This window comes from Musca autumnalis, unplaced genomic scaffold, assembly GCF_047663935.1.
Source record: "Musca autumnalis isolate F117 unplaced genomic scaffold, ASM4766393v1 scaffold_3, whole genome shotgun sequence".
Taxonomy (NCBI): domain Eukaryota; kingdom Metazoa; phylum Arthropoda; class Insecta; order Diptera; family Muscidae; genus Musca; species Musca autumnalis.
In genome coordinates, this window is record NW_027411866.1 from 250,171,127 (window position 1) to 250,243,215 (window position 72,089).

Here is a 72,089-nt window from a genome sequence, read left to right on the forward strand (position 1 = left end):
GGTTAATGGATAGAATTTCAGCATTTGTCAGAAACAAGTGAACATTGAATGTGAAAAGTAAGTGAAGGTTAAATTCTAGCGGAAGAAAATATATTCTCAAACTGAGGTTATTTACGGGACAGAAGAACAAGCTACAAAGAAAGGATTACTTACAATCATGTTGCTGAACCATAACTGCATGGTGTCTCTAAGCATTTTGTGTTGTGTGGTGTTACTATTACCCTCCAAGGTAGAATTTTGCAATAAATATTCGGATTTAAGAAGGCGTCTAATCACTTGTGTCTCTTGTTTTCCAGTTAGACGCAGGATGTGTTTGTAGTGAAAAGGGTACTGATTATTGTTCTGGTTGTGAGGGACCTCGTGCCGTCCGACCCAAACAGAGGCATTACGATGACCCACAAATAAATGTGGAGCCAATCGGAGATTCATGCTGGTGTACCAAGAAATTAATTGAACCTGCTGTACTGCCGAAAATTAAAGCGGTAAGTAAATGTTCAATATTAAGAAGTGAAATGGCTACAACAGATGAAGAATGTACAAACGGATTATGTGCAGCCCTTTTTAATCGGTTCGGAATACGACAATAGGAAAAACAGTATAGTTATGAATTCTCAGGCGTTCATTAAGATCTCCATGATTTCTCTTTACCGAATTCAATGGCGATGACGAGTGCATTCTTTGCTTAATTTACGGAGTTTATTCAGAGGGAATTCCGTACCACTTCTTCTCTACTTTTCTTGAAGTTTTGCGTGGGGCTGTGAAGCAGCGCTCAGACCTTAATGTTCCCTTCAGTTATTAAAATTCATACAGAAAATAAAATTATTTCTTGTCACATTAGGCGTATGAGTCACACCCGTCAAATTCTTTAAAAATCGTGCCGAGCAAGTCGAAATGGCGCAGATCGTGGTAACTGTTTATTGCATTCTGTCGTCATTCCTTATTTGTTACTTTTTCTGATGTAACACTGTTGAAATGCAACACAACCGAGTCGAAAATCTACTCGAGATTTGGGTCCAGAACACATACGATGTGATGCGATGCTCTTTCAAATGGGGTTAACACGAACTGCCAGGCTAGAACACAGATCTAGGAAAGAGCAATTGACACACGCAGTACTACAATGTAGCATGCAGTCAGGCTTCGTATACAGAAATACCTATTGCACTCAAAACAGTCCGGGACTCGTCACCTACAGCTGTAACACACATCTCAACCCAAAAGACAAAAGGAAACTATCAAGACAGGTCGGCAAGAGATGGACAGTGGAAAATAACGCCGCACCGACATCGAGCTAATGACTCAACAATAACCGCAAGGTGAAGATTAATATGTAAAGGGTTTAGGTTAGTTAAGGATGCGCGGCCATAATTCATCATAGCCGCTTCACTCGGAGACCATAGGTCTATTGTGTTCATCCTGAATGTAGAAAGAAATAGAGGCATAAATACGAAGTGTTCATAGTAGAAGATAGTGAGGTAGAAAGCGTAAATTGTACAGATTGTAGAGAGTGGAAAATTGAAAATTTGTAATATTTTTTATCATAATCACACATTAAAAACTATACACTCAATTTTGTGTGGGTCTTGCACTATTTTCCCAAAGTCATTTGCACGACTTTGAAAAACGGACAAGGGTTGCAGGATCTGTTGATGAGACTCCAGAGAAGGTAGAGATTCCGTAGTCACCCAATGGTCTCTGCCACAGAAGTCACTGCCGATACCATCCCAATTGCAAGTTCTTGACCTGATGCGACAGTGTCCCGTGAGTATACCTATCGCGATTTTAATCTCGAACTTACTAAGCGAGAGTAGGGATAGAGTTTAGGGATACGTAAAATCTATTTCGGTTAATCGATTAATCGGTTATTAGCCGTAAAATTTCTAAAAGTCGTAGTCGACTATTGAATGTTCGAAAACCGGATAATCGATTATTCTAAGTCGACTTTCGGAAGACGGAGTCAACTATTATTCGTAGTCAACCATCAGTCGTATTCCATTATTATTCGTAGTCTGCTACTAAACGAAGTCGACTATTAGTCGTAGTTGCCTATTGGGTGCGCTAAAACCGCGTAACCAACGGAACTTTTTTTATACATATAACCACCACGGATCGCATCAACGAAAGTGGTCGATTATAATCGGTTAATTAATTAACCGATTAATCGAAAGTCGACTTTTTCAACACTCTCGAATAATCGACTAACCGAAAATCGAGTTTTAGTTCTTTCACAAAAACCGAATGATCGAAAAACCGATTATAGCATTTCCCTGTGTATCCCTAATAGAGTTCTGCGTGCCAATATAACTATCCAGATAAGTTTCGCCAGCCGACACTTCGGTTCCTCATACCAAGCTCGTCCGGATATATCCGAGTAGATCTTTACGAGCTCTCCAATGAAGTGACACATCGGCGGCCTCACACGATATTCTGTTTGAATGTTTTCAGATTGTGAGCCTGTGCGAGCCATGTTCGTCGGCGATTTCATTTCCCCCAATGTTGCAATGTCCGGGTACCCAAACTCAAACTGAGTTTTGAATGTTGCCAAGTAAACGTCTACACTTGTGAAAAAATTCTGATTTTATTGTGCAGGATTTAAGAGCTTTTAGCACAGCCTGGACGACTTGCCTATCCGCACAAACTAAACCGCTGCCGATTAATACAGGTGCCTTCACTATTGCAAAGATTTCCGCTTGAAATACACTCGAATACCAAGCTCGTCACAGTATATTCCTGATTCGGTGCCCTTCTCCATTTTTGAGCCATCAGTGTAGATGGCCAATCTATTCGCGAAAGGGTTCACCATGCTTCCATTCAACTTTCTCTCTGGTAGGTAGATTTCCGCCGTATTAAAGTCTAACACTGGCGCAATATAGTCGCTAACTTTAGAACCGTCCTGTTGACCGGTCGCTTTTAAGATGCTTGCGTGTCCTACTTGTGAAGATTGCCATGCCTGAATCTCATTTAGTCTTATAGCACTCCGGGAGGCCTACAATTTAACCATCACATACATAGGTGGAAGGTTTAGGATCGCGTTAATGGCCGCTTGTGGTGTACTTCTTACAGCTCCGGTGATTAACAGAGAAGCCATCCGCTGCACACTTCCCACATTAGTTAGGTATGTCGTATTTTCGAGCGCTTTCCACCAGACCAGGCATCCATATGTTAAGATGGGACAAACCACATAGCCAGTATATAATATGTGGTTTAAGTCCCCAGCTTTCGTCGATCGAGTTCTTGCAGCAACTACCATCACGTCTCCGGCCAGTTCTTCTCCTAGCAGATTTGAATGCTCAAAACTATATAAACAACTAAAAATCCGCCATAACATGCATAAGAACAATTGTTGCTATTCCGTATATGCTATCAGACCTAAGTTATCCCACACCCACAAAACTCAGCTGGCTATCTTGTGCGAACATTGGGTCACGAATAAATTAGTATGTCACCTTCCTATGGTCATCCTATCAGCAGAAACGCCGTGCACCGCGCAGGCATAAATACATAAGGAACAGGGTGTTAAGTCCTTAGTGGCGTCCAGAATGACTGCGATAGGTATGTTGCTGCTTGTTGTGCCAGAACATGTCCCAGTATGTCTCCAACTTAGTCGTCGGAATACGAGATGCCCCCCCCCCAGTCTACCCCAAAAACAACCAACGGAGCATCTAACACCACAAATTGTTGTTCATCGGCTCGGAAAGGCATCATTACTACAATTCAATTGCTACGGTCTCCGCAATAAGGTCAGCGAAATTGTGGACTTTATGCGTCGGAAAAACATCATGGTCGCCGTAATCCTGGAAAGAAAGCTCGCCGCCACCTGCAGCTTGCAACGTTGCGATGATTACAACGTTTTCCGAAAGCATCGCGGAAGAGGCGGAGAAGGAAGACTTTCCTTTATTATACATCAGCCTGCCCAGTACAGACCTATTTCGCTTGAGCTTGACTCTAGTGACTCATACATGAAATATATGGGGATAGGAGTAAAGTGTGGTACTGACGAGGTAGAGCTGCTTATTATACGTCTGATGCTGCGTTATATGTGTGATATTTTAAAAGCAATAACCGTCTGGTACTAGAGGACTTGAATGAGCTTTGGTATTCCCTCCTAGGCATCGACCAGAAGGGTACAGCGCTGGCCAAGCAAATGCTAGCTCCACATTTTTCACGCTGAACGAAGACATTCCTATTAGGGTAAAAGGAGATTGTCACAGCGAGCCAAATATCTCTATTGTGGCATCCGGTCTGATCTTGGTCTTGGTTTACACCACCTCCCTCCCTATCATCGTGTCTGTTAACATACCTCCCGAATTCGTAGGTTCAGGCCGTCGTACTTTTTTTAACCATGCAAAAACTGTTTGACAAGAATGTAGGGAATATACCAATCACCGCTTCTGACAGCTGAACTTTCTCTCAGATCCTCGGGTAACTGAGAGCATCTTCCGGGATATTATCACAGCTGCAGCCGTTCGCTACATGAAATTAGACCAAATTGCCCAGCAGAGTGGAAGGCACTAGTAAATGAGAGTGATGCGCTTTGTCGTTCGAACCCTGAATACCTAAGAGTTAGGGAACTTATTTAGTGGATAGACCACCTAAAGCAATGCAATATTAGTACAGTAAATTGTGGACAACGGTTAAATCACTCTCGAATCCGGGAAAGAAGGATGAGAGAACGGCTGTTACTTTTCACGGCGTGACAATGATACATCCGCGAACCTGTGTCGGTTATTTTAAACGGCAATTTATAGAGCACCCCGAGAGTGATAGGGCAAAAAGATTTTGGGAGGTACCACCAAGCGATTTTGCAGAAGTCATCCCAGAAGAGAAATCATTCAAAGCGTTGTGCCTACGCGGAACCTCGATGATAAGGCTTAAGCAACTGGATGGATAATTGACACGTATCTTCAATCTATCGTTAGCCACCCATATTGTATCAGTAGCTTGGAAAGTTCCCAGGGTGGCCCACCTACTCAAGCCAGGTAATGATGCCAACAGAGGTGAACCGTGCAGTCCTTTTTTCCTCCTGTTGCCAGAAACGAAGATTGCAGAGGCACTACACCTCCCCATGATGAGAAGTTGTTTCTCAGTTGCCCAACATCAGCATCGATTCGAGAAAATGCACAGTATGCATTACACGCCATATCTGCACATATCAGTAGAGGACTGAACCAGAACAGGCCGTGCGATCAAACAGTCACGGTGGCTTTTGACCTATGGGAGGCCTTCGAAACCGTCAAACTTCTCAAGACATACAGAAGACTGCGGATGATTACAGGATTTTGGCGTATCGGTTAAATGTCTACATAGCTGACTAAGTGCAGTTCTTCCATCTGAAGAATACGAAAATATTCGTCGCTAAATCCACTGCCACACTGTTCATCACTTGGACGGCTGGAATGAGGCTCCACCTGAACAAGATATTGGGTGTAACGTTCAGCAGCATGTTTAAGTTGTCCGGGCAAGTCACAGGAAGACCAGAGCTAGATCACAAATGGGAAAAAGGTTCTCAAATTACGGTTTACGTACTGACAAAGAAAGCTGATTGACCTCTTATAAATTAATAGGCCGGTATGTGGTAAGCAATGCCAGAATGTCTCCCCGAAGACTGCTACAGGGATCCTCCTCATGACACCAATGGACCACAACAAGATGTTGCCGATGCGATACCTGTTTTTTTGTCACTGTAAGCATCCCTGCCACAATATAGTGGGTGGCTACTCCAACCCAGGTAGTTAAGGAAAGATCTTCATGATCTGTAGGTAGAGAGATCCAAAGGTTCAAACGAGTAGCTCTAGATCAACTAGACAACTCCACCTCTCTTCCCATCATCGTTGCCACAGAGGAACGCCAATTGCCCAAGTAACAAGAATGGTTTTAGCCCAATTATGATCCGGAACAACCCCTTCAATCATGATAAGCAGGCCATCGGCACACGCAATGATCTAAAAAACGGTCGCTAACTCCCGCAGAATAGTATACATCATGCATCATGGGAGCTTGTGAGGGAATGCACTTTTTGAGAGTAGTATCGACCAAATCTGTGCAGACCATCTCACTAGTTGCCATAACACAATATCTCCTTTCTCCATGAAAGAGAAAACGCTTGCCTGACTCCCGATTTCAGGAAGTCAAAAATTTATCCTAAAAGTCCACCAACAAATCAAGGACGTTTCTCAGTATATTCTACACATGCATCCGTGTTCATGGTACCTCTGCAGCCCTTATTGAGCCTCGCAAGCATAATCCTCTCTTCCAGGCATAGGGATACGAACGAGGGTTACTCCTTAAGGCCTCGACATACAAGAAGCATGTCATTCTTGCTTAAGCCATATCTGGTAAATGACTAAAGACCAAGTTCGACCTAATTTAAATGTGATTCTGAAATCTTTTTATCAGGTCGAACTTGGTCTTTAGTCTTTTATCAGATATGACTTCAGCAAGAATTCGAGGCTTCTTATGTGTCGAGGCCTTTACACAGACGAATTACTTATTACTTTCCAACCAGCTAATACCTGGTAATTTACTAACCGATGCTGTGGCATAGAGAAATTAAGTTTACCACCTTGGAAAGAAAGATGCCTACATTCCACACGTCTCCGATGCGGTTGTCGTTTTTCCAATATGCAACACCTATAAATCAGTCTAATGCTTCGATTCTCCAGGAATCATCACTATTGTTCTGTATAAATCTTAAATCTCCAGCATTACGCAAAGTCAAACATTGATTCGCTCAATCATACGACCAAATATCCGCGTACTCGGTCAAGGACTACATAATTTACGCTTCTCATCCACTTGTTCAAAATGCTGGCGTAGTCATCTAAAGTGCCTTGAAGGACACTAATGGTATAACTAACTAAAAGAGTTTGCATAATGGTCCCGGTTACCAGGTTAGCTATCATTTGCAGTGTCACGTCAACCCATACGTTTAACAATTCTCCTCTCGTGAGGTTCACATGGGCAGGCGTTTAGGTCGTTGTCTTTGAGAATGACAAAGAAAAAGTTGTATTTGAGTGTAAACCAATGCTTAACGGACAATTACTCGCAAGAAGCAGTACTGTACCCATATACCTAAGATAAGGCTACAACGCCAAGTTTACTTTAAACAAGTAAGAAAGTAACAGTCAGCTGTGCCGACAGGGATATACCCTCAGTCTCGGACCTATCTATAGATTTTTTTTGAGTTTTGGGCCAATTCAGGAATTTTGGATTCGACCACCCAAAAAAATTTTACAGTCTTAACTAGGGCCGCATAGAAATTTAGAAACGTTTCCATGCGAGTTCTTAAGCGACACTTGTTCCAAACTTAGTGTGGGAGGCAACCGAAAGGGTGGGTCGATATAGTCACTATTCTGACATAATTCGAGGCTGTAAGAAATAACAAGATGTACAATGTCTCCAACTTTGTCGTCGGAATACGAGATGCCACCCAGTCTACTCCAAAAACAACCAACGCAGCCTCTAACACCACAAGTTGTTGTTCAGCGGTTCGGAAAGGCATCATTACTGCAATTCAATTGCAACGGTCTACGCAATAAGGTTAGCGAAGTTGTGGAGTTTATGAAAAACATCATGGTCGCCGTGATCCTGGAAACAAAGCTCGTTGCGATGATTACAACATTTTGCGAAAACATCGCGCAAGAAGCGGAGAAGAAGACTTTCCCCAGTACAGATCTATTTCGCTTGAGCTTGACTCTAGAGATATACCCTCAGTCTCGGACCTAAAGAAAAAAAGGAAATACAATACTTCTAACGTCTATAGAATTATTTTGAGTTTTGGGCCCATTATGGAAGTATGGATATGACCACCCAAATATATTGTACACTCTTAACTAGGGCCACATACACAACATGTTCCCATAAATTTAAAAACGTTCCCAGGCGAGTCCTTAAGCGGCACATGTTCCAAACATGGGAGGTAACCGAAAGTGTGGTTCGATGTAGTCACTATTCGTACATAATTCGAGGCTGTAAGAAATAATACGATGTACAATGTTTGGACCAAATCGGTTTCTCCCTTCTATGGTTATCATATGTACTACCCTGTTTAGTTGGTGTCGACAAGCTTTTTAGAGATTTCGTGCCATTGTCTTAGGATGTATGGACTTGCTCTTCGTCGTAATAGGGCCCGCAAGAAGAACTTTGTGGAAAAAATAATCAAAACTAGCTGAGACGAGCTGCACTTATCCCCAAATTTTGTGTAGGATGTACCCGAGGGACTGGACCGATAAAGTCCGTATTCAATCCTGAGACATGACTAGATGAAATAATACGATGTACAAAGTTTGAACCCATAAAAAATGCCGTTAAGGATTTTTGGAGCTTTTGGGACATAATCTCATAATCCCGTCGTAAAGGGGGCTGCGAAGACAACCTTTTGAAAAAATTTCGAAACGATACGAGAGGAGCTCTTAAATTTCACATTTTCGGAATTTTGTGTGGGAGGTACCCGAAGGACCGATATAATTTCGAACACGATCTATGCCTGGATGTAATATTACCATATGCAAAGTTATGACCAATTCGGTAACTTCCTTCGAGAGTTATCGTGCGCACCATTTAGCGAACATTTTTGAACTTTTGGGGAGATACCGGAGGTAAGATTTTCGAACATAAACTAAGTTTGGACAAAATGTTGGACAAGATCGATTGCTTCGTTGGAGAGTTATTGTGCTCACCAGCCACCCAAACAGACATACAGACCGATGGACGACTCCAAATTGTCTGAAACATATTTCGTCTAAACTCATTATTTCGATGAGGCACATGTTTGGTTGTATCAAAGTGTATACCCTCTTAAGCCTAAAGACTGAGGGTATAAATAGATTCTAGCCAACAACTTCTTCCCAAACTCCTTGGCTGCCCTTAGCTACTTAACAGAATGGTTTATTCAATGTCGCTACCCACAATTACTATAGCACGGTCACAAACCACATCCCGGCAACCCCCTAACATAGCCATCGCTAAAATAAGGTCCTTTTATCAAAGCGAAAGACGTAAAACATTCACGCTATTGTTTCACATTCCCCTCGCCATCCACGTTCCATAAAGAACGATACCATTAAAGCCCTCTAATGCCGAAATACCTGCAGTTTATGGGGCTATGGCATCAGAAGCGAAATGGCTAGCCCCATCACAGTGTCGACAAACTCAAGTACATACCGCGCATCCGATGATATATATAGAGAGGTGTCTAGATCAAGAGACGTTTGAATTCTGTCTAATAATTGTTCCACAAACTTCTCTGATATCAATGAGTGCACCCCGATTCATATAAGCTCAATGATGTGGGACCTACAGTTTATCGCCGATTCCGAACGGCGTGTCCTAAGACACCACTTGAAGAGAAGTTTTACATGGCTGAAATACTCAGGAAACGTCGCCAACATTACTGAGGGGTATTTTGCAACTGTTAAAAATTTTATGTAGCCTAGCCGGGGAATCGGACCACGACCTTTCGTGCATGGCGGGTGTGCATACTATTACACCCATTGCGTTATGTCTAAGTGCAACAAATCTGAACTATTTAATATACTTGTAGTCTATGTACGGAGACTTACATCACTCTCCCCAGGATAAGATTAAATCTGGCCTCAACAACTAGTACTGCCTTCCATGGAGCAATAAAAAGTCGCATACTACCTCTACGGACATTACAACCTTCAAGTTCATTTTATGAAAACATTTTTTTAGAATGCCATTACCTTTGATCCCAGCTTGTCAGTCACAGAAACCTCAATGCCAACAACATCTTTCGTTCGGCATATGGAATACCAGCCACCGTTACACCAAAGAACACAATATTAGGCAGAGCGTAGACACAACCTACCCAGTGTCAGAATCAGTTGCAGGGAGAATCAATCCAACAGAAAAAAATTAAAACAGTTAACATAACTTTAAAAACGTTCCACGCAGAAGTCTCAACAGATTCCCAATATCTACTTTACTACAGTCCAATATTCACGTATACGCGGATTAAGCAACAACTTTTCCACGTAACTAACAGATTCAGTTCATTATTCGAGCTGCACAGAAAAAGTCGTTGTTGTTTTATTCGAATCGTTTTAGTATTTTTTCGCTATGCTACAAAAACACGTCCAATCATTCGGGCTGCACAACTGCAAGAGAATTTCAGAGTCTTCTCTTATGATTGCAGTTCGATGCCACGTTTTACACCCTGAACTTTGAGGCTAACAAGGGTGTATACACGTTGATACGATAATAATTGAGGTACCTCCCGTGCAAAAGTTCAAAATTTTCTCTTAATTTCAGTTTCAGAGCTATTCGACGATTGTTTCGAATTGATTCTGATTTCAATTACATAATTTGCTTGCTTTCTGACTAGTGACCCGAAACCTCTCAGCTAATATTAATCATCTTCTTTATTTAATTTCAGGAAAAGAAGAAATCGTGCCAGTGTACGGAAACCTCCAGTTCTTATTCAGGACCAACAATATTTTCATCCAGTTATTCCAGTTCATATGCCGGACCACAGTAGGTTATGTCCAAAACAAGAAATAAAAAAGTAAACTAAAATATCCCGTTAACTTTTCCCCCTTTTTTCTCTTTCCACTTTAGGACCAGTTATGTATCATCCTCCTACAAAGATAATTCACCACCTGCCGATCCGATTAGCGTTAGCCTAGCCGTACAGGCTGGCAAGGCTATTGAAGTTCCCGAAGCCAAATTATCCTATGGATTTGTACAAAAACCCATTGATGGCTTACCCAAAATCTTTATGTCTTCGGTGAATGAAGAAAATCTCTACGCACTGAATAGTGAAGTTATAACACTCAAGAAAAAGGTGCCCCTTTCTAATGCTAAAGCTGTGGAAGATGAATATCCCGAGGTGGAAGATGAAGAGCCCAGTAATGCCGAAGAAGAAGATGATGAACCACCCCGTTTGACATACAAACAGTTGGGTTATGTTCCAGAAGAATATAAAAATCCCACCTTTGAAGAAGTTCGTTCTTCGTATTCCTCCTCTTCGACAAATGTGGAAAGTGAACGCACAGTTGTTCGTGGTAAAGTTTCGGTAGACTGCGGTTATAAACCGGGACGTATTGCAACATATCGAAAATCGAAACATGGTTTTTTGCGATGTCATGATGACCTTCATTAAATGTGGTTGAAAGTTCTATTGTTTGTTGTTGTAGTAATAAGCATTTAGTTTATAAGAAACGAATTTAGTTGTTGTAATTTATTTGTAAATAAAATTAAGCGAATTTTTGTACTCTGTTGAAAAAAGTTTAATGTTTTTTTCGTAACAAATTGAACTTACTTAGCTGGCCGATTACGGAACATTTGTTCCATAAGCCGATCTTAGAAAAAATCTCCAATTCCCTCTGTTTGTTGCTTCTCTTATTTCAGAACTGATGTTGTTTGTTGTGTTTATGGCGGTGCCGAGGTAGTCGAAGTCTTTTACTACCTCAAAATTATAGGAACAGTTGGTCCGAGCTCTATGGACGCATTGCGCGTCGACACCATCCACTTGGTCTTTTAGCCGTTTACCCCCACACCCACTTTAGCAGATCCCCTTTCGACTTTTTCAAAGGTATCTGTTAATTCCTTTACCGATCTCCCATGATGGCAATGTCATTGACATAAGCAAGTATCATATGGCTGTTTGTATATATTGTTCCAGTTCTTTTGACCTTCGCATCTCGTATAGCCTTTTCCAGCAGAATGTTGAATAAGTCACACGGGAGGCCGTCTCCTTGTCTGAAACCTCTTTCGTACTAAACTCTTCGGAGAGGTTCTATCCTATTTTAACTGAGGACGGGTATCAGTTAATGTAATTCTGTAACGTAAGGACTCACTAAGGACTATTGATAGGCTTGTAGTAAGGTAACTAGCTGCTAGAAATGATCGGGAACGATGATGTTGATTGATGTTTCAGTTTCGACGATGTTCGTTAATAACGAACTGCGTTGATGATCGGGAACGACGAGCCTTATTGACAATCGGGTTCTGCCCTGGTTGTGGCGACGAAGCTGTGTGGCGTACGATTTAACGATGATCGGGAACGTGTTGATTGCTGATCATTTGGCTGACGACGATATGATAGGATTCGAAAACTCGACTAACGTCGACTGACGATGATCGTGAACTCGGCTGATGAAGGACAATGATCGATGACAGCTGTCGATAAACGGGAACGAAGAAGTTGGTTAAGTCTACGATTTAGTGATGATCGGGAACGTATTGATTGAGCTCGGCTGATGAAGATTGGGCACGACGATGTGATAACTAACCAACGCTACAATAGTTACTGCTACGATCTTCCTGTGGGGGCAGACTACTGAAGTACCTGTGTGGGACGGAAAGTGAAGCTTCCAGGTGAGACAGACGAAAACGACGAAAACTAAAATACTTGAGGTTAAGCTGGTATGAAGTGTATGGCAATTATTGTGCATTGATTACAGCAAGCGAATGACTTCAATCCATGACAGTTGCAGATGAATGTGCGTTAAGTGAATGCTGATCCACTGCTACTGTGATGTTAGGGTAGACCGCTGGTGTTGTTATATGTATGTGAAAATTTTCACGTTACAATTCTACAAAGCCGAATGAGCTTTGAAGGGTATTTGAACGTAGCGGGCTGTCGAAGGCTGTTTTATAATCGACAAAATGGTGGTAGGTGTGGATCTCCATCTCTTAAGTCTTCCCAAAGATTTGCCGCAGGGCAAATATTTGGTCAATGGTGGATTTGCTAGGTCTAAAGCCGCTCTGATAGGGTCCAATTATTTCATTGACCATAGGCTTTAGTCGCTCGTACAATAATGAGCCAGGGGCTTTGAACGTAGGGACTCTTGAAGGTGGTAGGTGTCGATCTGCATCTCTTGAGTCTTCTCAAGGTCAATGGTGGATTTGCTAGGTCTAAAGCCGCTCTGATACGGTCCAATTATTTCATTGACTTTAGTCGCTCGCACAATAGGTAGCAGACGTATGCCCCTGTAATGGAGCACACAGTCTTGTATCCCTTCTTGTGGACGGGACATAGGATGATGAATACAAATTATCAGCGTGTCGCCTCTGGTTTTGAACAGCTTGACTGGTAAGCCATCGGCTCGTGCTACCTTATTATTCTTTGCCTCATCTTGGCTGGGCGGTATACATTCAATACCATTTTCTGGGATTGGGTCTGTGGTATCTTCGCCGTCTTCGGTACTATCGGATACCAACAGTTTGGAAAAATGTTCTTTATATATTCTGAGCACGCTATCTGTATCAGTTACCAAATTACCTTGCTGGTCTCTACAGGAGGTTGTGCCTGTACCAAAGCCATCAGTTGGATGCTACACTCTTTGGTAGAACTTTCGGACTTAATTCTGGCTTCTATACATGTCGGTTTTTTCAGTGAGTGATTTCATTAAGCAATTGGGCCAGTTGAGTGTAATATGCTGTGGCTATCTGTTGTGTTTGCAGCTTACCGATGTCCAACTTCCGAGTTGTGTCTGTTCGTGCTTTATTTGCAACGTTTAGACGGGTACGTAACTTTGCTGCAACAAGGCGGTGCAGTGAGCCTAAGTTTGCTCCTCGGAACGGTCGTACATACAACACGATCCATGAATGCCTTCCATCTATCACAAAGTGATCAATTTGAATTCTTGTTCTTCGATTTGGAGACAGCCAGGTGCTCTTATGAATATATAGATATTCTCCTTTCCTTTTTTGCCATTACAATGGTCATATGTTTCTTTGATCTGTTCGTCCTTGTGTTGTAGAATTTAGCTTTCATCCGCTGATGAGACGTAAGAAAGCTACGGGAAAAAACAACGGTACGATGAATGCAATGAATGTAAACAAACAGAAGGATTCCCGTACCAATCACACAACGCGACAAACTTTTCAGCTTCTCTGAATCGTTTCATTCTCACAACCAAAACAAAACCACAAACTTTTCAATGTAAAAATATGAAAACCGTACGATTGCTCAAATGTTCTTCAGCTATGCTTTGCCGAGTTGTTTCATTCACCACCGAAACAAACAGATTTTTTGGCAAACGTTTGCCGTGCGTTATGGTCAATGACACACACACATGTGATTGCATAACAACCCTATAAAATAACATCAACATACCACAGCGAATATTTAATCAACCACCAAACGTTTTTCATTTATTCACATGTGTTTAGTACTATTTAGTTTTCTATCTGCTCTTGTGGAGTTGAGTACTTTTTGCTAATCGTTTTGTTCGCACTCACGAATGTAAACAAAACGAAACTAAACAGCGAACTCCGCCAGCGTGGGTTATGTTTCGTTTATATTGTTCCTATGGAAAATACGAAACGATTGGAAATGTTATTTAAAGTATTTTTACGTACGCTGGTTAGATGTTATTCATCAACGTCAACTGAGGAACTCAACTTTATTTCGAAATTATTCTTAACTCTAACCCTTACAATCTAAAACATAAATAGACGTACAATTACAAATGCATAAATACATAATTTCTGATCGATCCTTTTCTATTTTTAACACAACTATTTTGAACACGGAATTTACTATATTATTTATGGCCGACAGTTTTGTTATCTTTAAACATAAACTCTTGGCACACATGCATAGAAATCTACCTGACTCCATTTACAACACCACAGCACTAACCTACTAAGAGCAGACTATCAGGATGTGGCAGTCTTTTCCTCTCTGAGAAGTACTATTTGCAATGAAGGTGAATTCCATGAAGATATAACGGACCGTATTAATAAAGCCCACAATGCCATTCACTCTGTGTACAGAATTTGGCGGTCAAAAAAATCATTTCAACCAACACGAAACTTAAAATCTTCTACAGCAGCGTAAAATCATTGTTATTGTATGGCTTCTGCGAATATTCTGGCCAAATTGGTTAATAAATACCTAGCTACTAACACTAGTAAACCGCAAGTCCATGATATCTGTTCCAGAACTTGGAAGAATCTACGATTTTTTACTACGGTAACATTTTTTCCTTTATGTTACCAGAAAAAATAGTAGATTCGTGCAGTTCTGGGACAGACCCATTTTGTACTGTTTTTTACTATTTGTATTACTAGGCGTTTACACCAGGGTTTCGGAGTCGGAGTCGGAGTCTACGAGTCGGAGTCGAGCAATTTTGCTGGAGTCGGAGTCTGAGTCGAAAAAAATAACTCGACTCCGACTCCGGGCGAAATTTTTTCCACGTTATAGAAATACAACATTAAATTTGGAACAAGAACATTTTTTTAAAAATCATTATGTATTTTAAAAGAAAGGTATAAGAAAACATATATGCAAACAGTATATTGTACTAAGTTAAAGGACAATTCACAGGATATTTACTATCCTCTGAAGTGTAGTCTATTCATCCCTATTTTGTTGATCCAATCGATTCTTTACAGTTTTGCAAACAAAAGTAAAGTTATATGACAATCGAATTAAGATTGGACCTTTAACCTCTTTCGTCACAAGTATTACTGGTCTTCTCACAAAGGTCTATTGGTGTTCTTATCTTGTTTTTTTATGAGAAGTCATTCTTGTTTTCTATTAAAGACATTGTGGTCTCTATGGGAAATCTTATCTGGGGGAGGAAAAATTCCTTTTCGGAATGAAAGCCCCAATTGAGAACCCCAAAGGATCCCATAGCTGAAATTTCTGAAAATAGCTTTATATCTCTGTTTGGAGATATTGCTTCATAATTTTTAGATGACATGTTTTCAGTTAAATAGAATGAGGAAACTTTCTGCGAAAATGTGCTGTCCTACCTCAGTTCCTTCCATATCCTTTTTGTTCTTGAACTCAAATAGTAAAACCAAATGAAATTTTCTACAAAAATTATCCGCCAAAAATTATATGTAGGTTTCCCATTTCGATGAAATCGATATTGTCAAGTTTTCATTGTCCTTTATCAGTTTTACACATTACTTTCCCAAAAAAAAACGTATGTTTATGTATTTCGGTAAATTTCGCAAAAATTCGGATGGTTACCCTTCTGAATTAGGGCATCATAAATTCGGTGTTGGTCAACGACAGATTCATACCGCCATAACTCAGAAATCTGACAAACGGCGAAACTTTCTTCTAGGATTCATTATATACTCAATGAGGGATTTAGATGTAGACATTAAAATAACCGGATCTGTCCACCAGAAACAGATGTAGTTCATGTGTATCCGAGTTTTCTACACAATCAGTAGCATATAAGAAATTCAATGAAATACATAATCATAGAGTTTTTATGAGGAAGAATCGGGTAAAATTGGTAAAGGACAATGAAAACTTGACAATTTCGATTTCTTGTCCTAGTGGACCGACCCTACATAAAATTTTCCTAGCAACATTTTTGTAGAATATTTTCATGCACGAAATCTCACAATTATCCACTCAATACACAATTATCCACTCAATACCAAAGTTCAAAATGCGAGCGCTGACTTTTAGTTTAAGGGGTGATCCCTACTTATAAATTTCAGAAAAAAGTAGAATGTATAAAAAGCATACAATATGTGATCAAATTTTTAAGTCGATCGGAACAATTGGTTTATTGGTCATGAATTGCTTATAATTTTTATTGCATGTAGTCCTTATGATTTGTATTGCCCTTTCATTTTCACATATTTTGAAAGCTTAAAGATTTTCTCACGTGGGAGTATAAAAAAGGAAAACTTTCTAACTTTGCTTTTTTTCAATGTAAGATTCGGCAGAAACAATATTGATATGTTCGAATGTATTCGAACGAATGCCCTTTCTAATGAATATGTAAGGAAAGACTATCACATTAGTCTATATAGGCCAAAATATAGGAAAAAGTTAAAAATTTGTACCTATTTTATTCATTATAAGTGGTATAGGAATTCACTCTCGGAGTCGACCCGGAGTCGGAGTCGGAGTCGTGAAAAAACTCGTCTGGAGTCGGAGTCGGAGTCGAGCCAAAAATACCTCGACTCCGAAACCCTGGTTTACACCATACACTTTGTCTTCAAATACAACTCTGATTTACTAACACATACATACAATTGTCGGCTGTCTTCCAGTTGTCCATCATTTTTTCATAGACAATAAAATTAATAAATTTTTGACATTATTATTAAAATAAGTGAGATAATAATTGAAATGTATTGAGAACAAAAGAACATGAACACAAAAATATATATGAAGGGAAGCAAAAATAAATCGATGATTTTCATTAAAGGGGAGTACACACTAACAGTCAAAACTGACAGTCAACGTACTTTAAGTACAATTTTCCGGCAAATAACAACTTTTATTTAGCTAAAAACGTTTGAAATACAATATTTACGGTATTATTTAGAGATTATAAAAGAAATTTTTTTAATTAGGTTTTGATATTCACGAAATAGACCTCGATGACTGTCAGTTTTGCTTGTCAATGTGTACTATACTTAATAGTTTTACAACTGTTTTTGCAATTGTCGGGACGCATACGTCACACAGGCTAGTTTTGAGATTTTGACAATCAATACATGAAGTCAACTGTCCTGTCATGTGTAAACGGAGGGTTATAAAACGTTAAAAGAAATAATTTTAAATAATGGAATTTAAATAATGGAATTAAAACAGTGATGGCCACCAACAACAACTTTCCTATGCCCGCGGGCATACGACACACACGTACACTGTAAACACATTCGTTCGGTTAATGCATAGTCTACGTTTCCATCATGGCACAATCATACAGGTACCCGCATCAGCCCAGCTGAAGTACTGTAAGCTGTCAAAAACGTTGTTGTAATTGAAAACACAAAATTAAAAAACAAAAATTTAAAAGAACAAGGCTTTGCCGACAGAGATATACCCTCAGCCTGTGTATATTGAAACCATTTTTCCCAAAATACGTATGTATTTAGGGGGTTTAAAAATTTTGGGCGTTTGAACAGAAAAAAAATGTTGATTAGGATTAGAGGAGATACTAAAAGGAATGGATCGACTTTGGCCGTTATGGAAGTGGATCTCCAGCCACAACATATAGTGCCATAGGGGGTTTTTACACTCTTCGGGCTGTTTGCTCAAGAAGTATGGACTTGCCCCTAAAAATACTTTTACCATCGTAAATGAGGCAGCGAATGCAAGTTGATCAACAAAGTGATTCGATATCAGGTCTTAAAGTGAACTTATCCGAAATTTTGTGTGGGAGGTACCGGATGGAGTGGACAAATATAGTCCATATTTGAACCTGATCTCTATCTAGTAGATATATTAGGATGTGTAAAGTATAGACTAACTCGGCCACTCCCTTCAAGAGTTACCGTACGAAAAAATTTTCTGAACATTTTTGAACTTCTGTGGGGGAGATACCTGAAGCAGTGGACCGATATGGCTTATCTTCAAACTTAAACTATGTTTGGACAAAACATTACTAAGGCCATATTGTGGACCGAATCGGCAGATCCGTTCGAGAGTTATCTTGCGCTCCAGCCACCTCACACGGTGTCATAGGAGTTTTTTGCAACTTTCATTATATTTTCTCAGGAAGTATGGACTTGTCCCTGATGAAACTTGTACCGTCGTATGGAGGGCAGTGAATTCAAGTTGCTAAAACAAAAATCAAAGCGATTCGAGAGATGGCCCTAAACTGGATTTTTCTGAAATTTTGTGTGGGAGGTACCTGAAGGAGTGGACCTATTGAGACCATATTGGAACCTCATATTACTCTGGTAGAAAGTTTACGCTATACAAAGTATGGACCAAATTGGTCACTCCCTTCAAGAGTTATCGTGCGCACAAACTTTCCGAACTTTTTCGAACTTTTGTGGGGGAGGTACCGGAAGGAGTGGACCGATGTAGCTCATCTTCGAACTTAAACTAAGTTTGGGCAAAATATTACGAAAGCCAAAATTTGAACCGAATCGGTTCATCCGTTCGAGAGTTATCGTGCGCTCCAGCCAGCAGGACAGACAGACAGACGGACGGACATGACTAGATCGACTCCAAATTGCCTGAAACACATTACGTCCAAACATACTTGGGGTCTAAAACCATTATTTCGATGAGGCACATTTTCATCGTATCAATTGCTGTTGTAATTCAACCAGAAAGACTATTTATTGTGTAAATCTTTAGAAAAATTTTGAAATAATGTCGGACTTTGATTCATTGAGCTCCTCATCGGGTGACAAGGAATTGCAAGAATTCCTTATGATTGAAAAACAAAAGGCGCAAGTAAATGCACAGATCCACGAATTCAATGAAATCTGTTGGGATAAATGTATAGGTAAACCCAGTTCTAAATTGGACAGTGCAACCGAAACATGTCTGGCCAATTGTGTGGATCGTTTTATTGACACTTCATTGCTGATAACACAACGTTTTGCCCAATTGTTACAAAAGAATCAATAAGCGCGTAATCATGCACACCATCTAAAAAAACAGCCCAACTAACGACAGTACAATAATTCCTTGATGGAATTTTATAGTAAACAAAAACTTCAACCGCAACTTCATATTAGATATGTTTTAGGATATTCCATAAAGAAGTAACTGAAAACAAATTGCTTTCATTTTTATTATGTTGAGAATTAGTGAATTGTAAATTTTATTTTGATTTTTTCATGTTTTTGTTTTATTTGAAAACAAATAAAATTTACTAATTAAAATAAAAAAAAAAAAAAAAAAAAAGTGTATATACCCTCCTTAGCCTAAAGGCTGAGGGAATAAAAATCGTGAATTTTTGACGGATTTTTGTAATAATGTAATGTGAAAAAATTGTGTGAATCGCATTATTTTTGGGAAACATTTTTGTCATTTCACAGTACTGAATTCGTTTTTGTTGTAGTTGTTGGCTGATGCATCTACCTGGTAATTGTGCCATGGTTTCCACTCACACTAGCGCAAGTTATAATCTGCAAATGTGTGTTTTTGGCCATCACTGATTTAAAATAAAAGGCAAAACTTAAAAATACGTAGGCAATTTTTTCACTATCTCGGGGTCACTATGTCAGCACAAAACAAAAATTAATTAATTTAATTCGCATTGTTTTACGAAACTTGGTCCACAACAAACACCATAACACAAAAACAAGTGAGCAAAGGCTATAGTCGGGATGGGACCGACCATGTGATAACTACACCACTACCCCTACCCCTGTGCATAAGCTTTTCACTGGTAAACATTTCGTTTAGGGAATATAATCCGACTACCACCAAAAATAATATGCCTCTTTCTCTCTGGGACACCCATAAGCAACCAAAATTTCGTGATCATCCGATCAAAATTACGACCTGTAGCTGACAGAGGTATTGGCTTTGAAATAAAACGTAGACCTTTTCTCCAAATAAGTTTTTGCCCATTCCGACCCCTGAATATTATCCGACCCTCATTAAAATCAGTAGGCTTCTTCCTCTGTGGGACCCCCATTAACCTCCAAAATTTCGTGACGATCCGAACAAATTGCGACCTGTAGCGTGATTACAAAAAAATCGGAAAATGAGATGCATTATCGACTATTGCCATATATCTGCTATTTGACCACCTACGACAACCTACTTTACATCGTTGTAAAGGTGATATTTTCTACTTTTTTGCCAGGTTTTGCTTTAGATATACCTCTTAAAGAAACAGAGATATTGGCTTTGAAATAAAACGTTGACCTTTCTCCAAATAAGTGTTTTGCCCATTCCGACCCCTGAATATTATCCGACCATCAAAATCAATAGGCTTCTTTCTCTTTGGGACCCCCATTAACCCCCAAAATTTCGTGACGATATGATCAAAATTGCGACCTGTAGCGTGATTTCCAAAAAAAAAAAAATAGAAAAATGGGATGTATTACCGACTATTGCGATATCTCCGTCATTTGGTTACCTACGCCGACCTAGTTTGCATCATTGTAAAGACGGGATCTTCTTCTTCTTTTGATCACCTACGAGCACCTACTTTACATTGTTGTTTGATCACCTAAGAGCACCTACTTTACATTGTTAGAAAGGTGATATTTTTTACTTTAATTGTCAGGTTTTGCTTTTGGTATACCCCATATACAAGCTGAGATATTCGCTTTTGAAAAAACGTTGTCTTTTTATCCACCTAAGTTGTTTGCCCTTTCCGACCCCTAAATATTATCCGACCATCACCAAGATCAATTGGCTTCTTCCCCTCCGGGACCCCCATCAACATGCAAAATTTCGTGACGATCCGATCAAAATTGCGACCTGTAGCGTGATTACAAAGTTTAGATGGACAGACGGACGGACACACATAGCCAGATCGGCTCAGCTCGTCGAGACATTCATTTTGGTATATATAAGTATGGATCTACGACCATTATTTCGATGCGTTACAAACTTTTTGGACAAAACCAACTTATAATACCCTCCCCACATAGTGGTGTAGGCAGGGACGTACGCAGGGGGGGGGGGGCACAGGGGGCCCGGGCCCCCCCGAAATGGTTTAGTGGACCAAAAATTCCTTTAGCTACTGTAACAGATCATTAGCTTTTTCTTTCTCATAAAATAATCTTATGTTTGGATATTTCAAATGAAAACATACATTTTCTGAAGTTTCTGTACGGAAAATGTACTTCGTTAACAAATTTTGTAAGAAATAATTTCGATTTTTAACTTTTTGCTTGAAATTTTCAAATTTTTCTGTATTACGGCTTTATGCCAGTATCAAAAAAAAAAAATAAATAAATGAACTCGGAGTTCTGTAATGATTACACTCCATCTTTGCTAGTTCATTTTTGAGGTTTATGGTATCCTGTATCAAAAAATATGACGAGTTCAATATTGTGGGAAGGGAAGTGCATGAAATGGGGTTTTCGTGGACTATATATCGAAAACCAATTATATATTTATTTCGACAAATTTGTTGTTCACATTCTTTATGGTATTGAGGTAATACTAGGTACCACGGAAATAATATAAACAACTTTATGTCCAGCTTCCGTCAAATATTAAAATTTGCGTATGGTAGATGATTGCAGAAATAATTGTTCACAGTTTTTCCTTCAGCTTGTAGGGTTTTCATTTGATCGGTTTGTTGAAATCTGATACCTCTATTCCTTTTTTAATTTGATTATATCACAAATGTTGTCAAATATTTCATATTCCATTTCAAAAAAAAGTGTTAAATTTTTTTTCGCGCTACATCAAGGATTTTTGGTACATAGGTTAAGAAACAAATTCCCAGTACGAATCCGCTCGCGAGCCAGTTTTTTGTTGATGCGGACAAAAGTTATGGCGGTTTTATTTTCGTTTTAAAGAAAAAAATTATTTTAAAAGCGCTAATTATTTTACCGCGAGCAATTGCTACTAAAAAGGTTATCTGGAAGTGCCTTGAGTAAGTATATTGCATAATATTTGTTAAATGTTACTCAGTACTCGCGAAATGTGTAATAACTTGATAAATTATGTAATGTAAGTCAACTTTTTTCAAAATAAAGGTCCATTTACCCGCTATAAAATTACGATAAAATTCGTATGGAAGAAAAACTTCACGGCGAATCAAATGAGACTGAAGTCATACAGATTGGTATTAAAGTTTCGATGTCACAGCCAAAATAAACACATATTTTGGTTAAAAAAATATTTTTTTGTTTGAAAAAATATTTTTTCACATTCATTATGTAGTATAAAATTTTTTAAAAATCTTTAGGAATACTTCCTTCATTTTGCTTAAATCTCCCATTAAAATATACGGATTTTGCTTTATAGACATTCATATCAAAGCTTTCCTATTGAGGAAGATAATTGGGTTGCTGAGGATATATCTCAAGGCTTCTGAAATGGAAATAGAGGTCACATAACCCATTTTAATTTATATGCATCTTAAAATACGTATAAATCGCGTAATTATCAAAATCATTTTGTCCGCATGTGATTTTCATGTACAGCAAGACCATATCTTTTAATTTGTATATATTTTTCGAAATATAATTTGGACGCTAAGATGTAGCATCGGCTGCATCTTAGCACTAAAAACCTATAAAATATCGCTAATTTGCGCAAAGTGAATACAATTTTTGTCCGCATCCGATTTCAATGTCCACCATGAAAGTCTACATTGATATATATCTGTTTGAAGGCGATCAATCAAGAACCGTGCATGTAGCATCACACACTATTTTTGGTATAAAATGAATTAGGCTCCCTTATCAGTGAAGTTTTCAAATCTCTGTTTCCGCTAAAACGAAGATGCTGTACTAGTTGTTTCATTGCAGCAGAAACGAACTGCAGAAAACCCGATAAAATACGCGATATTTTCAAAAACATTTTTAGGTGATTTTTCTACTTTCGAATTTCTCGTAACTCGCGTTTTAGTAGATGGATTTTCACGGACAATGATTTATTGGATCCGGAACGTAAAAAACTAAAATGTACAATCAATATGATTTTTAGAAAAATGTTCGCACAAAATTTCCGTATTTGGATGCAGATTTCTATGAAGCTGTGTAGACTACATTCACGACACATATATTAAATAACTCAGAATCGCGAGTTCTACAATCCTATATACGATTTTTTGAAAAACCTGTTTGCGGAATGAAATTAGAAGAAAATGTCAAAAAAAACACTGTAAATCTGGCTTCAAAATGTCAGCATCATTTAATGGTAGAAGCAGATCAAATTTTGAAAAGTAATACATTAGTGAGGTGATCCTTATTTAGTTTGCTTCTACTTTTATTTTGACAGGAAAATCGGGAAAAGTTTGGTTTATTCACAAATCAATAGAAAAGAAAAAAAGACACGTTGGCTTCAACCCATTTTTACCTATTTGTTAACATAAATATAGCCACAGCTTCCACGCAAATTAACTTTTGATGCTAATATTTTTTGCCACGTCCAAAAACATCTCATTTTAGACAAAAACATTTAATTTGTGTAATATACAATCACAAGTCGCGTGTTCTAAAAGGGTAAACCTTGGCTTCAACTATGTTAAACTTTCAAAAACCAGATTAATATATTATTACAACGAACTTCCTTAAAAATACTCAGACAAGCATTTAGCCCAGTCCGCCTCTATGGCTGGAGACTTGGTCCAAATTTTAAAAACATTAAACATTTTTTCTCGGGTAAATATTATGTAAGGTTATCCGCACAATAGCAGTAGACAATTTTCAATTGGAATTATTCGATGTCGGATGTATTCAATTTATAGAAATAACTTAAAAGATATTAAAATACCTTGACATATTAAAGTATACCAAATTCCAATTAAAAGGTTTATAAGATGTTAATATGTAATGTATGGGCGACAAAGATTTGTCCGCTAATTACTTTTTGAAAAATGGGTCTAAAAAAGGGCGATATCTCGATATGCATTAAAACATAGATCTATTTTAACCACTTTCAGCATAGAGGTTCCCCAACCAAAAAAAAATCCAAAAATCCTTATTATAGCCAATATTATTAGAAATTAAATTAAGATCTTCGAATACTGAAAATCTAGTGAAAACAATTGCGGATATTACAAATTCTGAGATATACCAAAATGTGAGCATATGTGGTGTACAACTTACAAATACCGATAACCATACCGAACGTGGTCTGATATGGTAATTTTCAATAAAAAATATCCAAGAACTAATATATAATATATATTTTTCTGTACCAAATTCCAAATTTGTATTTTAATTTTTTTTAACTCTCTCTTCACTGATTTTATACACCTTGTCTCAATAATTGTTAAAAAATCGACTAAAAGCCTTTAAAATAGCGCTATGTCACCTTACGCAACATTTTAAAATTTCATGATTTTTGGTCATGGTGGGCCCCCCCCGAAATGAAATCCTGCGTACGTCCCTGGGTGTAGGGTATAACTAAAAGCATTCGTGAACAAATCCCTACGGATAATAAAATCTAAAGCCGATAAAATCTAAAACACTGCACTACACCAGATGGCAAACGAAAAACCGATTACCCGGCAGATTGCATGGAGAAAGTGGAAATTGGATTGGACATTCGTCAATTTGCGAAAAGTGAAGTTTAACAGCTGCTCTCGAATCACTTAGATTTTTGTTGTAACAACTTGTATTCACTGCTCCCATTACGACAGTTTTTTTCAGAGCAAGTCCAAACTAGCCCGAAAGGTGCAAAAAACCCTGTGGCACCATTTGTAGTTACTGGAGTCCACGATAACTCTTGAACGGATCTGCCGATTCGGTCCAAATGTAACCTTCGTAATATTTTCTACAAACTTTGTTTAACCCACTTAGCGCCGAGATTTTTTTGCGAGAAAACTTAAAATTTTGTTTGAAAATTATATTTTTGAGACTTTCTAAGCATTTTTTATATAATAACTTTTCTCAAGAACGCTTCTTTTAAAAGTGCCCAAATATTTAAAGGGTAATTTATGTGTACTCTTACATGACAATCCCCTATTTTTCGATTGAGAAAATACTCTTAATACATTCCTAACAAATCCCTGAAGTTATATGAATGTAAATTTTTTTTATTAAATTGTTGTACCATCAGCATTTATGCTAACGAGGGTATATGAGGAAAAGTCAGAATTTTTTAATATTCCATTTGAAAAAAATTAAAATTTGTTTTTGACGCTACATGAACGATTTTTGGTGCATGCATTGAGAAAAAATTCCCATTCTCAAATCTATTCGAGGTACTAATTTTGGATATTGCGCGCAAAAGTTATGGCGGTTTCAATTCTGATTATTAGAAAAAATCTTATAAAAACGCTATTCATTATATCGAGAAACATTGTTAATTTATGGCTTCCTACATACTGAGGTCCCATAACTTTAGTGGAAATGTTGTACATTTTCGCGGAAATTAAGAAAGAATTCAAAAAATGCTTGCTTGCAACTTGTTTTAATAAAATTTAAGCTGTTTATGCATCGGAAAAATATTTTAAAAATATGTATGTACATCGCGAAGATTCAAATGAAACCAAAACTATACAAATCCGTTTAGCGGTTTGCATATTATAGCAAAAACAAAAAAATATATTGAGGTAATTTATAAAATGTTTATAAGAGAAAATATTTTTTCAAATTTATTTTGTGAGTTAGTTGAAGAAGATGTAAGAATATTAGGTCGGAGTTATTCTTCTATTTCAGTTAAATTTCACGCAAAAAATCACATTTTTTAATCTAATCACTTCTCGAGTGCATGCTAACATCTAGCGGAAGATATGGGTAACATTCAAATAAATTTTGGGTTCCTTTGAATGGGGTATAATCTTGAAATAAAACTGTATCGGGTAAAGCTCATTTTGAAATGCGTGTAAATCGCTAAATCCTCAAAATCACTTGATGCGCATGCGGTTTACTAATACAGCGATTTCTTCTCTTTTAATTTGTAAACATTTGCCATAGCACCGTCTGCAGTATAGTGTGCAGCAAACTGTATAACGCTTATAATTTGCACAAAGTGCATACACTTTTTATGCGCATCCGATTTCACTATCATCCATGAAAAAATACAGCGATCTAAACATATTTCGAAAAACCCCATCAAGAACCGTGGATGTAGCATAACACACTATTTTTGGGATAAATCGGATACAGCTCCTGTGCCACTAAATTTTTAAACCGCTGTTTTCGCAAAAACGCGAGTGTCAGTTTCTTCATTGAAAAGGAAACGATCCACAGAAAACGCGATTAGATTACTGTGATACTGTCTGGGCTACATAGTCAATATACATATCAAATTATGCGTAATTGCGAGTACTTTGATTCTATTATATATTTTCTGAAATACCCGAATGCGCGTCGCAGTTAGATCAAAAATAAAAAGCACCTAAAATCTGGCTTCAAAATGTCAGCATCCATAAAAGGTGAATGTAGTGGAGATTTTGAAATGTGATACATTAGAAGTGTAAACTTCATTTTGCATTCTTCTACTTTTACTTTGGACAGATATCCGTAATTTAAACGGTTTAACCGCCAATCGAGTAACAACGTAAAAAAACTCGTTTGCTTTAACGTGTTTTTACCTATTTTTATTCATTTGCGCGGTCATAGCTTCCACGCAAATAAACTTTTTTAGCCACATTTTTGAGCTTTGATTAAAAACAATTCTTTTGATCCAACTATGGTCATATTTCGTGGTACACTGCAATATTTCGCGAATTATAATAGTGCAAACCTTGGCTTCATCAATGTTAATTTTTGTTTGACTTTTCGTCATATACCCTCGTTAGCATAAATGCTGAGGGTATAAAAAGGGGTTTTTGGTCAGGAAAATCGATTTCTGAACCATTGTGCGGTATGCTATGAATATATGACATCATCACAGCCATGTGTTTCTCATCCATATCAAATAAATCTGCGTTTATTGTAGCACTAACACACAACTCACCTTTCAGAGTTATCAAACATTTCTGACCTTCGAAATTGCATTGTCAACTTTGGGACTAATAACAAGCTTTCCTGTAATTCCTTAATTCCCTTATTTAAACCAAAGACTTTTGTATCGCCTATTCTATCACTACCGCAATTTGTATCATGGTCAAGTAAAAAAAACGTTCGTTTGAACAAGTAGCAGAAGAATCAATGAACCAGTTGTTTTTGTTTCGAAATGAAGCTGCATTTGAGTCAGCTGTTGACATAAATTTCATTGTGCTTATTTTGACTTTGGTTGCAATTTCATTTAATGTGACCATTCTTACCACACTGATAGCATTTCAGATGCTTCTGGTTTTTAACAACACAGCTTCCTGTCCAGCAAATATTCCAGTTTTTCGCTTTTCCTATTAAATTTTTTTCTTTTTACCCATTTCCAGAGTTAGATCACTTTTCTGGCGAACTTCCAAGGCTGACACCAATATGTTACGATCTTTCGGCAGGCTTCCAAGAAGGAAAGATACGACCTTATTGTCCGTAAACTCTTCTTCGAGATCCTCCAATTTACTCAATATTTCCAAGAATTCAGAGAAGAAGCTCTCCATCAACTGGTTTCCTTCATACGCTTCGACGAAAGCTGCTACAAAAAAAGAGGTTATGCAGAGAGCATTCTTCCAAACTGTAGGTATCTAATACTAACAAAAAGGATTGAATACAGTTCCAATCCCAGAAGATGGTATAGAGCGTATACCAGCCCGGTCAGAATGAGGTAAATGCACCTATAAACCGGCTGAAGAATAATAAGGCCGCAGGAGATTTGTTCAAGACTGGAGGACACGCTGATAAGGTGTTTGCAACAGATAGATATCACCACCTGGCAGGAGGAAAGCGTGTCCAATGTTTGGAAAGAAAGGGGATAACAGCCCGTTTATATTATATATTTTTGTCGGGTTAACCTTCTTTATGATGATTTATTAGACGTACACATATATGCAATGGAATTGAAATTTTAAACCCAGTATGTTTATTAAATCAGGTTCTATAAGACTTTATGCTCAAAGTCTGTTCCATGTTTCCTATGAGATTGAACTATCCTATATGATCATTGAAATAATTCGACCAACGCGGCTTTAGAACTGACAAAGCTACATTGGAACAGATTTAATATGGAAAACTGTTCTGTAGAGTTTATCTCCTATCGAACATATACATAGAGATCATTCAATGATATGGGCATTTGTTTTCTTTGGCAATTCGTGGGAAGTGTTGTCACTCTAAGTATAGTTCTAAGTATAGTTCACTCCATACGCTACATTAAGAAGATACTGAGTGATTTTGGCTTATCTTTTCACCATTCTATTCATTCTGATTCAATTTTTTTCTAATTCCCCAAACTGATAGCATATAAAGTCATTCATAATCTGCATAGAAAATGAAGCGAAAATAAGTTTAAATTTTCTCTCACCAGCAGCAGCGAATCAGTTGTTTTGAAAACATCTCAAGTTCAAGAGACTTTCATGCCATGCCATGAACATGAAAAAATTCAAGTTCAAAGACACGTATTTTGTAACTTCGAAAGACAACAACAGCAACAATAACAACAACGAGAAAATAACTCTACCATAAAAAAACTCTTATTTTTTCACACCGAGTTTATATAAATGCAGATTTTAGAGTGATATCGGATTAGTTTTATCACAAAATTCTTGACAAATCAAAGTGAATATCGTAACAAATTCCGATTGAAACGACAATGAACGCGACAAGCTACTCTATTACGGGGGCGTTGATATTGGCCATGGTAAGTTGTTGTAAGCCAGCCATCAAGCCAACCATCCGCAATACAAAAATACCAAAAAAACGAAATGCCAAAAATGTGAATATTTTACCTCGTCTTTAGATATCAACCTTGCAATGCATTCCCATCGAAGTGGTCTATACGGGTGGAGACAATTGTGATTGTCCAAAATCTTTGAATTATCTGGTCAATGTACCACCACCACCGGAACCGCAAGAAAATCCACGTTATGAACATGGCTACAAATTGGAGGTGCCACCACCCGCTAAAGCCAAGGTGACCTACAGTTTTGATTTCACGGTACAAGAACCCCAAAAACCGGTGCCCGCGGAAGAAGAAAGATGGAATTTATACGCCAAAGTGGATCGTATAACAGCCCATAAGCAGGGTAAGTGTAGAAATGTGTGAATGTGCGTGAATTGTAAATTGAAATATTTTGAAAAGAAATGTTCAATATTCGATGATGAAAAAATATTTAATAATCCGCTAAGAATTAGTGCATGAATTTGCAGTCGTTAAATACCATTCGTATGAAAGAAAAAATTATAAAAGTGTCAAGTGTAAACATAACTGATGTTAGAGGCAGCATTGAAAACAGTGGTTATAGTCGTAATGCTAAATGCAATTATCTACTTTCCTCTTGTGATATTGTGAGGGGTTTTTCAAGTTTTTGTAGTTAGTACTCCATTTCGCCTGGGATAGTGAAATAACTCGTTGATGTTTGAGTTCATTCCTTCCTCAACTTACAATCGAAAAACTACTGTATGAGGTGAGTTCCGGATGTCATGTTGTATAATTTCTAAACTTTTATAGTAAACAGATGTTGGTGGCAAAACGTTCACAATGAATTAGCAGAGTGACAGTAATTTGATTACGAAGATGTATGAAATTGATCGTCGCCATTATTTACAGCCGAACTGGTATTATAAATCCCCGATCTAAATCATAAGGAAGCAAAAGAACCGCAAATAAGATTTAATTTATTTTTTTTTTCAATTCCTTAAGTTCGCTTACGTATTTAATAAATCCGCTGGGTTTTAAATGCCAATAAAAAAATATTAAAATTTTTTATAATTTGCAAAATTCGAAACGAGAGGGCTAATATGGCCTTTCGAATTTAAACTAAGTTTGTACAAAATAATACGAAGGTCAAAATTTGAACCGAATCGGCTGATCCGTTCGAGAGTTACCATGCGCTCCAGCGACTACACATGCTACAATGGTGGTTTTTTATGGACTTACCCTGAAAAACCTTTTATCGTCGTAATGGAGGCATCGAATACAAGATGTTGCAAAAAGAATCGTATCGATTAGAGAGAAGCTCTTAAAATGCAATTTTTTTTTTCAAAAAAGTGTGTGGGTTTTATCCGAAGGAGTGGACTGATAGAGTCCATATTCGATGTCTCGCAAAAAAGTTTTGAACATTTATTGGCGAGGTATTCGAAGGGTTGGACCGATATTACCCATCTTTGAACTTAAACTAACTTTGTACAAAATATTACGAATGCCAAATTTTGATCCGAATCGGCTGTTCCGTTCGAGAATTATCGTGAGCTCTAGACATTACACCTGTTACCATAGGGGCTTTTACACCTCTCGGGTCATTTTCTCAGAAAGTATGGATTTGCTCCTGAAAAAACTTATACCGTAGTAATGGAAGCAGCGTATACAAGTTGTTACAACAAAAATCAAAGAAAGGACGGATCAAAGGACGAGAGAAGGCCTTAAACTGCACTTTTCCGAAATTGTGTGTGGTAGGTACCCGAAGGAGTGTAGAAATATAGTCCATATTCACACCTGATACAAGTCTGTATAAAATAATACGATGTCAGATCAGAAATTCCCTGTGAGAGTTATCTTTCGGATTTGCCATTTTTGGTTCATGCCTGCAGGGTTTCTTGGAGGTTTTAGGTCATTATCTCAAGAAGTATGGACCTGCCCCCGAAAAATGGTAACGTCGTAAAGGGAGCCGCAAGTACAACCCACTGAAAAAACATTCGAACTATATTCGAACTCGATCTATATCTGTAATACGATGTGCAAAGTTTGGACCAAATCGATTGCCTCCTTTGAGAGTTAACGCTCAAAACATTTGTACAGACAAATTTTGCCAGTGTTTCTCAAATAGGGCATTGGCGTCCCTTTTTATTGGGATAGCTGTTGCAATTTTGTCTGGCTTAATCCCATTTTTTTTATATATTTTAAAACAACTAATTTATTAGTGGAGAAAGTTTGGCATTGTTCGCCAAGGGGTAAGGCAGGGAAGACTAGTTTCGATCCTCGCCACAGGATCTCATCAGTTTTTTTTTTTCATTTTTTCATGACCAAAGAAAAAAACTTCAATGAGAAGTTTGGCAACCTCACACAACCTTAACGAAAGACAAACCTTCTCCATGTGTTATGTGTCGTTGAATTACAACGAAAACCCTGTTTTTTGCCTAAAAAAGTACCAAAAGTTACAACACTTTTCACGTATCACAATAAACAAGGTAGATGCCGAATTTATGCAAAAAAAATTGTAATATCGACATTTGTAAACAAAGAAAAAAATAAATACATTACTTTGTTACAATGTTATTTTTTCATTGTGTCCCTGTACTTTTTCGTGGTAAAATTAGCAAATGAGCGAAATGTCAAGAAATACCTTCCTATACATATTCGTTCAAACAGTGCGTGAACGGAAAAATGACAGAAATTGCAAAAACTCAGGAAATCAGATGACAGCGAACAAGCTGCTAGTTTCTACTCGGTCAAATTTGTATAGCAGAAAATTTTATTTTTGCTCCATTTTTGTATAAAGAGAAGTGCGAGTTTAGTACAGGAACGCGTTTCTGGCAAAATAGTGCGAGAAGTACTAGTTTGCAGGTTCTGGAAAACAACTTTGTGTCTGTTACAGAACCTGCAAGAATTTGAAAAATATTAGTACGATAAAAATTTGTCCTTTATGTTATCGAAAAATAGTAAAAATTTGACAGTTCTGGAACAGACCATTTATCAATCAAAATTTCTAATTTGGTGCTATTAGGATAAAATAATTTGTTTGTACATTTGTTACATATACACATTTTTACGATGAATTTTGAAACAAGTGAGCCAAGGCTATAGTCTGGTCGGGGCCGACTATGTGATACCCTACACCACTACCCGTGTGCATAAGCTTTTGACTGGTAAAATTCAAAATATTAAAATTTGGGATAGCTTAGCGTCTTTGTTCTGAATGTCTTCATTAATACAGGACGATTTTGTTGAAACGCATTTAAGTGCATCGTCAGTACAACTCAAATAAAACATGGAAAAGTGGGGTGTACGCTAACCATCAATAGACTTACTTCTCTATGAGACCCCCCATCAACCCCCATAATGTCGTGCCTATCCGATCAAAATTCCGACCTGTAGTGTGATTGCACAAAAAAATGGAAAAAGGCATGCATTACCGACTATTGCGATATATCTGTTGTGTGACCACCTATGACAACCTACTTCACATCGTTGTAAAGGTGAAATTTTCTAGTTTCCTTGCCAGGTTTCGCTTTCGAGATACCTCTTACAGAAGAAAGATATTTGCTTTGAAATAAAAGATTGGTCTTTTCTCCAAATACGTTTTTTTCAAATTCCGACCCCTGAATAATATTCGACCATTACCAAAATCAATAGCTTTTTCCCTGTGCGACCCCCATTAACACCCAAAATTTCGTGACGATCCAATCAAAATTGCGCGTGATTGCAAAACAAAAAAAATTCAAAAATGGGATGTATTACCGACTATTGCGATATCTCCGTTATTTCGTTACCTACTCCAACCTGCTTTACATCATTGTAAAGATGGGATTTTCTACTTCATAGTCAAACTTTGCTTTTGGAAGGTCCCCAACCAAAGCTGTGATATTCGTCATTATAACCAAAATCGCAAAAATGAAAAGTTGTGTTCTATTAGCGGCTATTGCGATATCTACGACAACCTACGTTACATCGTTGCAAAGGTGACATTTTCTACTTTCATTATCAGGTTTTGCTTTTGATATACCCCTTATGGAAGCGGAGATAATAGCTTTGAAATAAAACATTGACTTTTCTCCAAGTATGTTTTTTGCCTATTCTGACGCCTGAATATTATCTGACCATCACCAAAATCAATAGGCTTCTTCCTCTGTAGGACCCCTATTAACCCCCAAAATTTCGTGACGATCCGATCCGATTACAAAAATAGTGGAAAATGGGATGTATTACCGACTATTGCGATATCTCCGTTATTTAGTCACCTACGCCGACCTAGTTTGCATCATTGTAAAGATGGGATCTTCTACTTTCATAGTCAGGCTTTGCTTTTGGAAAGTCCCCAACCAAAGGTGTGATATCGTCATCATAATTAAAATCGCAAAAATGAAAAGTTGGGTTTTATTTGCGACTATTGTGATATCTTCGTTGTTTGATCAGCTAAGAGAACCTGCTTAACATCATTAGAAAGGTGATATTTTCTACTTTCATTGTCAGGTTTTACTTTTGGTATACCCCATACAGAAGCTGAAGCTTATCCACATAAGTTTTTTGCCCATTCCGACCCCTAAATATTATCCGACCATCACCAAAATAGGCTTCTTCCCCTCCGGGACCCCCATCAACATCCAAAATTGCGACCTGTAGCGTGATTACAAGGTTTAGATGGACAGACGGACGGACACACATAGCCAGATCGACTCAGCTCGTCGAGACATTCATTTTGATATATAAGTATGGGTCTACGACCATTATTTCGATGCGTTACAAAATTTTTGGCCACATAGTGGTGCAGGGTATAATTATTTAAAATAGTTATTGATACATACGGTTATCGAACGGGAAAACATATGTGCTCTGTTCCAGCAGAACCTGCAAAATGCTACTATTGCTTACTACGATAGCATTTTTTCCATTATGTTATAGGAAAAAAATAGTAAAAATTAGTAGATTATTGCAGTTCTGAAACAGACCAATGGTAAACACAAAAAATACAAACAAGTTATTGTGCGTTAAGTTTTTCGTAAAAAGAAATTAAAACATGAAAATTGTATAAAATAATAGAAAATTGTGAAAAGTTAAAAGTAATAGTGGCCAGAAATAAATTCCACGATGTAAAAATATAAAAATCGCATTCTGGTATTGGAAAATATATTTCTAATTTTTAAGAAACAGTCCATTTTGGCCTATTTTTTTACTCATTTTATTGGAAAAAGTCATTAGTATGTGGTTTTGATTAGTTTTATTGCAAAATATTCCGTTAAAGTTCGTTTTATGCCACAAAAATAATCATTTCGACAGCAAATGTGTGGCGAGCCAAAACTCGCAAGATTCCACTCGAAAGTCCGATCGACTCGAAAATGAAGCAGTTGCTATTAAAGGGTGTTTTTTTTAAGCGCGATAGAACTTGAAATTGTAAAAAATAACACAAAAAATTAAATTGTAGTCAAAAATTTTTTTTATTCGAAAGATCAATACGTGACATTAACATTTGAAAATGATTTCGGGCATATGGACACCTCGGCTGTTCTTGACGAAGTGCATTCTGGACGTCCAATTTTTGGCCACTTTTTCGAGCACTGCTGGCCGTATGTCACGAATAACACGAACAATGCTGGCCTCTAAGGCATCAATTGTTGCTGGTTTATCAGCATAAACCAGTGACTTCACGTAGCCCCACAGGAAAAAAATCGGGAGGTGTCAAATCGCACGACCTTGGAGGCCAATTGACAGGTCCACTTCTCGAAATCAACTTATCGCCAAATTTTGATTTCAATAAGTCGATGGTTGCGTTCACCGTATGGCACGTAGCGCCATCCTGTTTTAAACCACATCTCCTCCGGATCAATGTCATTCATATTTTCAAACAAAAAATCATTGATCATGAGGCGGTAACGATCTCCTTTGACCGTAACGCGAGCTCCGGCCTCATTTTTGAAGAAATAAGGTCTGATGATGCCACCAGCGTGAAAACCGCACCATACGGTGCATTTTTCTGGATGTAATGGAGTCTGTAGGGTCTCTTGTGGATTGGTCTCACTCCATATGCGGCAATTTTGCTTATTAACAAACCCGTTAAGCCAAAAATGCGCCTCATCGCTGAACGCCATACAAATGACGAAGTCGTATATAAGTTGCGCGAGTCGACGACTGATTTTCAAAGTAAATTTGGATAATTTCGTAGCGTTGTTCAAGCGTGAGTCTATTCATGATGATTTGTCAGAGTATACTGAAACAAATAAAAAAAGTTTCATCAAAATTTAATTTTTTGTGTTACTTTTAACAATTTAAAGTTCTATCAAGCTTAAAAAAACACCCTTTATATCCGTACTTTAAAATTAATCAAAAAATCGATTTTGTAAAATTTGTAAGTGGCCTTGTAGCCCATTAATGGAAGTCTTAAGTGGCCGACTTTAGGAACACTATTAAAAATTATGTACCAATAGTCGGCCAAACATAACGGACTAACCTCAAACCATGTATTCTATTAGATAAATTCATTCTTAAAGATATTTTTATGCAAAAATCATTTTTAATCTGACTCTTAATCTTATAATTAAATGACAGACTATTGGTACTGGCCGGCTAAAAGGGGCTTTTACCCTACTACTTATCAAAATAAAAGTTTCGGACCGGTCAATTTAGGAGTAAAAAATTAATTTCAAAATATTTTTGGAGCAAAATTTTAATTTTGACTGAAGAAGAATCACCGCTTTTCAGCATGCACAGGTGATGTTTGGACACTCCAAGTCTATTAAAAGAAGTTGAAAAGACAAAAGAAATGCGTGCTAAATCGGTATAAGAAATTACAACGTTCCTAAGTTTTGCGGAAGTGTAAATTATGTTTGTACCTAAAACTTTGGGTTATTTTCGTAAATATTCAATTAAATTTGTTAATATAATCTATTAAAAGGACCAATATTTGTATTCATATTTATTTTACTTTAGCAATAATAAATTACATTAATATTTTAAATATATCACATTTATACATTGCATTAATGCAATTCTATGTTAGGTACAACGTTTTTTTTTTTTTTGACGCTTGCTGTATATAGAATATTCAATTTTTTTTTCTTGTCAAAAATGTATTTGAAATTATTAGCTTAAAACATCCAAAAACCTAGGTCATGGTTTTTTGCTTTCTTAACCCAAAACACTGTAGTAACAAAAGAGAGAGAAAAAAAATTGGCCATTCATACAAAATTCAACAAGAAGAAATTGTCATTTTGCAAAGCAAAGAAAAATTTCTACTTTCCGGGTTTCGTGTTTCTCGTGTTACTGCAAATTGCCTACAATAAGCAAAAAATATCAACAACCTTATCTTTTTTGCATTTCCAGAGAAATTGTTTTTTTAGGAAATACTATTCTCACGTTAAAATAAACAACCATAACATATGGGTACAAGTTCCATGAAGAAGTTTTGTTCGTAAAAAGAAAATGCAAAAAGAAAATTGTTTGTGGGTAGTACCCACTGGGTACATGAGATTATCATGAAAGTGTCGATAAACATCATATAATATATTTACCAATCTTTTACCTTTATTACTATAAGTAATCGATCAAAGAAAAGAGAGTGAAGAGAAATGCAAATTATTGTTGTTATCTTAAAAATATTAAGGAAGGCATTCCCACGTTTCCGAACGGAAACATTGATAAGCAGACAGCGGAATTTGCATATTTTTCTAAAATTCATACAGAAAAATTCTGATATTTTTAGATGTTACTAAAGTGTTTTTTTTGTCATATTTGCACTTAATACAATAAAATATTGCAAAATATGTTAAAAAATCATGTAAGAATATTTTATTATATCTGAAATTTTGAAATTTATGCAAATTCCGCTGTCTATTGATAAGTATGGTTCCAAAGTATTATTGGCTTAGTTTGTGTACTGCCACCTTTCTAAAGAAAAATATGATATACATATAACGATGTGGAGATATGTTTATAATTTTGAATAATGTTTGCTCTGTTACAGAACCCACAGGAACCTATCAATTTTGAATTTAATGAAAACAATGTGTTTTAATAGTTATACCCTCAGCCTTTAGGCTACAAAGGGTATATACACTTTGATACGACCAAAAATGTGCCTCATCGAAAGATTTTAGACCCCAAATATGTTTGGACGAAATTCGTTTCAGACTATTTGGAGTAGATTTAGTCATATCCGTCCGTCTGTCTGACTGGATCAACCGATTCGACCCCAAATTGGGGGTACGGTAATACTTTGTCCAAACTTAGTTTAAGTTCGAAGATGGGTTCAAAAAGTTCAAAATGTTCCTGTAAAATGGTGTGAAGGATAAGTCTTGCAGGGAGCAATTGATTTGGTCCAAACTTCGCACATCGTATTATCCCTTCCAGATATATTTCGGGTCCATTCCATCGGGTAACTCCCACACAAAATACGGATAAAGTGAAGTTTAAGAGCTCCTCTTGGTTCGTTCTGAATTTTTTTCAGAAGGTTGTCCTTGCGGCTCCCTTTACGACGGTACAATTTTTTTCTTGCGCAAGTCCATACTTCCTGAGATATTGGCCTAAAAGTTCAAAGAAACCCTGCCGGCACCAACCAAAATGGCAAATCCGGGAGTTTCTGGTTGGTGCAGACTTTGCACATCGTATTATTTCATCCAATCATGCATCAGGTTGAAATATGGACTATATCGGTCCACACCTTCGGACACTTCCCTGGGAAAAAGTAAAGTTTAAGATCTCCTCTCGCATCGGTTTGATTCTTTTTTCAGTAGGTTGTTCAAGCGGTCTCATTTACAACTGTACATTTTTTTCTGGAGTAAGTCAATAATGGCCCAAAATCTCCAAACCCTGCCGGCACATACTAAAATGGCTCTATTGTGCAAGATAACTCTAAAACTAATTCAATATTTCGAGTCCTTTATGAAGAAGTTTGGTTACAAAATATGTTTGGTATATGTCAGTGATTTGGTTTAGCCGATGGTAGAACAATAAAAGGTAACAGCAATACACAGCGGACCTAACTGGCTGACTACGACATTTTATATATTTATTTCTATTTCGATGTATATTAGGGATATATACTTATTTTTTGAGGAAAAAATATATCATTCCGAAAAAAAAACTATTTCCCAGAAAGACTTCTTCATATCAATGATAATGTTTACATACATCTTTGACAGTAACATTACAAGCAAAAACAAATTTCTATATGGTTGTTGTTGAGTTGTTTTTGTGGTAGTATTTACTTTGCCTTATATTTGTTCTACCATGGGTATAGTCCCACATTAAGGCACCTACAGATTTGACAGCAAAGTCTTGGTTCAAACTCAATATATTTTATATGTAATTATTGTGTTTGGTTTTGTTGTTGTTGTTGTTTTTTTTTTGGGCAGCACGGCACAAAAGTATCTATTTTTTTCGCTGATAGGATAATAATAATAATAATAGTAATAATAATAGTAATAATAATAGTAATAATAATAATAATAATAATAATAATAATAATAATAATAATAATAATAATAATAATAATAATACTAATAATAATAATAATAATAATAATAATAATAATAATAATAATAATAATACATTATTGTATGACAGCAAAACATGGTTGACGTCAAACTCAATTATTCGGAAACTGCAAACACAAATAAACAAACTCGAGTTCGTCTTCGGAAGACATACATTTCAATGTGGAGACTACGCCTCCGAAGTTTAAAATTAAGTTACAAAATGGCGCTGTGTTAGGACAGCGCTTGGCATGTGTGTTTTCGAGTAGTAACCTAAAAATCAATTGAGCTTTATCCAAAAGAACTTGTGACAGATGGTGTTTTCTCGAAGTCGTGTGTTTGTGAGCGGACCTTCGTCCAGTCCGTGCTCTTAACTTCTTCAAATGAGTTTCCTAATCTAACCTGAATTTCCATCCATGTGTTTGTGCGAGAACCAATGGGTTCAACGAGTTTCTGATATATCAATTAAGCTAACCGGAATTTTTACGTAGAGACTACGCCTAAGAGCTTTAGAATTAAGTTTGCAAATGGCGCTGTGTTGGGTCAACGCTTAGCACGTGCGTTGTCGAATAATAACCTAAGAATCAAGTAGGCTTTATAAAAAAATATACTTGTGACATTTGATGTTTTCTTGAATATAAGCTTGTATGTATCCTGTTACTGAGTTCAGAACAAGCTTTTTTTCTGTGTATTTATTGAATGTTTATATGCTACAAACGTCCAATATTTTGGATTATAAACAACATATAGAAACAACATTCTTGCGATCTTTTGTTTTTGAAATTTTTGATAAGAGGAATAAGTCTCTAACACGTTTTTGTAATGAACTATTTTCATAAAAATTTTTATTATGTTTGAAATTTGCAACAAAAAACTATGTATATCAACCATTTTTTAAGATTATTTGAAACTCGTCTCTTCCTAAATGTCTATTGTACAAAAAAGGATTTTTCTGTCGTATTTTTATGTTTTGTTCGATCTTTCTAATGTTAAAAAAGATTAACGAGATTGAGATCAATGTTTATATTTTATTTATTGCATATTATTTAAAATAATTCGAAATTACATTGAATTTCATCTTAATTTTGGGAAGTATGTACTTTCAATGGATGCACATTTCTAGAATTATTCCTCTTTCCTTCTTCGGCAAAGGACTTTATAACGATAAGCGAAATAAAAAAACTGATCGGAAACAGATTCAGATTCGTCAAAATCTCGACAAGTATCAGTCTATGGACAGATCGAATAGTGGCTACACAACAAAAATCCTTTAAACCAAAGCTATGTATTAGGCGATTTTTTCGATTGAGAAAAATATTTGGAAGCTTATTTTTCCAATGTAAAGTCAAGTATATACCCCATAACTAAATTGTCACTTGGAGATAATTTTTTTATAAAAGCTATACATAAATGTTATTCAAGAGCAATGTTTAGAATATCAAAACTATACCAACGAAGGCACAAAATTAATTAGAAGAGTGTAATTTTATACATGCAACAAGTCCTGTGCGGATCCAGACCTTATATAGCGAAAATGCTCCACTTATCGCTTCTTGCCTAATACACGAATAATAAAACACAACGCATCAGTGTATCAGTGAGGCTGTGGGGCTTATCTTTTAGATATGAATCTTTGTTTTATAGTTTTTTTGAAGTCATTGCGAATCGAGCTATGCGATTTTACAGTTTAATGGAGTTGTTACTACCTGGCGAATGATGTATTGGTCAAGGTAAGCATTGTTCTTTCTGCCAAAACTCTGACTTCCAGCATAAAAGCATAATATTTGCGGTCACTGCTATATACTAACGGTTTCAATAACATTGGTTCGCTAGAACGTAGTCCAATCATAAGCAATAAATCATCTATAGTGGTTGCAAAGCTTGAAAACTTCTCCAGATGATCTGTTCTTCCAAACATCTTTATAGTAGAGCTTTTCAGAACAAGCGACGACATATTTTATACTACCAGAAGGAGTAGACCGAAAATCACCATCTACGAACTTTATATAAGGCTCGCAGAAATATTGCTATAAACAATGTTTGGACCAACGCAGTATCCGGTTCAAAAGTCACTACACATGATGGCCGTATGTGTTCCTTACAGATTTCGGGCCACTTTCTCTGCAAGTATGGGCATGTCCCTGAAAAAACTTGTATTGTAGTAATATGGGCCCCGAGAACAATTGTTGCAAAAAAGCAAACCGTTTCCAGTGAAGTATTTTTATTTATTAATTTATTTAGTTCATATTTTACTTATAACTAAATTATTAGCATAAAGGAAGTGAAGTCATGACTTCTGAGGTCTTAAGCTTACACAGGTATATTTACTAATTATGTACTTCTCTGAAAATTTTTCAAATACTCAGTGGTAGGTTATCGAAAGAGCGGATCGAATCGGTTGATCTGTTCGAGAATTATCATGTTCTCCAGGCAGTCACCCAGACGGACGAAAATAGCTAAGTCGACTCCAAATTTCCTTTGGCCCTAAAACCATTATTTCGATGAGGCACATTTTGACTAAAGGCTGCGAGTACAAAAAATTTATATTGGGAAAAATTTTGTTCATGGATTTTTGCTAAAATTCTGGGCGCCAGAATTTCATTTTAAAAATATTCAGGATTGACAAGACAAGAGTTTTCTTGTTTCCTGATCAATTTATGAGAAAATCCACGATATGAAACAAGAATTTCTGCACGATTGGGCGACAGAATTTGTGACTACATACCCACGATTGGGTGCTGGAATTCTTCATGGATAGACTCACTGCTGCTCAGCATTAGTTCTCTATCAAGAAAACCACTATCGGCCTTCAGAAATTCTTTGTGATAAGATCTACGATTGGACACCTACATATCTTAAGGAAATATCTTCAATGACAGTAACAGTAACAACGATTGGACACCTGAATTTCCGAAATTAAAAAACTGACCATATTATGACACCGCAGCGTGATAAAAGACAAAAAAAGACACGTGTCTCGGAATTTTCCTTTATTTATATAACTCCTAAAAGTATCTGCAAATATAAAAATTACTAGTGGATAACGCCATGATATCCGAACATGCCCTGTGCATAAATCAATTCTCTACTAATCCCATTTTCTTTCCATAAATTAATCAATAAAATTGGAGTGGAAAATTGAAGCCATGATTTTGAACTTTTGTGAAGTAGGAAACAAAGGAAAGATTAAGATATTTCTAAGGTTTTCCGATTGTATACTCTTTCTCTTGGTTTTACCGAAGTGATATCACTGAATTGCATAACGTTCAATGTAGTTGTAAGTTATTTGATAAATGATACACGCGAAAGCATATGCGATTATTAATATATCTATTGTTTGAACATATATTAAGTATGATATATTGTCAAAAAAGTTCTGAAAACAAGGGGAAATTGGCCAAGAAGTCTTACGTCATTTTAATTAAAAATGGTAATGAAGATTATTTCATGAGTAATATAAGTATAAAATAAGGTTTACATCATTGCTAAATAAGAAATTTTTGCTAACATGAACTTTCAAAATTTTGGTCAGGTGAACCGACAAAAATGTTGATTAGGATTAAAGATCAAAAGTTTTGCGGAGGATATACTAAAAGGAATGGATCGACATTGACCGTTATGGAAGTGGATCTCCAGCCACAACATATGGTGCCATAGGGGGTTTTTACACTATTCGGGCTGTTTGCTCAAGAAGTATGGACTTGCCCCTAAAAAAACTCTTACCATCGTAATTGAGGCAGCGAATGCAAGTTGCTTCAACAAAAATCAAAGTGATTCGATATCAGGTCTTAAAGTGAACTTATCCGAGATTTTGTGTGGGAGGTACCGGGTGGAGTTGACAAATATAGTCCATATTTGAACCTGATCTATATCTGGTAGATATATTAGGATGTGTAAAGTGTAGACCAATTAAAATGTTAAATAAATTCGTAATGAAAATGGGCAAGATATATTTTTAATTAATAGCAGAGGGTGTGAATTAAATTATAAAAATTAGTTTGGGGTCTGGAGGTACTTAGTTATATAGCAATAAATTTTCAAAGAATTAAATTTTTTAGTGTTTTTATGGGTTGTATGCGCTTGTTCCATACGGTGCATCTTGTAAACTTGGCCGAAATTAGCTTCGATTATTTTTGGGGAATAAAACTGGACTCTCTGGATACTGAATAACCACATTCGGGCTGCAAATATTTCCAAATCTTTTGATGACTGCACTTTTAAAATAAGGGATTTTGCATGAAATTCATAAAAATTTAGCTGTGCATTTGTATGGGAGCTAAATCAAAATATGGATACACATTTTATATGCAGTGAGAACACGGAATGCAAAATTACAGCCAAGTTGGATTAAAAATGTGGTCATGATATTCGAAATACCTTAAATTGGGAAGTACGATTACATGGAGGCTATATCAAAACGTAGATCTATGTTCATAATTTTTGGTGGAAATATTTTGTGACCACTAGGAACCCTAAGTTCCAAATTGCAGCTAATTTGCTACGAAATTGTGGCTTAAATCCTCAAAATACCGAAAATCGGAAGGTACCGTTATATGGGGGCTATACCAAAACATTAGCCGATATTGTTCATATTTGGCCCATTATTACCCACAGGTACATGCTGAGTTTGTGCAAAAAAAAAACGTATCTCAATTCGTTTGCAAGTTATGAATTTCGCGCCGCTAGACCAGTGCTTTCGATCACCGTGCGTCGTTCGGACTTGGAGGAGGTTACATTTCATTGATATGAAAAAGTCTTTATGGGAAATTATTTTTTTTTTCGGAATGATATATTTTTTTTTTTCAAACAATATATATCCCTAATGTACATCGAAAATAGAATAAAATATTTTAAATGGAATATGGAATTTGACACTAACGTTACAGCCAAGTTCAGTCAGCTGGGTATTGCTGTTACCTTATATTGTTCTACAACAGGCCTGCTCAAGGTGCGCACCTGAGCTGTCGGTGTGTGTCAATTTTCTCACACACACAATTTAAAAAGAGAGCTTTTGTTTTTGTTTTGAATATTTTCAAAATTAAAAATCAGTCTCTATTGAACATTCAATGAGGAAGGTTCTGTTTTCGAATTTGTCTATGAATTTATATGCGTACACTGAAAAAATGAATGAAGATACTGAATACGAATTTTTATTTGCCTAAAATTTTTACGGCAAATTAGAGTGTTTGGTTTGTCAACGCACTTTGGTTTGTCACGAACTTGATTTGCAACAAATTATAACATCAACAGTCACATTTGGTCAAAATAAAATAATTATTCTACTCTATATTTTGAAATATAAAATAAAAAAAACTGTTACGATATTTCTCACAGTATACAGAGAGACAAAGGAAAATTGAAATTTGTGTATTTCAAAACCAACACAATTACAAAATGTGTTTGTATGTGTCTGAGCAGGCCTGTTCTACAATGACTGGCATGTAAGACTATCGGCTATAGTTTAATAATATCTTCGTGCTCACCGTAGAGCTTTTTGGAACTTTTGGATCATTATATCAAGAAGCATGGACGTGTCTACTAAAATCAACAAAATATATAATAGCAATTGTTCCACAAATATTCCAGAAAGGATAAGACTTCTCTCATATAAATGAATACACCTCGTTTCATATTAGCTCAATGATATGGGACCTACTGTTTATTTCCAAGTCCGAACGGTGTGTCTTACTACATTATTTATAGAGAAGTTTTACATGGGTGGAATACTCAGGAAAATGTCGCCACATTCCACTGACGGGTACTTTTGACAAAACTGATAATTTGATATTGCCTGGCTTGGGACTTGAATCCGGACATTTAGCGTGGACTACCTTGGTCTTAAATTTCAGTTTTTGTAAGCACTTTGGAGTGAGCGCTATGTTTTCATTATTTAACGATGTTTGTCTATAGATCAGATTGCCAAAACCTCAAAATATAGCTGGAGTCTAAGACGATCAACTATTGAGTAATCACAATGTTATCTTTAACTTGTTCGCTTGAAAAACTATGTACTTTTAAACACCCCAACTTCCTAGAAATTCATAAATCTCATCAACATTATCTGTTTCTTCCCTCTTTCTTTCGCAGATTGTGTGCCCACATCTCCAGAGCGTTCGCCCTCATGCAGCTGTGGTGAAAAGTGCAACTGTGCTCGTTGTAGGTATGTATCGTCGACGCTAGCCAACGCTGACATCTTTAAACGTAGTTTACAGACTTTTAAACATCCGAATAGCTTGAAGAAGAAAAGTTTTAGGGGAAATCCATTTCTGACATGGGCAGCTATTATTACGCCCGTTGCAAAGAATGAAGAAAGTACGACATCCAACGATGATATAACACAAACGAAAACTCGTCGAAGAAGAGATTTGTCGAAACTCTTTGGTCTTCACAACAGCAGAAAATCATATGAAGAAAAGAGACCCGTTGTAAAACATTACAAGAAACGTTTATCTTCATATGGCAGCGATAATGATGTAGTACGTACAGCAACAACTACAACAACAAAAGCACCACTAAATCTATTGACCAGCTTAGGGGAAAGTTTTGCGCCATTAAGCAAAGCGTTTCCTGCTTTACCCACTGGTTGGAATGGAAAAGGTCCCCTGGTCAAGTTGCGCGATATGATGCTGGAACATAATTTGCGTAATAAACGTGACATTAAGGGTGAATATGATCTGCTGGAAAGTGATAGAGATCAGTTGGATTTAACATTGCCGGAAATTATACAATTTATGCCGGAAACTTTAGATCCAAACTTCAAACGAGGCCAATGTCAATTTGCCAACTGTCATCGTCAGTTTGAAGACATGCAGCAGAATCAGCAAATGGCTGGAAACAGTTTATTAAAAACTATGGAGGGTGATAGTTCCAAGAGTTCAGAAGAGTCTACAGACGATCATCATGATGGTGGTGATAGCGATGACGGTAGTGGTGATGGTAGCATCGACAACAATTCAACTGATGATGATGACGACGATGATAACAAAATACACAGCGATCGGAATTCTTCGGTAAGGAAACGTAATGTTGGACCCTATAGCTGTGCTCATTACTCCCATTTCCGTTCTCCAACTCCACCGGCTAATAGTTATTCCGTACAAGAATATGAACCTAGTTCAGATTATCAGCACCCATCACCTTTTGGCTTGACAAATTTCAATTCGTTTGGCCAGCCACAGCAGATACAATATGAGGCGGCAGCACCTCATTACTTTGCAAACCCATATTCCAAACCTGCTGTAGCATTGTCACGTTCTCTAGAAGATGAGGTGCAAGTTGTAGCCGATCCTCCACAATATCGTACCTACTCTCCAGCACCTGGTTATTACTCAAATACACAATTGGATCAAATTATAGCCGATATTGTTAGTCAACATGTGGCCCAACTTGAGGCCCCAAAACAGTTCATCCCAGTTCCTCACAGCTCCGCCGCCCTAACGCAAGACAATGAAACAAGATCGTTTCTAAAACTACTCTCCGAGGGAAAGTTTAATAAACTATTTGGTAGTGTAGATAAAACCTATACCTTTCCACCACTGAATTTCTATACACCTCTGGCGTATTCAAATCCATCGGGTAGTTATTGAATATTTGCATTTGTTAGTTTAGTTCAATAAGTTATTGTTAAGTTTTTCACATCATAAATGTGATCGTTAATTGTAAATAAATATTTAAAATACAAAAAAGTGATTCCCTTTCCTCTTTTTTCTTTCTTTCTTGTCTACTTCTAGTTGTGGTTACTGATCCCAAAAAACTGCACTCCATGTTAATTTTTTCTTAGTGTGTAATGCGATAAGAATTAGGATGGGAAAAACTCCAAAAGGCCGTTGCCAAGAAATAATGAAATCTAATTAATTTTCAATAAACTTTGTCTATAACTGCAACTACTAAAAGTTTCAATTAATTTTATGGGTTAGGATTCTTTAGGATTTTCCTATGGTGTGGGACATTGTCCTCCTTTTAGATGAACGGAGGGTCAAAAAATATCGGAATTGATAACATTTGCCGTACATGATGCAAATCTTTTTTCAGACTCAGACACATAGATGGGATACTGATATTAACCTTCTTTCAATCTCAGCGCCACTGAGATTTAGCGACAAGACCTCTATCCAATATGGTTCGTCTATTTTTTTTATTTGTATTTTAATTCAGCTTCAGTTTAGAAGCGCATTTTTTTATCAGCCGTTTACGCACATCTTTGATAAAGTTTTTCTTAGAGTAGAAAACCGGAACCGCGGAACAAAAGAAGAAAACAAGAATTCTAGTTTTTGTCTGGCAAAAACAAATTGCAATGTAGGTAATAAGTTGTTATTTTATCTTCTTCGTGAAAAAAAACTCGAAAAACTCAGACTGTTGTATAATTTTATAATTTCTCATTATGATGATTTAGCAAAAAAAACAATTGGTAAACATTTGCAATTAAACCCCGACCCATTTATTTCGAGAAATTTTGTTTCGATAAAAAAAAAGACATTCAACTACACTGGAAGAAACATACGTCCATTTATATTATTACTAGCAAAATGCCCGCTACTTCGTATGCGGAAAAGAAATAATATTCAAATAAGCATTTAATATGGTGAACACTGAACATTTTTATGTACTTATAGCTATTTAAATTGATATTTAATTTCTTTCAAGTACCGTTCGTGCATGTTTTGTTCGAATCTCAAAAAAAGTCCTCTACACTTCAACAGCGACCTACATTTTAAATTTCAGTCCGAATTTTGGAATTTGTGATATCAAAATGTAGAAAACCGATCGATTCCCCGGTCAGGCAACATCAAATTTTCGACGGTTGCAAGATACCCATCAGTAACAATTATTACATTATTTAGAAACCGAATTCGTGTTAACATAGAAACAATAGAACATTATTCAGTACAATTTTTAGAATCCAGAACCTTAGCTCATTAGCTTGTTACAGTTTTAGCTCTACTTGTTCACCCAATGTCAATAGTATTACATGTGGAAACCTTTCATACATTTAAAGGTGGATTTTAATAAACATTCTGATCCAATCTCAACAGTGATCCTCACAACAAATTTCAATTATCGATTCACCCAATACCAGTGCTTCAATATTTAGTATTACTTAATACTCCTAGTACATTTATTGTACGACCACATCTAAAAATGAACCTGTCAAATAGATAATATACCTATTCCTTAGCTCAATACCAAATTGATTGCAATTTTGTACTTTTCACACACTAATTATATTATTCCAGCTTCATTGCTACACCAACGTCAAATTTAATACCATTGTGTATTTCTCAATAAGTCAGCCAGCCCTAAGTCCAATTTCAGAATTTGTATGCATTTAAAAAAAAATCATATATAAACACCAACACCATCCCTCAACAACAATTCGAAATTTCACTTTATCCCTTAAACGCCAAACTGGTACCAAATTCAGTTCCTATAATATGTATAAGTTAAAAAACTACTGCCTTTTATCCAAAACATAATCCCAACAGCAATTTAGTATTTTTCGTATACATAAGTACGTACACATAATAATGAATTTCACAATTTCAACTCTACTAATTTACACAATAACAGTTTGAACCAAATTCTGTGCCATTTTGTAATTTTGTAAGTATATCCACAACCACATCCATATCTTAACCCTACACATCAAGAGGGTCTATAATACCAAATTTCCGAATTCCATCTCTATTCATAATACCATTAATACTTTCCAAATTTCAGGATACCACCCCATCCGTCCACCTAAAACTAAATTGTACCAAATTAAGTACCATTTAGTACTTTTCGTAACCATAAGTACGAACTTCCAAAACTATCTCAGTCCTATACTCCAACAGTAATCTGAAATTCAGGATTCCAGCTCTCTCCGTTCACCCAAATATAAATTGTACCAATTTAGTACCACTTAGTACATTCCGTGCACATAAGTACGAATTTCCAAAACTTCCTTAACCCTACACTCCAACAATAACCTTAACTCGAAATTCCAGGATTCCTGCTCTATCCGTTCACCCAAATATAGATTGTACTAAATTAAGTGTCATTTAGCACATTCCATACCCATAAGTACGAATTTCCAAAACTACCTCAATCGTACACTCCATAAGTAATCTTAATTATAAATTTCAGGATTCCAGCTCTATCTGTTTACCCAAATCCAAAATGTACAAAACTTAGTACCATTTAGTACTTTCCGTACCCATAAGTACGAACATCCGAAACTACCTCAAACCTACACTCCATAAGCAATCATAATTCCAAATTTCAGGATTCCAGCTCTATCGGTCCACGTAAATTTCAATTGTACCAAATTTAGTACTTTCCGTACACATAAGTACGAATTTCCAAGGCTAACTCAATCCTATAGTAATCTTAATTCCAAATTTCAGGATTCCAGCTCTATTCGTTCACCCAAATCTAAAGTATACCAAAGTTAGTACCATTTAGTACTTTCCGTACCCATAAGTACGAATTTCCAAAACTACCTCAATCTTACACCCCATAAGTAAATTTAATTATAAATTTCAGGATTCCAGCTCTATCTGTTCACCAAAATTCAAATTGTACCAAATTTAGTACATTTAGTACCTTCCGTACCCATAAGTATGCATTTCAAAACTACCTCAATCCTTCACTCCATCACTAACCTTAATTCCAGATTTCAAGATTCCAGCTCTATCCGTGCACCCAAATCCAAATTGAGTACCATTAGTACTTTCGTACAAATTTCCACAACTTGTTCAATCCTACAGCCCAATAGAAATCTTAATTCAATATTTCAAGATTCCAGCTCTGTCCGTTTCCTACATTTAAATTGTACCAAATTTAGTACCATTGTACCAAATTTAGTATTTTCCGTATCCATAGGTACGAATTTCCAAGATTAATTCAATCCTACAGTCCAACAGTAATCTTGATTCCAAATTGTACCAAATTTAGTACCATTTAGTACTTTTCGTACGAATAAGTACAAATTTGCAAAACTACATCAATCCTATACTCTAACAGTAATAATAATTCAAAATTTCAGGATTCCACCTCTATCCATTCACCCGAATCCAAATTGTACCAAATTTAGTACTTTTCGTACACATAAGTACGAATTTCCAAAAATAACCCTCATATCTCAATCCTACTCTTCAATAGTAGTCTTAATTTTAAAATTCAAGTTTCCAGCTTTATCCGTTCACTCAAATCCAAATTGTACTAAATTTAGTACACTTTAGTACTTTTCGTACACATGAGAACGAATTTCCTTTCATAAACACCACCTCCCATCCTTTATTTCCATACCAAATTTCAAGATTCTAGCTATAGCCGTTCAAAATATACAACTGGTACTAATTTTTATAACTTTTTGTACTTTTCGTACACTTCTAGGTCGAAATTCCAAAAACCCTTTGGTACATCTTTCTAACTCTCCACCAGTGACCGTTTGTCTAATACAAAGTGTACCATATTTAGTACCATTTATTACTTTTCGTACCCTTCCAGTTCGAATTTCCAAAAACCGAGCCTTATCTCACGCCTACTTACCAACACCAACCTACACTCAAAATTTTAAGCTTCTAGCTTCATCCGTTTCGTCTAGGCATTGATTATAAGGCGGTCAGCCACACAAATAATACAAATTTTAGTCCTTCTAGGACGAATTTCCAAAAACCCAGCCTTATCGAGCACCTTCGCCCCAAGATTAACCCTCACACAAAATTTCAAGATTCTAGCTTCAGCCGTTTCGTCTCAGCGTTGATTATTAATCAGTCAGCCATACAAAAAGCACCATTGTTAGTACATTTTAGTTCTTTTCGCACCCTTCTAGGACAAATTTCTAAAAACCCTGCCTTATCGGGCACCTTCGCCACAAGTCTAACCCTCACCCAAATTTTCAAGATTCTAGCTTCAGCTGTTTCGTCTGAGCGTTGATTATTAATCAGTCAGCCACACAAATGTTACCATTTTTAGTACATTTTAGTGCTTTTCGCACCCTTGTAGGACAAATTTCCAAAAACCCAGCCTTATCGAGCACCTTCGCCCCAAGACTAACACTCACATAAAATGTCAGGTTTCTAGCTTCAGCCGTTTCGTCTGAGCGTTGATTATTAGGCGGTCAGCCACACAAATTTGACAATTTTTAGTACATTTTAGTGCTTTTCGCACACTTGCAGGACAAATTTCCAAAAACCCAGCCTTATCGAGCACCTTCGCCCCAAAACTAACCCTCACACAAAATTTCAGGTTTTCAGCTTCAGCCGTTTCGTCTGGGCGTTGATTATTAGGCGGTCAGCCACACAAATTTGAAAATTTTTAGTACATTTTAGTGCTTTTCGCACCCTTGCAGGACGAATTTCCAAAAACCCAGCCTTATCGAGCATTTTCGCCCCAAGACTAATCCTCACCCAAAATTTGGGAATTCTAGCTTCATCCGTTTCTTCTGGGCGTTGATTCTTAGTCGGCCCCCACACAAATTTGACCATTTTTAGTACATTTTAGTGCTTTTCGCACCCTTGTAGGACAAATTTCCAAAAACCCAGCCTTATCGAGCACCTTCGCCCCAAGACTAATCCTCACCCAAAATTTGGGAATTCTAGCTTCAGCCGTTTCTTCTGGGCGTTGATTCTTAGTCGGCCCCCACACAAATTTGACCATTTTTAGTGCATTTTAGTGCTTTTCGAACCCTTGTAGGACGAATTTCCAAAAACCCAGCCTTATCGAACACCTTTGCCACAAGACTAATCCTCACCCAAAATTTGGGAATTCTAGCTTCAGCCGTTTCGTCTGGGCGTTGATTCCTAGTCGGTCCCCCACACAAATTTGACCATTTTTAGTACATTTTAGTGCTTTTCGCACCCTTGTAGGACGAATTTCCAAAAACCCAGCCTTATCGAGCACCTTCGCCCCAAGACTAATCCTCACCCAAAATTTGGGAATTCTAGCTTCAGCCGTTTCGCCTGGGCGTTGATTCTTAGTCGGCCTCCCACACAAATGTGTCCATTTTTAGTACATTTTAGTGCTTTTCGCACCCTTGTAGGACGAATTTCCAAAAACCCAGCCTTATCGAGCACCTTCGCCCCAAGACTAATCCTCACCCAAAATTTGGGAATTCTAGCTTCAGCCGTTTCGTCTGGGCGTTGATTCCTAGTCGGCCCCCCACAAAATTTGACCATTTTTAGTACATTTTAGTGCTTTTCGCACCCTTGTAGGACGAATTTCCAAAAACCCAGCCTTATCGAGCACCTTCGCCCCAAGACTAATCCTCACCTAAAATTTGGGAATTCTAGCTTCAGCCGTTTCGTCTGGGCGTTGATTCTTAGTCGGCCCCCACACAAATGGTACCATTTTTAGTACATTTTAGTACTTTTCGTACCCTTCTAGGACGAATTTCCAAAAACCCAGCCTTATCGAGCACCTTTGCCACAAGACTAATCCTCACACAAAATTTGGGGATTCTAGCTTCAGCCGTTTCGTCTGGGCGTTGTAGATCACATCATCACTTTACTCTTTTATATATATAGATTATTAAGTCCACAATTAAAAGAAGTGAGTAAAGGCTATAGTCAGGACGGTCCCGGCTATGTGATACCCTAAACCACTACCCTTGTACATATGCTTTTCTCTGGTAAACATTTATTTTAGGGAGGTAATGACGCTTTCACCTGTCTGATCAAATGACTTAAGGCAAACTGAACCAAAATAATTAACAATTATTTTTATATTTGACTACTGTCGACAATCTACTTGGTACTGACTGAAAGCTTTGCTGGTCTTCTTGATTAGCATTTTACATATCTTTAATACACCAAATAGAAGCAGAGGTATTTGTGATTAAAATAAAAACTTCAATATATGAAAATTGGATAGCTTAGCTGCTTTTGCAATAACTATAATATTTTACCATTAATCCCACATTTTGTATTAATTTAATGCTCAGTAGTGCGATTCTCTAACTCTAACGCAAAATTATGAATGAATAGTTCAAATTAAAGTTGACAGCACTCTTGCAATCGGTATAACTTTACGACTACTTTTTATTCGTTGTTAAATTACCGAGAAAAATCGTTAATTACCGAAATTATAAGCATTTTAATTTTACCGATTTTTGTCGGTAACTCAAAAAATGAGTTAGAGAATCACACTACAGATGTTCTAGTTCCATTACACTGTGCAACACTGAAAACAACACAACTTATAATGTGCATTTTCTGAAAGTACATATTAAGACTACAAAAACCCTAGTTTGGTTTTGGATTGTTAGGTCGGGTTTGGATTTTACAGCCTCATCTAAACCTCACCGACTCTTTTTTCCATTGTTCGAGGCTTTATCTCAAAAACTAATAAGAAGTTTGCTTTGTGGTCTTCAGCAATATTATAGACCTAATGTAGTAGAACATAAGTGTCGCACAGATGAACTGGAAAATACTGCATCTAGCGGGTGAAAATCGATAAAATATATGAATCACTAGATAATTTCTGGAACTCTGGTCAGTAGCAGGTAAACCATTGGGAGTCGAACCAAGTAACCTTCCCCAAAAATGTTCCAAATAATGCCAAGGAAAAACTTCTCATTGAGCTTTTTTCTTTGCTTAACCTTATACTTCGAGCTGACGATTGATGTTTGGGTATAAAAAGTTTCTTGTTGAAGAAGTTATTGAAAAATAACTTCGGTGGAGAATATCCACAAACAAGAAACAAGAGAACTGATGAGATCCAGTGGCGTGGATCGAAACTATAGTATTCCCTGCCTTATCCCTTGGCGAGCAATGCCAAATCTTTTCCACTAATAAAATAGTTGTTTTAAAATATTAAAACAACAACAATGGGATTAAGCCAGACTATTTTGAAAAATCAAAATTGTTTTAATTTATAACCTCAAAGCGGCGGTACCGTTATATGGACCTACATTAAAACTATTTTGCAGAGATGCTATATCAATATGTGGAACTATATTGAACATTTTTAGTAAGAAGATAGATGCTTTACTCGTGGAAAATGCTATAATTCAATTTTTAGCTAAATCGGTTAATTGTTGTAGGTAAAATCCTTAAAATCCTTTAAATACTAGCGTATGCGATTTTTTTCTAACGTAGTAGCAGGGTTAAATGTTTTTTAGTTGATTTTATATGGTACTAGCTGAACCCGGTGCGCTTCGCAACCCAGACTTCTTCGCTGGGGCTAATCTATCCTATAAAGAAATTAATTTCAGTAGGAATGACACTAAGTTTGAGCGCTTCAACCATGATTTTAGATTGTTTTCATCTTTTATCCTATGGTAGTAACATTGTCCAAGTCCATCCTATTATGGCACACTAAAATTGTTTTTAGGATGAATCTCACTTGTATTCAATATTTTCACTTCAGATCTTATTGCCGAGGATGATATTTCTCACACTTAAAGTGAGAACTCAAAAAATGAGTTACAGAATTCCACTACCGTTCGGAGAAGTTTTACCAGACTATAGTGTTCGACTAATACATTTCGTATCCATAATAATTATTATTTTTCTTAATATAGACATGTAAATACATACATATAATTTCTTCTTAATTTGTTGTAGTAAGAAAAAATTGTTTTTTTTTTCATCGGGGAATTTTTATAGAATTTGCAAAATTTTACAAAAAAAAATTATTTTCTTAAATTATTAAATTGTGAAAATATTTTTGTAAAAAATCTCGCTATCACCAATCAGCTTCATAAGCTTCATTTCCATTCATCTTAATGGCCACTAAAAAACAAAAAATATATGGGAATTCCTGAGTGAAATCGGACACTTTTTTAAAATGAGGGCTTTGATTTCCATTAGATTTTGCTGTGGTGATGTTGTTGTTGTAGCAGCTTGGTGCTGGGTTGGCAGCCGCTGGCCTAAACACCATGGTTTCGAGTCAATCCAGTACGAAAAAACCCGCTGCCGTGGGATTGCTATGGTGATGCTGCTCATCAGCAAAACATTTCAGTATATTTTCATTTTTTTACTAACGGTTCCAGAGATAACGCGCCTTGAAAAAGTCGAATTCATTAAAAACTTTATGTACATATGTACATAAATACAGGATATACGAATGCGTTCTCAGTCCGTTCTGTGCTGTGAAGGAGTTTATAAGGTATATTGCAAGAGGTAAAGCTCCACTTATTTCCTTTCCGACTATAAGTACTCCTCCTGCAGGAGGTAAAGGTCCACTTATTTCCTTTCCGACTATAAGTACTCCTACGTAGATCACATTTAAAAAAATGTATATACTCTTACACTCCTGAGTCTACACTCCCCTTTAAATTTGATGACACTTGTAATTTATTTAATTCATGACATTAGTTTCTTCCAACCAATTGTGACACCTTAAATTACTCTTAGGATAACTCCCACTTGTGTTGATAATTTTAACTCCAATAATGATTTAGATACGTCATGAGTAAAATACAGGTAAATACATACAAATATTTTAGGCCAAATTTCGTAACATGGTTTGGAGGTCATTTCTGGGTCACTGGAACGGGTGTCGTTGAGGTTGAAACGTACTGTAATTTCTATTGTGCGCTATGTTTATGGGATTAGACGTCGTGAGCATGTCTCGAACTATGTTAAGAACTTTTTGGGTGCGAATTTTGATCACATTGTGGCTAGTAAGGTATTATGTTTTTTCTATAAAGTTATTCGGAGGGGTTCACCAGTTTTCCTGACTAACATATTTGGTTTTAATTTGTCGTCTAGGAGTACGCAGATACTTATACCAAGGGTATACAATTCCTGGTTTGAGAAATCATTTGTGATACGAGTTGCTCGGATTTGAAATTATTTACTGGTAGAACTAAGAATATTTTCGCAGTCGAATAATGCGTTTCGATTGAAACTGCTGAATCATTTTTTGTCTCCAAGCTTTCATATCCCATAGCATGATTCTGATGATATTTATTGCAAATGTATGTTTCAAGTACTCTACTTATTTGAGTGCGTTTTTAATTAATCACATGTTGCTTTTCACAACCTTTTTATACCCTCAGCATTTATGCTATATACCCTATACACTTTCATACGGGCAAAATGTGCCTCATCGAAATAATGGTTTTAGACCCCAAGTATGTTTGGACGAAATGTGTTTCAGACAATTTGGAGTCGATTAAGCAATGCAAGCACGATAACTCTCGAACGGATGAACCGATTGGGTTCCAATTTTGGTTCTCGTAATATTTTGCCCAAACTTAGTTTAAGTTCGAAGATGGTCTATATCGGTCCACTCCTTTCGATACCTCCCCCACAAAAGTTCGAAAATGTTCGGGAATTTTGTGCGCACGATAACTCTTGAAGGGAGTAACTGATTTGGTCCATACTTTGCCCATCGTGAAGTGCGTAGCAGACTTAGATAAAATTTCAATATGGACTCAATCGGTTCACTCCTTCGGATACCTCCCACACAACATTTCGGAAAAGTTCAGTTTAGGTTCATCTCTCGAATCGCTTTGATTTTTTTTAGCAACTTGTATTCACTGCCCCCCATTCACTGCAAGCCCATACTTCCTGAGAAAATAGCCTGAAAGTTGCAAAAAATCCCTATGACACCGTGTGGGGTGGTTGGATCGCAAGATAACTCACGAACGGATCTGCCGATTCGATCCAAAATTTGGCCTTAGTAATATTTTGTCCAAACATGGTATAAGTTCGAAAATAAGCCATATCGGTCCACTACTTCAGGTACCTCCCCCACAAAAGTTCAAAAAATTTCGGACAAATTGTACGTAACTCTTGAAGGGAGTGGCCGAATTGGTCCATACTTTACACATCCTAATATATCTACCAGATATAGATCAGTTTCAAATATGGACTATATTTGTCCACTCCATCCGGTACCTCCTACACAAAATTTCGGATAAGTTCACTTTAAGACCTGATATGGAATCACTTTGATTTTTGTTGAAACAACTTGCATTCGCTGCCTCAATTACGATGGTAAACGTTTTTTCAGGGGCAAGTCCATACTTCTTAAGCAAACAGGCCGAAGGGTGTAAAAACCCCCTATGGCACCATATGTAGTGGCTGGAGATCCATTCTTTTTAGTATCTCCTCTGCAAAACTTTTCATCTTTAATCCTAATCAACATTTTTGTCGGTTCAAACGCCCAAAATTTTTAAAATCCCCTAATTACATACGTTTTTTTGTGAAAAAAAAATGTTTCAATATACACAGGCTGAGGGTATATCTCTGTCGGCAAAGCCGACTGATACTTTTTTACTTGTTTGATAATTTGTTCACTTTTTTAGTTATCGCTGGGGAGCCAATCTTTTTCCTTTGCTTTAAAAATTAATAAATTTCTTTGCTTTTGTTAATTAATTGATATATATATATATATATATATATATATAGTCTCGATAATCCGGACACCACATGTTTCGGCGATGTCCGGATTATCGAATTGTCCGGAGTACCGAGTAGTCACAAAAACACATAATTTTGTAAGTTAAAATGATTAATATCGGAGGTTTACTATATAATGACCTGCCATCTAAGGTAACCAAATTCATATTAAGCAACTATCACGGGTTGCAACCATTTTATGCAGCTTTCCTGGCTACCAAATTTACTTCTTAATTTTATTTCTCCAGCGTAATATAGGTGGCATTTCATTTAAATCTATTGGTTGTATAATTACGAGAATACCATACACAATCCGTAGTCGCCGGTGATTTTGTATATCAACGAATTAAAGGAGTCATGCCTTTTTAAATAATTTTTTGCAATTTCTATATAGAAAGTGCTTTTCTCCAAATTATTTTATGCGATACCGAGAAAAATCGGCAAAATTAAATTGTTTATAATTTCGGTAATTAACGATATTTTTCAGTAAGTTGGTGATCAAAAAAGTAGTCGTTAAGTTCTGCCTATAGCAAGAGTACTGTTAACTTTTATTATAACTTTTCATACATAATTTTGCGTTTTAATTTTACCTATTTTTGTCGTTAACTCAGAATTTGAGTTTGAGAATCTAAAATGTTAAATTGTAATAAATTTTAATGTTTTAAACATTTCTAGATAAAACATCATTGGAATACATTACGCAGTTACAAGGGACTTTCCCACTAATCGGAGGCTAAAGAACTAATTCCTTTAAGCTGGGTACACATTGTCAGTTTTGAATCACAGCTTTGCGGTTGCTTGCTAGTGTGGCCGTTCATTTTTGTCATTCATCATGCAACCACGAAATATGTTGTGGTTGCTGGACGATTGGACAGTTATCGATAATTGTGAAAAATCGACATTCAAAACTGACAATGTGTACTGCACTTTAGAGGAAAAGAAACCCAACGTCGATTTTTAAGGGAACTAGGCTACCCAACACTAAGTTGAAAATGCTGTTGCTTTTCATAGTTAGACATCGATGGCTGAAGGGTAAAAAAATCATTCGACAGATTGACTGTGTCAACAGTGGCTAGCCAACAATTGCTATTGCCAAGACCAAAAACTTCAATGGAATAAATAAATAAATAAATAAATAAATATATAAATATATAAATACATAAATACATAAATAAATAAATAAATAAATAAATAAATAAATAAATAAATAAATAAATAAATAAATAAATAAATAAATAAATAAATAAATAAATAAATAAATAAATAAATAAATAAATAAATAAATAAATAAATAAATAAATAAATAAATAAATAAATAAATAAATAAATAAATAAATAAATAAATAAATAAATAAATAAATAAATAAATAAATAAATAAATAAATAAATAAATAAATAAATAAATAAATAAATAAATAAATAAATAAATAAATAAATAAATAAATAAATAAATAAATAAATAAATAAATAAATAAATAAATAAATAAATAAATAAATAAATAAATAAATAAATAAATAAATAAATAAATAAATAAATAAATAAATAAATAAATAAATAAATAAATAAATAAATAAATAAATAAATAAATAAATAAATAAATAAATAAATAAATAAATAAATAAATAAATAAATAAATAAATAAATAAATAAATAAATAAATAAATAAATAAATAAATAAATAAATAAATAAATAAATAAATAAATAAATAAATAAATAAATAAATAAATAAATAAATAAATAAATAAATAAATAAATAAATAAATAAATAAATAAATAAATAAATAAATAAATAAATAAATAAATAAATAAATAAATAAATAAATAAATAAATAAATAAATAAATAAATAAATAAATAAATAAATAAATAAATAAATAAATAAATAAATAAATAAATAAATAAATAAATAAATAAATAAATAAATAAATAAATAAATAAATAAATAAATAAATAAATAAATAAATAAATAAATAAATAAATAAATAAATAAATAAATAAATAAATAAATAAATAAATAAATAAATAAATAAATAAATAAATAAATAAATAAATAAATAAATAAATAAATAAATAAATAAATAAATAAATAAATAAATAAATAAATAAATAAATAAATAAATAAATAAATAAATAAATAAATAAATAAATAAATAAATAAATAAATAAATAAATAAATAAATAAATAAATAAATAAATAAATAAATAAATAAATAAATAAATAAATAAATAAATAAATAAATAAATAAATAAATAAATAAATAAATAAATAAATAAATAAATAAATAAATAAATAAATAAATAAATAAATAAATAAATAAATAAATAAATAAATAAATAAATAAATAAATAAATAAATAAATAAATAAATAAATAAATAAATAAATAAATAAATAAATAAATAAATAAATAAATAAATAAATAAATAAATAAATAAATAAATAAATAAATAAATAAATAAATAAATAAATAAATAAATAAATAAATAAATAAATAAATAAATAAATAAATAAATAAATAAATAAATAAATAAATAAATAAATAAATAAATAAATAAATAAATAAATAAATAAATAAATAAATAAATAAATAAATAAATAAATAAATAAATAAATAAATAAATAAATAAATAAATAAATAAATAAATAAATAAATAAATAAATAAATAAATAAATAAATAAATAAATAAATAAATAAATAAATAAATAAATAAATAAATAAATAAATAAATAAATAAATAAATAAATAAATAAATAAATAAATAAATAAATAAATAAATAAATAAATAAATAAATAAATAAATAAATAAATAAATAAATAAATAAATAAATAAATAAATAAATAAATAAATAAATAAATAAATAAATAAATAAATAAATAAATAAATAAATAAATAAATAAATAAATAAATAAATAAATAAATAAATAAATAAATAAATAAATAAATAAATAAATAAATAAATAAATAAATAAATAAATAAATAAATAAATAAATAAATAAATAAATAAATAAATAAATAAATAAATAAATAAATAAATAAATAAATAAATAAATAAATAAATAAATAAATAAATAAATAAATAAATAAATAAATAAATAAATAAATAAATAAATAAATAAATAAATAAATAAATAAATAAATAAATAAATAAATAAATAAATAAATAAATAAATAAATAAATAAATAAATAAATAAATAAATAAATAAATAAATAAATAAATAAATAAATAAATAAATAAATAAATAAATAAATAAATAAATAAATAAATAAATAAATAAATAAATAAATAAATAAATAAATAAATAAATAAATAAATAAATAAATAAATAAATAAATAAATAAATAAATAAATAAATAAATAAATAAATAAATAAATAAATAAATAAATAAATAAATAAATAAATAAATAAATAAATAAATAAATAAATAAATAAATAAATAAATAAATAAATAAATAAATAAATAAATAAATAAATAAATAAATAAATAAATAAATAAATAAATAAATAAATAAATAAATAAATAAATAAATAAATAAATAAATAAATAAATAAATAAATAAATAAATAAATAAATAAATAAATAAATAAATAAATAAATAAATAAATAAATAAATAAATAAATAAATAAATAAATAAATAAATAAATAAATAAATAAATAAATAAATAAATAAATAAATAAATAAATAAATAAATAAATAAATAAATAAATAAATAAATAAATAAATAAATAAATAAATAAATAAATAAATAAATAAATAAATAAATAAATAAATAAATAAATAAATAAATAAATAAATAAATAAATAAATAAATAAATAAATAAATAAATAAATAAATAAATAAATAAATAAATAAATAAATAAATAAATAAATAAATAAATAAATAAATAAATAAATAAATAAATAAATAAATAAATAAATAAATAAATAAATAAATAAATAAATAAATAAATAAATAAATAAATAAATAAATAAATAAATAAATAAATAAATAAATAAATAAATAAATAAATAAATAAATAAATAAATAAATAAATAAATAAATAAATAAATAAATAAATAAATAAATAAATAAATAAATAAATAAATAAATAAATAAATAAATAAATAAATAAATAAATAAATAAATAAATAAATAAATAAATAAATAAATAAATAAATAAATAAATAAATAAATAAATAAATAAATAAATAAATAAATAAATAAATAAATAAATAAATAAATAAATAAATAAATAAATAAATAAATAAATAAATAAATAAATAAATAAATAAATAAATAAATAAATAAATAAATAAATAAATAAATAAATAAATAAATAAATAAATAAATAAATAAATAAATAAATAAATAAATAAATAAATAAATAAATAAATAAATAAATAAATAAATAAATAAATAAATAAATAAATAAATAAATAAATAAATAAATAAATAAATAAATAAATAAATAAATAAATAAATAAATAAATAAATAAATAAATAAATAAATAAATAAATAAATAAATAAATAAATAAATAAATAAATAAATAAATAAATAAATAAATAAATAAATAAATAAATAAATAAATAAATAAATAAATAAATAAATAAATAAATAAATAAATAAATAAATAAATAAATAAATAAATAAATAAATAAATAAATAAATAAATAAATAAATAAATAAATAAATAAATAAATAAATAAATAAATAAATAAATAAATAAATAAATAAATAAATAAATAAATAAATAAATAAATAAATAAATAAATAAATAAATAAATAAATAAATAAATAAATAAATAAATAAATAAATAAATAAATAAATAAATAAATAAATAAATAAATAAATAAATAAATAAATAAATAAATAAATAAATAAATAAATAAATAAATAAATAAATAAATAAATAAATAAATAAATAAATAAATAAATAAATAAATAAATAAATAAATAAATAAATAAATAAATAAATAAATAAATAAATAAATAAATAAATAAATAAATAAATAAATAAATAAATAAATAAATAAATAAATAAATAAATAAATAAATAAATAAATAAATAAATAAATAAATAAATAAATAAATAAATAAATAAATAAATAAATAAATAAATAAATAAATAAATAAATAAATAAATAAATAAATAAATAAATAAATAAATAAATAAATAAATAAATAAATAAATAAATAAATAAATAAATAAATAAATAAATAAATAAATAAATAAATAAATAAATAAATAAATAAATAAATAAATAAATAAATAAATAAATAAGGCCGGCTACTTAGAGAAAATTTATACTTTAAAAGAAAATGTTGTTCCCATTCCCTAGATTTGAACCTGTCCATAGGAGAAAGTCTTAAATCCCCGGCCGAAGGCCGGCTACTTAGAGAAAATTTATAATTTAAAAGAAAATGTTGTTCCCATTCCCTAGATTTGAACCTGTCCATAGGAGAAAGTCTTAAATCCCCGGACGAAGGCCGGCTACTTAGAAAAAAATTTACTTAAAAAAAGTGATGAATTTAGAAAAACTCTGGACCCAGTGAAGGTATTATAACAAATGGCACCATTTTGGAAAGGTTGAAGTATGAGCTATAAAATTACGTGAATTAATTGAGCACCCATAATGGACCCTTTTTCGACTTTTTGAGGGTTTTATGGAAAAACCCGGGTCCAAAAAGAGGTATTTTGGTTATAACTTCTGAACCCCTGGAGATAATCATATCATATGACCACTTGTTGGATAGGTATTTTCATAAGCTTTCCAACGATACCCATCTTGTAAGAATCGGTTCAGTAGAACCGGGTCTATCGGGTACCGGGTACCCGGACTTTCGGGTCGAATAACCGGGTAACCGGGTCCGTCCCCCAAGAAAATTTTACATTCCCGTAATCAGCGTAAAAATATCTACCTATGGAAAAAATTTCGAAAAAATCGGAGAGTTTTTACTAAACTAGATTTAAGCCATATATATATATATATATATATATATATATATATATATATATATATATATATATAGAGAGAGATTTACTTAGTCTACTTTGAGCATGAAATGTTTTTTAATACTATTTATTGGCCTTGAACGCTTTAGTATTATTAAATGGATTAATAAATAAATATAGCGTGTTTGTGGGCGCTCTATCCAAATCTGAACCGATTTCAATATAATTTGGCACATCTATTTTTAGGCCAATATCTGTCCCACATTCTAAATTGCATTGAAATCGAACATATATAGCGTGAATGGTGCATCAAATACATGAAATCGGCCGAAAATATATATGAGAGCTATATCTACATCTGAACCAATTTCGATATAATTCGGCTCATCCATTTCTAAGCCAAATTCCGTTACACATTCCAAATTTCATTGAAATCGGACATATATAGCGTGAATGGTGCATCAAATACATCAAATCGGCCTAAAATATATATGGGATCTATATCCAAATCTGAACCGATTTCTATATAATTTGGTCCATGTATTTCTGGACTAATATATGTCACACATTCCAAATTATGTTGAAATTGGACATACATAGCCTGTTTGGTGCATCAAATACATGAAATCGGCCGAAAATATTTATATAGGTCTGTCCTCAGCCCGCTTATTTTGTAAGAGATGACGTGTACTTACTTCTCGCTACCGTTCTATAGATATACGCATATAAAATCAAAATTTTCTGGAGGTACCTCCGATTCTGATGCTATATCTCCAGATCACAGCGGAATTTCAAAAATTTTTATAGCCTATGTTACTTTCAGGCGATGTTGTAATATACTCTCAAAATTTCGGGAAAATCCGTTCAGCGGTTTTTGAGTTATTAAGGCACAAACAAACAAACGTACAAACATTTTTCTATTTTATATGTCGTCACCAAAAATGCCGGAAGACGAAACCCACACTCAAATCGAAATTGGTTTTTTGATGGGATCTGATACATAAAGTTAAAATACATGCTCTGGCAAATTTTCAAACTTCTACGTTCAAAAACAACGATCCATTCAAGAAATTGCATTTCGGAAAATGGGATAATATTGACGATTTTGTTGTAATGACGGATCCCAAAACCAAGCGTTTCCGCTGTTTTGGTTTCATTTATTACTCCCATTCGTATAGGATTGATAATATCCCGAATACTCGCCCTCATAAGAATTATATTGCATAAAACAGTTTTTAATTTTATAACGTTTTTTGCTTCTCCGGTAAATTTTTTATTTTGTGGGTTACGTCTTCGGGCATTTATGGTGACGGTATATAAATACAAACATTGATTTTACTACACTAATTTTACAAAGTTGTTCATTCTTTTTTAAAATATTATGAAAGCAGACACTTTCGTCGGAGTTGTGTGAGGTTGCCAAGGATAAACTTCTCATTGAACTTTTTTCTTTGCTTACCTTTATACTTCGAGCTGACGATTGATGTTTGGGTATAAAAAGTTTTTTGTTGAAGAAGTTATTGAAAAATAACTTCGGTGGAGAATATCCACAAACAAAAAACAAGGGAACTGATGAGATTCTGTGCCGAGAATAGAAACTATAGTATTCCCTGCCTTACCCCTTGGCGAACAATGCCAAATCTTTTCCACTAATAAACTAGTTGTTAAAAAAAAAAAATAAATAAATACATTTAAAACAACATCAATGGGATTAAGCCAGACTATTTTGAAAAAAAAAAAACAAACTGCAAACGCTATCCCAATAAAAACGCCACAATATTTCTAAGCACTCACCAAATATTATGAAAGCAGTCACCATCGCACAGTGGTCCCACTTGTATGGAAAGGAGTGCCAAAAATAGTTCTAATCGAGTTAACGCCTCGTAATTTTAAACAAGGTTATATAACGAGCCCAAAAGGGAGAAAAACAAATTTAATGCATGTAGGTCCATATTTGGGTATAGCCCCCATATAAAGGTACCCCCCGATTTTTTTAATTTTGACGATTTTAGCAAAATTTTCCAGTCGATTCGGTTGTAATTTTGCATTTTGTGTTCTGAGGGAACAACATACCACCTTGCAAGAAATGTTCAATATAGGTCCACGTTTAAGTATAGCTCCCATATAAACGTACCTCCCGATATTCGGTATTTTGACAATTTTAGCCAATCTAACCGTGTTGGCTGTAATTTTGTATTTTGACTTGAAGATCATACGTCCGTGCAAAAAATGTTGACGATTTAAGCAAAATGTTCCAGTCGATTCGGCTGTAATTTTGCATTTTGTGTTCTGAGGGAACAACATACCACCTTGCAAGAAATTTTCAATATAGGTCCAAATTTAGGTATAGCTCCCATATAAACGTACCTCCCGACATTCGGTATTTTAACGATTTTAGCCAAATTTTCCTACCGATTTGGCTGTAATTATTGAGGCACTTAACACAGATAGTGTACAAGAAACATCAGCAGACATTGATCAAGAAAATGTGTTCAACACACAAGAAGATGATTCACCAGCCTTAAGGAGAAGTGCTCGCGGTCTTATACCGAAAGTTTTCAAAGATTATTTTACAAGCTACAATGCAGATATTGTTGATATCAACGGTGAAGACCCAGAAACATATGCAGAAATTTTAACAAGAGAAGACAGAAATGAATGGATTCAAGCTATAGATGAAGAAGTACAATCAATGAACGACAACAATGTTTGGACCATAGTTAAAAAACCTGAAAATATAAAAGCTCTGAAATCAAAGTGGGTATTTCGTGTTAAGAAGGATGAAAATGGAGATGTTTCAAGATACAAGGCGAGATTGGTGGCTAAAGGGTTTTTACAAAAACATGGCATAGATTATGAAGAAACCTTTGCACCAGTAGCTAAACTTACAACTATGAGAGTAATTTTAGCAGTTGGAGTTCATTGCGGGTACTTTTTCCACCAAATTGATGTCAAAACCGCTTTCCTACATGGAGAATTAAAAGAACAAATGTTCATGGAAGCCCCAGATGGTATTGCTCTTAACAAGAATGGGATTTTCCATCTTAATAAGTCTATGTATGGTTTAAGACAAAGTCCACGTTGCTGGAATGAGAAAATAAATACATTCCTTGTAAAAATTGGATTTGTGCGATCGAAGCATGATTACTGTCTGTATGTCAAACATGAAAATTCAAAGACAACATACATACTTTTATATATTGATGATTTATTAATTGCATGTTGCGACGAAGTTGAGATTGAAATTCTGAAAAATGAACTATGCAAAGTGTTCAGGATAGTGGACATCTGAAATACTTTTTGGGCATTAAAATATATTATAATAAAAAGGACGGAGTTATGAAATTATCACAGGAAAGTAATATAAATAGAATCTTGGAAAAATTTCAAATGATGGACTGCAATTCGGTTGTAACTCCGATGGAAAAATTAAAGGAAATTCCAAATTCAGAGCCAACAACACAACCATACACAACCATACCGACAACTTTTGCGAAGCCTTATGTATGTAATGTTGTGTACTAGACCTGATATTTGTTTCCACATCGGATATATGGCTCGTTTTCAAGAAACTCCAACAGAAATCCATTGGAAATTGTTGAAGAGAATTTTAAGATATATTAAGGGTACAAAGCAATTGAAATTGGTTATAAAACGAAATCAAGGTTGTGAATCATTAATCGAATATGCTGACGCTGATTGGGCTTCCGATCTTATAGACAGAAAGTCAGTAAGTGGATTTGTCTTTCAAATTTTTGGAAATACAATTTCGTGGTCAAGCAAAAAGCAAGCTACAGTTACAACTTCCTCTTCCGAAGCAGAGTACATAGCGTTAAGTGCTGCTACAGCAGAAGCAATATGGATAAAAGGGATTCTGGAAGATATGTATATTGTTGAAGAGAAATATACTGTACCTTTGTATGAAGACAATCAAGGGTGTATATTTATGGCAAAGAATACAGAATGTAAAAGATCGAAACATATTGATATCAGACATCATTTCATTAAAGATCATTTGGCTCAAGGAACTATTGATGTTAGGTATATTAAAACATCTGATCAAATTGCTGACATTTGTACCAAAATATTAGGAAATATAAATTTTAAAATGTTTAGATTTAAATTAAATTTGATGCACTTTAAACTGGTAGGTTTTGCACTCAGTTCAATATTTATTTTAAATCGTAGAATGCCTTGTATTTTGTTTTATAATATTGTCTTTGGTATGAAAATTATTTCTTCATTCTAAAATAAAACTTTCAATACTTAACAACTCAATAAATACATATAATAAATTCAAGAGTAATTTTGAATTTTAAGTTCTGATGGAACACCATACCTCCTTGCAAAAAATGTTCAATATAGGTCCACGTTTCGGTAAAGTTCCCATATAAACGTACCTTCCGATTTTCGGAATATTGGCGATTTAACTTACAGGGTGGCAGATGGTGGCAGCTGGATTTCTTTTTATCGTAAACTAGAGACTTTCCCCTGTATTTAAAAAAATACGGACTTGCCCTTACGGGGCCAACATTAGTAAAACTCAACATAAATTTATAGCAATGATAGTAAAAATAGCACAAAAAGTCATTTACAAAGAATTTATTTTTAAGGTACTTAGAAAACGAATTTTGAATTTGTTTTTTTCGTAAGAATATTGTCAATGCCATCAACTAAAAGTTTCATTTTGGAAATTGTACATTTACCTCTTAATATTTTATAATTTCACTCATAAACTACGAATGCTTTGCGAATCTTTTTTTCGTTTTTAAGGTACCACATACAAATCTGAACTTCGTCGACTTAACTTGGCATATTACCGCTATAAATTGGCGAAAATAATACTGTATAATAAAAATTGAATGTGTTTAGAGAATATTTATTTCAATCGCAATCAAATTTGTCGCCATAAAATATTCGATATTTGTCCACGGCCGGAACCACAGTGCATCGTAATAATTTTGGTCACATATATATTTTTGCAACGACATAACATAACAAAAATTATATATGTATTTTACATCACAAGGTCTGTTTTAAGTGTAAACTTTGGGACTGCGCCCAATAACGGCAACTAACGGTATACATAAAAACTACATATTTTCAGGAGATTTGAAGTTGTTATTATTCTGCGTATAAACCCATAATTTTGAAACATTAAAAAATAATTTTGGGCAAAAATTTTGTGATTGGAACCATAGTGCTCTGGTGAGATGTCATCTACAGTATTTGATAGAGATAAGAACCGCATTGAAAATGTTAAAACAAAAATTCACTCGATTTGTTCTGCGGAATATATATTATTTTAGAGATATACCAGGGTATGCATTTTGGAATTATGAACCTAGAAAAAATCGTTGAATTCTAATATTGATTCCCCCGAAATATTAAGTCTTTTTTCCTTTCTATGTACTCCGTCGACCAGGGACGTACGCAGGATTTTATTTCGGGGGCCCAACTTGACCTAAAATAATGAAAATTAAAAATGTTGTGTATTGTTACGTAATGGTATTTTAAAGGGGTTTTAATTGATTTTTTGTATATTCAATATTGCCACAGAGTATATACATTCAAAAGAGAGAGATGACAATATTTTAGATACAAGATTGAAATTCGAAACTGATTATAATATATTATGAACCATGGTCGAACGTGGTCTGGTTCGGCATAGTCTCCTTACAAAAGTTTTTAACCAAATTCCCCAACAGAACTGAAGCAAAAACTAAAAAATCTTTCCAATTAATATTACCCATATAGATGTACGTTTTTGTATCCCAGAATTTTCAACCACATTAGCTTTTATTTGGCATTTTGAGTTCAAAACTTTACTATTTTACCAAAAGTGATAGAGTCGGTGAAAGCTAGCTAAAAATTCAGAAAATTACATTAAAAAAGAAAAAAATATATCAGCAGCCGGGCTATGCAATCTACGACTCATAGACTCCGAATCCAACTCGGATTCGACTAGGTGTTTATGGACTCGATGACCTTAAAAACTTTCCAACGACCAATCAATAACAGTCGGGTTTGCCTACAGAGATACCCTCAGCCTGTGTAAGTTGAGACTTTTATATGAAGACAGATCGAATACGGGCTACATAGCCAATTTTTTCTATAAATTGTATAGCCAAAAAGTTTCAGAATTTCGTCTCCTTTTTTGGGCGTATAAACTTTCCGACAATGATTTCGAAACATTTGGGGTGTACAACCTCACGATTGTTGGCGTTACAAATAAATGCTTATGTTGTGCTCAAAAATGTGACTTCGATGAAAGCGCAAAAGTTTTGCACTTTTGTACCGACGATACCTGAAAGAATCGACTGATATAGTCCATTTTGGAAGTGGGCCTAATGTTGGAATTCAATTTAGTTGGTCGGCGTAAGATTTAGAGCTTTTGGACCAATCGTGACATAACCATAGACTTACCCACTACAAATACAATATCGCTGTAAACAAGACCGCAGAAATACCATTGGTCAAAATGTGAAATGGCTCCTCGAACAGCCCTTAAACTACAAAATAGACCCTCTTGGTACTTGATATATGTACGTAATTTTAGGATGTTTCGGTCAAATCGGATAATTGAAATTTTGTGTTGGAGGTATCTGAAGGAGTCAATCGATGTAATCCTTATTCAAACCTACTCTAGATCTCGAAAAAATCGGATTGGACTTTGCTCACGATTTAGGTAAACATTTTGAAGTCTGGTGTCCAAAGGAAGTTTGAATAAAATATTGCGAGATCCAAAATTAGGACCAAATCTGTTGATCCGTTCGAGAGTTATAATGGGCACGAGCCAGACAGGCGAACTGGGATAAATTGACTCCAAATTGTTTGACGCATTATTATTTCGATGAGGTACATTTTATCGTTAGCCTAACGGCAGAGGGTTCAATATCACGGTGCTCTTGAACCAACGTTAAATGAAAGGAGCTTACAACTGGGAAATTTTAGTGGATTTTGAAACAGCAATGTTCATAGATGAGAAAAATCCAAACACCAGAAAAAAATCGCTGGAGGGAATTTTAAATAAGTTCACATTTTCAGGTTTATTTTAGGTTTTCGCGATGTTGCTTAGAAACCGCAAGTCCTATCGAAATGGGGCTAAAGAAAACGTTTTTACCATTTTTGAGATATAGAAGTTCAGGTCATATTTTTAGGTTTTTTGTTAGGTTTTCACGATTTGCTTCAAAACAGTAAGTCTTATCGAAATGGGACTACAGAAAATCGTATAGCTGTGAATTTATTTTTTTTTTTTTGATTTTCTCATCTAAGCTTCTTTTATTTAAAGTTAATTCAAGAGCACCGTGATATACAGCAGATTTTAATACATATAACGAAAGTTTAAGCATTAATTTCGTTTACGGTCGTTTTCAGCTACAAATTTTTTACTGATAGGAAAAAATTCAGATGGGCATGCTATTTATAGCAGATATTATCACTTTATGATGCACAACAATATTTTTTTTATTTTCTCCCACTATTTAGCAATAAGTTAATATACAATAGGAATACAAAATTTTGATTAAGGCAGTAAAAAATTTTTCTAAATTTTGATGCATTTTTTGAGCGTCCCAGTATAATGATCCAGAACACAGTCTTACATATCTGTTGCTTCGTCTTTTAACACATGTCCTTTTCGTCCTTTTTTCTGGAACCATAGGAAAAATTACCACATGGTCCTGTTTTTATCATCCAACTGTTCTACAAAAATGTTGCTCAGAAGATTTTAGTTGCGGTTCTAAAAATCAAATTTATCGATATTGTCAAGTTTACATTGTCCTAGCCTTTTGCAGGGTTAACCTCCTTAATGATGATTTATTTGACTTATACGCAAAGGAATTGATAATTGAAACCCAGTGGGTTTGTTAAATCCGATTAAATATAAACGTACTATTACTCGGTCCTTAGTCCCAATTTACATTAGGCGAGTTTACTTGCAGCAAGTCTCTGTTTGTAGGAGAGACACGTAAGGGGAATGGAAATGAAAAAAAAATGCTCGTACCGGCAATTTTCAGGCAATTGCTTTTATATTTTTCGTATTTGACATTATTTTCATTGCTTCGAAAACAAAACATGTCGGAACAGAATTGCATTGTATAAATGCAAGAGGCAAGTTTAAAAGGGAACGAGAAAAATTGCCGCAAGTAAACACGCCTAATGTAAATTAGTACTTATTTAGAAAAAAACTAGCCCAGTCAAAATAGACATTGAAATAGCAAAAATTCCCACAAAGCTGAATTTTTGTGGAGAGTTAGGGTTTGCCATTAGAAGCAACGTCCTAAAAGTCCCCATCGATCCCATGTGTGCAAAAAAAGTTATTCGGGTTAAAGTTCAAATTTTAATTGTTTTTTAGGTTTTCGGATTTATTTTTTTGAAAACAGTAGATCTAATCAAAAAGTGACTAATGTAAATATTGTAGACCGAAAAATTAACTTTTATTCCTAGAAGGAACCATTATTGAGATATAGCTGTTCCAAAAAAACACATAACTTTTATGCACATATAAGGGAAATATGCACATATTCAAACGAACCGGCTAAAATAACGGAGGCAACCGGGTCTGTCCCCCCAAAAATATATGTTTCCTTGAAGAGCGAAATTATACCTATTTTTTAAACAAATTCCAACAAAAGCGGAACGTGTTTAGTAGAGTTATTCCATGTTAGAGTCATTTTATGGAAAAATTGTCCATTTAACCCACATGTGTAATCGAAAGCCCAACGGGAACGACCCCAAATAAAACTCTCCGATTTTTTTTTTTTTTTGGATTTTTGTCTGAAGTTAGGGTTTGTTGCGCTGATTACGGAAAAATATAATTTTCATAGGCGGTGGATCCGGTTCGCCGGTTATTCGACCCGAAAGGGTAGATTTAAAAACCGGGTAAGACCGATTACTGCAAAGTGGATATTTATTTATTTATTTATTTATTTCAAAATTCATACATGATACAAAGCCTCAATGGCCAAATAAACGTATCTCAAGACAAAAAACCTGAGTTATAAAATAATAAATTCAATTTAATGTACTTAAATATATTAATATATAACAATTAATTATTATTTAAATGCAGATATATTTTTTTATTCGGCTCCCCAGCCATAAAATGTTAAAGAAAAACAAAAAAAAATAAAAAATATATGTCCAAAGAGTAGTAACTCAACATATGCTGATTTTTAAAGAGTGGCATATATATATATATATATATATATATATATATATATATATATACATATCGATATACATATATATATGTATAATATTATTGTTCAGGTAGCCCCTGAATGTATCTAAGGATTT

At 34.1% G+C, this 72,089-nt stretch overlaps 3 protein-coding genes across 3 annotated transcripts in view; all 3 read left to right on the top strand.

Moving 5' to 3' along the window:
* The window catches only part of Cp7Fa (Chorion protein a at 7F), an 11,640-nt gene extending 393 nt beyond the window's left edge, over positions 1-11,247 (top strand). The window contains exons 2-6 of the mRNA XM_073973520.1: positions 1-57; positions 123-229; positions 297-482; positions 10,397-10,494; positions 10,579-11,247. The exon at positions 1-57 is cut by the window's left edge and continues 203 nt beyond it. Coding sequence (XP_073829621.1) covers positions 158-229; positions 297-482; positions 10,397-10,494; positions 10,579-11,122 — 900 coding nt within the window. The 5' untranslated portion in view covers positions 1-57; positions 123-157 and the 3' untranslated portion in view covers positions 11,123-11,247. The remainder of the gene's footprint in view (positions 58-122; positions 230-296; positions 483-10,396; positions 10,495-10,578) is intronic.
* Positions 11,248-18,997: 7,750 nt separating this feature from the next.
* On the top strand, positions 18,998-19,600 carry LOC141399299 (mitochondrial import inner membrane translocase subunit Tim8-like). The gene has a single exon (XM_073977788.1). The coding sequence runs from the start codon at positions 19,061-19,063 to the stop codon at positions 19,319-19,321; it is 261 nt and encodes an 86-aa protein (XP_073833889.1). The 5' UTR covers positions 18,998-19,060; the 3' UTR covers positions 19,322-19,600.
* Positions 19,601-28,981: 9,381 nt separating this feature from the next.
* On the top strand, positions 28,982-46,097 carry Cp7Fb (Chorion protein b at 7F). The gene is made up of 3 exons (XM_073975770.1): positions 28,982-29,029; positions 29,129-29,414; positions 44,599-46,097. The coding sequence occupies exons 1-3, from the start codon at positions 28,982-28,984 to the stop codon at positions 46,095-46,097; spliced, it is 1,833 nt and encodes a 610-aa protein (XP_073831871.1).
* The last annotated feature ends 25,992 nt before the right edge of the window (positions 46,098-72,089 follow it).

Bases quoted from the DNA above. Each gene is read 5' to 3' on its own strand.
- LOC141399299 (XM_073977788.1), top strand. From the start codon at position 19,061: ATGTCGGACTTTGATTCATTGAGCTCCTCATCGGGTGACAAGGAATTG.
- Cp7Fb (XM_073975770.1), top strand. From the start codon at position 28,982: ATGAACGCGACAAGCTACTCTATTACGGGGGCGTTGATATTGGCCATG. The intron at 29,030-29,128 runs GTAAGTTGTTGT...CCTCGTCTTTAG, and splicing joins GGGCGTTGATATTGGCCATG to ATATCAACCTTGCAATGCAT. The intron at 29,415-44,598 runs GTAAGTGTAGAA...TTTCTTTCGCAG, and splicing joins TATAACAGCCCATAAGCAGG to ATTGTGTGCCCACATCTCCA.